This window comes from Cyprinodon tularosa, unplaced genomic scaffold, assembly GCF_016077235.1.
Source record: "Cyprinodon tularosa strain WSP-4 unplaced genomic scaffold, ASM1607723v1 ctg1421, whole genome shotgun sequence".
Lineage (NCBI taxonomy): Eukaryota > Metazoa > Chordata > Actinopteri > Cyprinodontiformes > Cyprinodontidae > Cyprinodon > Cyprinodon tularosa.
Window position 1 is genome coordinate 1 of NW_024038245.1, and position 62,419 is coordinate 62,419.

The window sequence follows — 62,419 nt, forward strand, 5'->3', positions numbered from 1 at the left end:
GGGAAAGGCCAGGACAAGCTTTCCGCCTTTTCTTGTTAAAACAAAGAAGCAAATGACCCCAGATGTTTGCAGTAAATAAGGGGAAGCCCTAGCAGTGTCAGAGATGGCGTTTGGTTGGAGGACCGAGGGCCAGCCCCTTTTTGAATGGATTAGATACAAGAGGATAAAGCTTTCTAAATAGAAGAAAAAGATCAGATTTGCCCTTGCAACTCTCCAAAGATGTCTCTGTACTCTTTGCTTTCTTTCCTCCTATGTCAGGTAATGGAATGTATGTCTCTGTTGTTCTGCAGTTTCTGGTGTAGGTTTGTGCATTGTCTTATTTCTAAAGTGTATGCATTGTCTTATATTGGATTAAACTCTGTAATTCTGTGACGTCAACACGCAATGTTGGTTTTATTACCAAACGCAGCTCGCCGAGTGGACCTGGGGAAGGGAAGAATCAGAAGCCAATCTTTTTCCAAAGTTAACTATGTTAGAATATTTTCTTCCTTTACATTAGCCAGTCACTTCATTTGGATGGGATTAAACTGATTTCAGATAATAAAGTAAAAAATCTTGGTGTTATTTTTGATCAGGACCTGTCATTTAAATCCCAGATCAAAGAGGTTTCTAGAATTTCCTTCTTTCATCTGAGGAACATTGCAAAAATGAGCAATCTCCTGTCCAGGGGTGATGCTGAGAAACTAGTCCATGCATTTGTTACTTCAAGGCTGGACTATTGTAATTCTTTACTATCAGGAAGTCCACAAACTGTAGTTAAAAGCCTTCAGCTGATCCAAAATGCTGCAGCCAGAGTTCTGATGAAAATGAAAAAGAGAGATCATATCTCTCCTATCCTGGCTTCTCTTCATTGGCTTCCTGTTAAATCAAGAATAGAATTTAAAATCCTCCTTCTCACATATAAAGCCTTAAATGGCCAAGCTCCATCTGATATCAGAGATCTGATTGTTCCTTATGTTCCTAACAGAGCACTTCGCTCTCAATCTGCAGGTTTACTAGTGGTTCCTAGAATTTCTAAAAGTAGAATGGGAGGCAGATCTTTTAGTTATCAGGCTCCTCTCCTGTGGAACCAACTACCAGTTTTAGTCCGTGAGGCAGACACCCTGTCTACTTTTAAGGCTAGGCTTAAAACTTTCCTTTTTGATAAAGCTTCTAGTTAGAGTGGCTCAGGTTATCCTGAGCTATCTCTATAGTTCTGCTGCTATAGGCTTAGACTGCTGGAGGACATAGGGACCCCCATTTCATCATTCTGCTTCATTCTATCTCTGTTCTCCTATTCTGCAGAATCTGTTAGTTCAATCTCTAACCTTCTGCTCTCTCTGCTTTTCCTCAGAGTAGCTTTGCCTCGTCTGTTCCTGTTTGGCTGTGACGTCATCCTGGAAAGAAACATCAGCTGTGCTGCTTCCATCAACACCCTTGTTTGTAGATGTTGGAGATCGGCCTGTTTTCCAGTGTAGTCCTGTTTCTCTGACCGTGACTGAGTGGATGTGCTCTCTTCATCCTCTGACATGGGAGCTGGCTCGGAGCTCGTCTGCCTGGCTGTGTGTTTCCTGGACGGGGCCGCCTGTTGAGCTGGTTGACAGTTGCCTTTTGTATCTATGCTTCTTTTTCTATGTCTGCTTCTGTCTCCTTGAACCCCAGTGGGCCTCAGCAGATGGCCGCTCACACTGAGCCTGGTTCTGCTGGAGGTTTCTTCCTGTTAAAAGGGAGTTTTTCCTCTCCACTGTCGCTACAAGCATGCTTAGTGTGGGGGATTGCTGAAGAGTCAATGAGTCAATGCAATCAACTGGTTTTCCTTAGATAGAAAACTTTGTATCAATCTGACTGTATGATCTGGTTGAACTGTAAAGTGCCTTGAGATGACATGTGTTGTGAATTTGGCGCTATATAAATAAACTGAATTGAATCCTACATTATTTTTAATGGTGCAAAACCTCTCTAAATTGTCTTTGCAACATTTTGGTTTATCTCTACACTGGAAAGACGATCTAGATATAAGTAAAAATTTCTGAAATAAAGTGTATTTACCCTTAATTTGAGTTGGTAAATGAGATGATTTGCCAATAGAATGACTATTTATACGCTTAAAATAAGATATTTGGATAAAATGCACTTCAAATAAGACAATATAAATGCGTTTTCTTATTTTAACTGTAAATTGCATCCGTTGGCAAAATGTCTCTTTTACCTTCTCAATTCAAGAAGAAAAGCACTTATTTTAAGAAGCAATTACTTATCTAGATTTAGATTTTTTCCAGTGTATGTGGGCTGGGTTACCTTCATGAGGACAAACGAGACAAGATGGCTCCCATTTTTCAAGCTTGTTGCTGGTTGGCTGGCATACAGTAAGAAACGGTTAGAAGTGATGATGAGCAGCGGAGGGGTATATTGTAAATCAGCGGCTCTCTGGAAGCAACAATGGTCCAAGTTAATCTTTTTTTTGTTTTTATTTATTTACCTCTGCAATCAAGGGTTTGGATATTTCTGCAAAGAGAACCAGTGCTAGACCTGGTCTGCTGTGGTTTGGGGTTTAGCATCATCAAATGTTCTTTAGTCAGAGGAACCATTCTAAAACCGCCATTGTGCAGCGCTCTGGAAGCAGTGTAGGGTTAAGGGTTTTGCTCAGGAACCCAGAGTGGAGGCAATGTGGATCAAACCGGGTTAGAGCACACTGCTCCAACCGCTAGGCCAATACTCCCCATGAACAATTTAGTTCACATATTCACTTAGTGGCGCAGTGGGTAGCACTGTTGCCTTGCAGCAAGAAGGTTCTGCGTTCGATTCCCCGCCCGGGGTCTTTCTGCATGGACTTGGCATGTTCTCCCTGAGCATGCATGGGTTCTCTCCGGGTACTTTGGCTTCCTCCCACAGTCCAAAAACATGACTGTTAGGTTAACTGGCTTCTCTAAATTGTCCTTAGGTGTGAGTGGTTGTTTGTCTCTGTGTTGCCCTGCGATGGACTGGATGAAGCCCGCTTCTTGCCCATTGACTGCTGGAGATAGGAACCAGCACCCCTCACGACCCCACTCAGGAAAAGCGTGTAAGAAAATAGATGGATTCCAATCATGTAAAAAATTGCAGTTAGTAATTATTACTTCCAAAATTATATATTCTGTTTTATATATATATATATATTTATATATACACACACATGTGTGTGTATAATTTTTGCGTAAATGTAAAATCACTCATCTGTTACGTAATTTGATTGCTGAAAATTCATTGTTGCTCTTTGTCATTGAGTAGTTAACTCTGCAGAGGTGTGCAGAAAAAACTTCTTTATCCAATTATTTTTCTGCAATTTGCATTTAAACAGGATGAGAAGAGTCAGGGGAGCCGCGTCTCCAAAACAATAGAGTTTCCATTAAAAGTTTTTTCACTGGACCAATTACACACATGGAGGATTCGGTTGGGCTTAAAAAAACCACTGACCCTGATAAAACCAAATGTTGGGTATCCCCCTGACTCTTCAGTCTGGGGGGGTGGGATATAAATAATTGTCTGCGTAATCCAGATAGTAAAATTAAACACACAGTAGGCTGACTCATTAGAAAAGGGCGGATTTATTTAAAGCACTTACATAGAAAAATATGATTGATTTGAGTCAACAATAATAAATAGAGCGCCTGACGTCCTCCAGGCCGCATCGTCCGTACATCTGTACAATCAATATCCAGGTTCACAATACAGCAAAAGGCACTAGCATTTACCACAATCAACGACACAAGGATGGAGGCGGCGCGGACGGAGCGGAGCTCTCCATGGTGACCATCCGGTATATCCCCACATGTAGGCAGAACAGTGAAATAAAAACGGGTCTGATCCAGATGAATCCTGTCGACGTGTAAAGGTGGATCATTGGGGCTGAAGCCCTCGTCAGGAGGCCAAAATAGGATTTAACATGAAATCCACCTTAGAGCTTTAATAGGAAGAATAAAACAAAGGTGGTTACCAGAAAAACAGAAACAGGAAGTCCGTCTAAAATTAAAATGCTTTTCTTGCTGCCATAAATCGGATCAGATTAAGAACTTTGATCTTATTTTGATTAAAAACTAATCTTTTCCTTTTTTTTTATCTTTTTACTGATTTCTTCCTGATCACAGCCTGGGATGATTAAGGAGATTCAACCTTTCCAGGAAATTTACAGAAGATCCAAACTATCCTCCAAAGCGATGTTCTGAGAGCGGATGGTTGGGTCAGCGTTGGACTCTGGATCACGTTTAGAGATTAAACGCCTCAAAAGATTGAGTCGGTATTTCCACCACATCAAATGTTTAATTTTATTATTTGGACTTGGAGATTATAATAACTACTAATACCTCTGACTGTAAAAACACAGCATATAGAAATAATACTAATAAAAGCTACAAACTTTGACTAGGCCATTAAAAAAATGTATTTCATTTTATAATTTTTCTGAGCCAATCAGAGCTCAGCTTTTCTACTCTCACTTAAAGTCATGAACTAATTGAGATTTTTTTTTTCAGGTTCAGAGTTCCTGCTTCTTGCCACATCAAAAGGCAGCCCCCATAGCATCACACTGCCACTGCCGTACTCCACTGAAGCTTTCTGAAAGGCTGGCTTCATTTTAACCAGATGTGCAGAAGGCAGATCTAAGAACATTTCCCCAAAAAGTCCATGAAGATGATTTCTGAAGACGGGTCGTGATGTTCTTCTGGGTCAGCCGTGGTTCTGTTTTTGGAAGAATTACGAACTCTGACCTTAAAGAGGCCCAGTTCCTAAAGGACGGTTCTGTAACCATTTCCAGGCCAACAGAAGTCAGATTGAGCTAAGTTAGCCTACTTCATGCTGTCAGACAGGTTCTGTTGAAGGGATTTAGATTTTCTGATCTGTAAACTGAGCTACGGATGGATTTCATTTTAATATGAAGGACTTGGAGCGAGCAGCAAGGAAGCATTCATTTGAGCTGGACTTGTAGAAAGGAGCAGAATCAGTAGATGGCACATGTATCCAGTGACTCAGACAAAATGGCATCAAAACGAACAAAAAATGATTCCTATTAAACCGACATGCTGTGGTTCCTCTGTCCGTCTTTCTGCTGCTAAGGAACCCGAACGCTTGGATGAGGACGTGTTTGTCTGCCTTAAAAACAACCTGTAATGCTACCGTTAACATGCAAGACGAAGCGGCGTGACTCTGAGCACGCGTGTTGGTGATGCAGCCCGTTCTCACTCACACACACACACTTAAAGCACGTCCCTGATGACATCACACAAAACATGGACTGATCTGAAACCATGAAACTGTTTCTTTTTTCTTTAGAGGTCCAACAATATAAAAGGAAAACTTAGCGTGTAAAGCAGTAATCAAAACTTAGTAAATTTAAATGTTTCGCTATCATTGGTTCAGATTTATGATTTAAAAAAAAAGGTATTAAATATCTTTGTAAATGTGATGAAGTGGATAAGGCTTGAATCATTCTCCAGGTCTAGCTGACTCGTAGACGTCTCTCCCCCGAAGCATCAGGTCCCGGCGGGACCCCCGCCGGGTCCCGCTGGGTCCTGCCGGGTCCTGGCATCCATGCAGAGACAGACTGCCTCTGGAAAAAGCCCTGATTGTCAGAACAAATTAAAACTGAATGCTTCTCGCTTTGCTCCTTAAAGGAACACCTGTCTGCATCCTGGTCCTTCATCCTCCCATCAGATTCTCCTTGGTCTCTGCATCCACTGCAGGATTAATGCACAGCAGCCCGAGATGCTCAGATGGGCCATAAAGCTCTACGGTTCCACCTGCTGCCCAGTGATCTCCAGCACGAGTCCGAGCCCTCAGGGTCCTGATCCCGGCTCCCTGGAGTTTACATGTTCCTCTGGGCAGTGAGGTACTTGAGAGCAGTGGCTCCATATTTCCTGGACAGATCCTGGTGAAACTCGTCCTTCAGTGTGTTCAGACAGTTACGGTAGCTGGCGCTAGAGCGGAACTTGGAGATGTCGAAGCTGGGAGCGTGTGGCATGTGGATCATGAAGGCATTGGGAAGGACCATCAGATCGTACTCCTGGAGGAAGAAAGAAAGTTGCTGTCAGGGTTAATTTGAACTGCTGCGTGCCTTAGAGCAGTGCTTCCCAACACTGCACCTCAGGAACCGTGTCCTGCATGTTTTAGGTGTTTCCTTGTTGCATCACACCAGAAAAGAGCAGATTATTAACAAACTTCTGCAGCACTTGATTGCAGTAGAAATAGAATCAGCTGTGCAGGAACAGAGACATATCTAGAAAAAAGAAGGGCTGGGGGTTGGGAACCACTGCCTTAGAGGATTGAAGGCCACTGGGATGTGGAAAAAAAAAAAAAAATTCGAAATGGGATTTTAATCCAGAGATTCTGGATTGCGAAAAAAAAAGAAGAAAAAAGGTTTGAATCACGACTCTGACTTTTATTTTCATGTTTCTCTCTTTTTTATGGCCCTGATTCAGGGATTATATATACTGTATATATATATATATATATATATATATATATATATATATATATATATATATATATATATATATATATATGTATATACATATGTACATATATATGTGTGTGTGTGTGTGTGTGCGTACACTTGTGGATTTTTGTGCCATGCCATGTGGGTTTGGGGACAAAATCAGAGATTGCATGAATGATTGAAGACTAAATTTGACTTTCGATAATCCAACACCAAAAATGGCTGAAAGGTGGCAAACGTGCATCTTTATCTACCGCTTGCTTCTACCACATTTCTTTTGATGTCCAGTTTTGCTGCTAGGCGAGGAAAGCACACATGGTTATTTTTAACTGGCATACACGGTCAGTTATTGACGCTGGTACATCAGCTGTTGTCGTAGCTCGTGGTAAACGTGTAGCGTGCGGGCCCGCACCAACACCAGCTTGATGACTTGTACAAGAAACGACAGGAGGAGACTGACGCTTTCCTAAGACCCGCCCCCTTCTTCTTCTGACTGGCTAATACTGTTAGTTCCAGAGCACTCGTTTGCTACCATTGGCTGACAAATGCAAGAGGGATTTCGATTGTTTTTTTTTTATTTATTTACCGTAAATTTATATTCAAGTGATTTTTTTTTTACCCATGGGCAATCGCTACGAGCCTGGGGCCAGAATACCTGCTAACATTATTAGGGAGACAGGTGGACACTTTTTTTTCCGATTTCAGCGCACTTTTGCCATTCACATGCCTCAGATTATAGAGTGAATAAAAAACAAAACAAAACTGTAAAGCTGCAGCACGACCACAGGAAACGGAGCTTTAAATTCAGATTCCTTAGTGGTTGAAAGGTATTGAGTTTGTGTGGGTTTTTCTCTGGGGGATCCAGCTTCTTCCCAAAGTCAGAAACCTGGACTCTGATTGGTCGTCAGAGCTAACAAACAGAGACATACCTGAGCGTCCAGCTCCATGATGTGGGACACCTTGTTCCAGCCGAAGCCCACGAAGCGCTGGTCGTACTCCGGACAATCCCGTCGCACCACGACGTACGGCTCGAAGTCTGACTCCCACTCCACCTTATAGGGCGTGGTCGCCGTTCGCCATTTGGCATAGTTGGTTGGAGCGTGGCCCTTCGGCCACACGTGGTACCTGCAGCAGCAGAGAGGGGCGGGACGTTGGATCATGTGTGCTGGCCACCAGAACGGGGCTGGGGTATGTGCTGTGGTACCTGAAGGTGTAGAGAGTTCCCATGTCCAGCATGGAGAGGAGCTCGGCTTTGGATTTGGGGAAGGACAGGCGGTAACGGAGAGTCTCGAAGGCCGGAACCACCAGAGCCTTCTTGGTGTGAGCCATGTCCAGCTGGACCACAGACTTCCTGCAGGAGCCAGAAGATGAAGGAGCTTAAAGACTGCAGGTGTTTACAGAGAGCGTTACTAAGAATAATAATTTCTTTAAAGGTTTTCCTCTTGGTGCTGCATCGACCAACACCACTCTCAAACTTTTCATTATTCAGTTGTGTCGCAGCAGAAAAAAAAAGCTCATCAGAACCTTTTATTTGACAGCAGAGAGCAGCGAACAGACGGCCGTGTTTCTGTGTTCATCGCATCAAATTAAGCGGTCATAAAATCTGTGATTTCCCCAGAGAAATGTTTGGACTGCATGATGGTTCCTGACAAACCGCAGCCGGCTGCTTCTTTATGGGCTGGGAGGCTCCAGCGCCGGAATATGGATGCTTCATTTTCATTGGTTGGTGCTGACAGTCGAAGGCTCTGTCTCTCTGAAGTCTCTCTGAAGGCAGAGGACTCCACTGGCACTGCGGTTAATGGCCTGTGATGCAACCTGATTGCTTCAGATGATGTTGAGCAGAATAGAAATGAATCTGATTGTGTTATTATGAGGAGGAGGCATGGATGAGCCCTGAACCCCCATCTGTCCATCCCGGCTGCCTCCGGGCCCGGAGACGTGGACACATCTCTGAACACCATGAACCAAAGCCTCATTTCTCTATTTTTTAGACAAAATTGTGAGTTTCTCATTTGTTTTCCAAGAAGATGTAGAAATAAAAATAGACAGACGCTGCCTGACCCTGCAGGAGCGCCGGCTTACCTGAGGTAATCATAGAGACCGTACATCGGCAGGAAGTCTACGTCCGTCAGGAACACGTAGGGGGTGTTGGCGTTCCTCAAGGCCACGTTCCTCACCAGGTTGACCGGGTAAAACTGGCCCTCCTTGTAGACGATGTGGTAGCCGACGTTCTTGCGGTTCTTGAGAACCTCTGAGGCCTGGGCGTAGCGCAGGAACTGCTGCGCCTCTGCGTCGGACATGTAGAGGGCCAGGCTGATGGGGCCCTCCCAGTGCTTACAGATGGCCTCCAGCATCTGCAGCCTGAGGAGAAACAGAAAGAAGATTAATAATTAAAGAAGGTATAGAGGCTGATCTTTTATTATCGGGATGATCTAAATAAGTGGTCCCTCTAATTGTCAATCATTCTGATGTTATGTTTACGTAAGGTTGTCCTATGTGCTCGTCCCATTAGCTATGCACACTTTCAGGCCTGTATGTGTGGTGAGCTACTATCTCAGACAGTCGTTGAAGCTCACCTTTTTGACTGCGGTTCTTTGAAAATGGCAGAGGGTCGTAAGAGAAAAAGTATCTACTGAGCGTATGAGAAGAAAAGAGGCAAATATATTCCTTAATGGGATATATTCGCAAAGCATTATGGGATTTGCTGTCACAGCGGCCCACTGCCATAGGCTGTCGCTACCCAACAACGGCAACTAAAAACAAAGATGGCGCAGACACCGCACGGGGGAGGAGGAGTCACTTGACCAATGGGGAGCAAAAAGCAGTGATCATCTGTGCGAATGGTAAGTTAAGAGTTCACAATAAAGTTTACTATATATTCCACACTCTATAAAGTGATTGAGGGATTGAGGGGTTTGGGTGGACGTTCGGACACAGTAAGCTTGCATGAGCTATGAGAATGGCAACTTTTAAACAGCGTGCACGAGGAGAAAAAGGCTCGTGCACGCTTTCGCACGCTTTTAATAGGTGTTCCCTCTCGGGAGTTGCTACATGATTGTGCATGTGCATCTTTATTTTAAAAGTAGAGAGGGTTGGTCCTTAAAAAAAAAAAAAAAAAATCGTGAAATCCTCCACAAAACCTTTAACCAGGAAAAACAGGAAGAACACCCAAATGAACCGGCGCAACAACCTTTGGACAAACCGTTCTATCAGTCAGAGGGGGTCACTTCTGGAACAGCCTCCCAACAAACTTCAGGGAAATTCCCACTTATTGCACATTTAAAAAGCACCTTAAACAGTTTCTTAAAAGTTCCCAGACATGCACTCACTAATTTTACTGTTGTAATGTCATTGTCTGAACGTGTGTCTGTGTGTTTTGACTGATATTTTGTATTATGTGATCTTGTGTTGTTTTGTCTTCCTGCCTCAGAGACAGATGTAAATTAGCAACTATGCTATGATCTGGCTCATTTACAATCTGTACAGAAGTATAAGATTCTTCATTAATGTGCGCTGTCCTGATTAACTAAATAAATAAAATAAAATAAAAAAACAGGAAGATGAACGTGGGAAGAGGAAGTGGGAGCCCAGATATACAATATATCTGTATACGTCTGACCAAAATAAATGGTTGAAAGGTTTCGTCATGACTGCATCAGGTAACAACCACTCTGAGGGGAGAAAAGAGTTTTTTTGTTTTTGTATTTTTTTGTATTTTATTTGAAAAATCAGGAAAATGTTTGCTCTCTGAATTTGGATTTGCTAGGATTTCAAAATCAAATCGCCAGGATGTAAACAGACCGGATCCAAACTTTGTTCAATAAAACCTCCCTAAATGTTGCAGCTTTAATCAGTAAAAAAAAAAAAAATGAAGGTGTGTTTAGGTCCTCATATTTTGTCCAGTCCAGAACATTAAAAAATAATAATAATTTAGCAGTTTTGGATCAAATTAATGTCACTTGAAGCTGGATTGTACCGGATGGGTATCTGTACTCGTTTGTTTGTGGCGTTTGGTTGAAACCCAGCAGGAGGTGAAGGATTTAGAGCGTGATGTTTCTGAAGGCAGCAGCAGCGTTCTGGTTCTCTGACCTGTCCATGGAGAGCTGTGCCACCAGGGTCACGTCTGTGTCGTCCTCTGTGGGCGTGTACTCGTACTGCAGGAAGTACAGGTGCACCCTGTGCACCGTCAAGCGCTCCCGTCGGAAGTCGTAGCACTGATCGTCTTCGTCCAGGTCCTCCAGCGCCGCCTGCAGCTGAGGAGAGGAACTACATGTTATTACATGGAAGTCGTTCAACCAGAAAAAATGAACTAGTGAGAGAAACCAAAGAGAAACGATTCCGATATTACTGAAAGCTAAGAACACATTTCATTAAAGGAATTTAAAGAACTCTAAAAATACTTCTGGATCAAAAACAAAGCTTTTGAGAGAACCTATATTGTGTATGAAAAACATTTTATTTTTTCAACTGTACTTGGTAGATTTTTTTACAAATTGTGTTATTTTCAATCCTAATTTTTTTTTATTTCCTTCTTTACACTTCTGGCTGGTCTGACTGACCAATAGAAAAGCTGTTGCTAAGGTCCAGGCAGAGCAGACTCATTCCTATTGGTCAGAGGACAGAGTAACCCTGCGGAGTTAAAAAGAAAACCCAGTTTCCTAACAAGGCTTAATCCAAAGGATGATCACTCACTATGACCTGGAGCTGTTTTAACGTGTTCTAGGTTTTCTTTATCAGTGTCTCACCCGGACGCCTTCTGGACTGGCCTGGCTCGGGCAGCCGAACAGCTCCCTGCGCAGCAGGTTACCGTCATACTCCAGGAAGGTCAGGTAGAGGTTTCTGAAGAACTCCACATGCTTGTTCTTCACTCGCAGCTTCTTTGGAGAGTTCCAGTGGATCACCTGGAGGAACAACTCCAACATCCATAACCTGCTTCTAAACGTCTGGCTAAAATTAGAACTACTCTGTCAAAACAAAACAACACTGAATGCTGCATAGAGTCACATTAGAAGAAATAAGCCTGGAGTAAAACTTGCTAAAGATGTTCTGATCTCACCTCTAATCAACTTTCTTTTGCATATTTAAATCTACATTTGCAGAAATGTCAATTTATATTATAAGGAAGGAAGGAAGGAAGGAAGGAAGGAAGGAAGGAAGGAAAGAAGGAAGGAAGGAAGGAAGGAAGGAAGGAAGGAAGGAAGGAAGGAAGGAAGGAAGGAAGGAAGGAAGGAAGGAAGGAAGGAAGGAAGGAAGGAAGGAAGGAGCTACCTTGAGGTCGGACACCTCGGTGTAGCACTGCTCTGAGCGCGTGTGGTCGGACAGTTGGACGTTCCAGAAGCAGGGCAGCTGGTGGACCAGAACCGGGTTCTGCTTGATGAAGGCGTTGAAGATGTCCTGCAGGCAGACGACACAGACAGCAGCTCACTGTGAAGCTCCTTAGAGATGATTAACATGCTCCTGTTCTGGTAGCTTCTACACTTCAGAGACCAACAACAATAGATGGACCTAATCGGGTCATCCCGAGCCAGAAAAGGCTCAGCTTGGACCTTTAGTCAGATTCCCTTCTTTGCATTCCTTCAGGTGGAGGCGGGGCCTAACCTGGTCAGCCAGCGACGTGCTGAGCATGCTCATTAGCTCCCTCTCTGCCGTCAGACGCCACATCTGTTCCCAGCTGATCCTCCTCAGTCGTTCCAGGTAGAGAAGGATGACGCCTGCAGCAGAGGAGGAGAAAACCGGCTGAATCTAAACACTCAAAGGGAAGAGAAACTTCTAGATGGCAGCGGAACGACATCAACAGGCATCAGCTGACATTTATTTACCCGTGTTGAAGCCTCTTCCCAGCGCCGGCCAGGGTCTGTGGTTCTTCCACAGGTTCCCCAGGTACCAGTCGCTCTGGTTCTCCACCAGTCCAATCACCTGCTTATCTGTTAAGAACAGAAATATTCACAACATTCAGCTAAAAAGACAACTTGGGTTTTTCATATCAGAAATAAAGTTTCAGTATTAGCAATGAAATGAAATCAGATGTTTTAACAAAGAACTGAGGTTGGACCTGCCTGCTTCTAAAGTCAGCCTGAGGGGATTTATTTGCCCCCTGAGGCAGAGTTACAGACAGAGGCGGATTTCATCACGTCTCAAACACTAAACTTCTCTGGTGTACGAACCAAAAAGTCAAACTACATGCTGCATATTACTCATCATCACAACCAAAATAGGTAAAATAATCATTATTTTCACAAGGAGACATTTAAATGTAAATGCATACATGTTAATTCTATCTTGTTCAAATCTTGTTCTTAATAACAAAATTCTTTATTGAGACATAAACCACTTCTGAAAATATTTGTTAACCGAAGCTAAAAATAATAAATAAAAATAAATAAAAACCTCAACCTTATTCTATACTCTAGTTATCTTTTATTAAACAGAGATGGAAGAACTAAGTACATCTTTGATGTAATTAAAGAAGAAAGCATATTTCTCTTCAGTAAAAGAGAAGAATAAAAATAATCCTAGATATGTTTTTAATCCACTTGTCAAACTCACCAAGAACCATAGCTCTGTTGAACCGTCCATCCCACCTGCTCTTAGCAGCAATGATTTAATGGGATTCATTATAAATTAGATTTATTCTAATAAAAATAAGATCATTAGCACCCCTCTAACTATGATTGGTTTGTCTCTGGAAGGTGAGAAATAGAATCTGAATCGGGTTTAAACTGCTTAGATCAAAATTTAAAAAACTATTGTCTTTATCTAAGCCTTCAACTTGGATGTTAGATCCAGTTCCAACCAGGTTATTTAAGGAGCTATTCCCTTTGATCTCCTCCTCCATTTTAGATGTGATTAATCTATCTCTGTTACAGGGATATGTACCTAAAGCTTTTAAGGTTGCTGTGATTAAACCTCTGCTTAAGAAACCGTCTCTTGACCCAGATGACTTGGTCAATTATAGACCTATATCCAATCTTCCTTTCTTATCCAAAATTCTTGAGAAAGTAGTTGCCAAGCAAGTTTGCGATCACTTCCACCATAATGAACTTTTTGAAGAGTTTCAGTCTGGCTTTAGAGCTCATCATAGCACTGAAACAGCTCTGGTGAAAGTCACTAATGATATTCTCATGGCCTCAGATAATGGACTTGTATCTGTGCTCGTCCTGTTGGATCTCAGTGCTGCATTTGATCCAGTTGTCCATAATATTTCTCTTTACTATATATCAGAGATGAGAAATGTGGAGTCAACAAGTCATCTCCATGTCATGTATTTGTTCTACCCAGCCACTGAAGCAGGTGAGTCCAATCTTCACCGTGAATCAACCTGTGCAAGATTGGACTCACCTGGTTAATTGGTTGGGTAGATTAAATACATGACATGGAGATGACTTGTTGATTCCACATTTCCCATCTCTGCTATATATATATATATATATATATATATATATATATATATATATATATATATATATATATATATATATATATATATATATATATATATATATGCTTTATTAATTTCCACTGTTATGCTGATGATACCCAGCTATATCTGTCTATAATCCAGATGAAGCTAACCCATTACATAGATTACTGGCATGTCTCGAACAAAAACCTGGATGACTCTTAACTTTCTGCTCCTGAAAGCAGACAAAACAGAAGTTATAGTCTTTATATATTTTCCAATGTTATCTTTTTACATTTTTTACTGTCTATATGTTTTTTATGTCAGGTTTTCAGATTGAGACTTACAAATGGACTCTTTTCCAATTTTGTTTAACAGATTAAATCTCTTCACTTCAAACTCAATAGAAACTCTTGCTCTGGACCACAGAAATGTTGTTACTAACGTCCAGCAGACCAATAGAAATGCATCTTTGCAACTCAATCCAGAGGAAAGCCCGCCCCTAGAGGTGAAACGAATCTTATCTGTAAAATACGATTAGAAAAGAATAACATTTTTAAAACTCACTATATGTAATAGAAAAAAGCTTATGAAACATTAAACTTTGCATACATTTTTTAAATTAAAAAATAAATAATGAATTTGAATGAAAAAGTTATAAAAATAATCAAAGAAAACTTCAAAAGCATATTTTTGATTGAAATGTTTTTCAGTTTCATTTCAGGAATACCTTTTTAATTTTGTTATTTTGTGTTCTTTTTTTGCAAAAATAATAGAACAAAATTCAGTCCATATATAGAAGTTTAAGCTTTAGCCAAATGCTAAGGAAAAAAGGCCACATTAACGACCGTAGAGAGGAAATTGTTGCTACTGTTCAATATGTGGATAAATACCGTGCTCTGCTTTGCCAAGAGCCGCTTCATGCCGTTGGGTTAAATCGAATCTGATCTAAGGTTTTATTTACTTTATGTTGCAAACACATCTGAGAACAATTATTGGGGAATTTCCAAAGGCATTAATCATGGGCTCTGAACACAGGGAGCCACAAACGTGGTTGAGAATCGGGCTCTCATGTTACCTTTCTCCAAGAAATCGGATCAGTTATAAAATAGGATCGATTTAGATGTTCCAAGACAGAAAAGGCAGCAGAAATGAGAACATTTTGCAGCTAAAATTAGGTTTTCCGTCACGTTGAAAGCAGCTGCAGAAACCCTTTCATGTTTGGTTTGAGGCTGTGCAACGAAAGGGGAACATTTTTCAATTTGTTCATGTTTACGTGTAAAAGCTCAAAACTTTTTAATCGTGGAGGAGAGGAAATTAATACAGTTGAAGAGTAAAGATCAGGTGTTAAAGGAGATAGTCTGCTCTATAAGAACAATATGGCCGCCTTGTTGTGTGAAACGAGAACAAAATGTGGAGCATCAAAGCTGGAGCAAACCAAACACTGCAGCACGGAGGTGGAGGGCTGGTGATGTGGGCTTGTTTGGTGGCTAACAGGAAGTAGGCCCCTCTACCTTCTACAAATCTGCTGGATTATAACAGGTGTGGATTCCTAAACCGGCTCTTCCTACGACATATTTGATACATGAAACCTAAAAACTGAACAAAGACGTCTTTTGTCTGCACATTTTTTTAAAGTTTTTATGTTAAAGCTATTTTTACTCTAAACTTCAACAACTGTTAAAGGAAACTCTTTCTCACCGGTGAACTTCTTGAAGATGCCCCACAGCTCGGCGATGTCGGTGGCGAAGGTGATGTCTGTATCCAGGACGATGACCTTCGCCAGGTCAGACGGTAAAGCTTTGGTTAGCGTCAGCTTCATCAAGCCGTAAATACCTGAGTAATGCTTGTTGGGTATCCAGGACACCTCGGACTGAAACGACAATCATAAGGAGATCACAGACATTTTGAACAGCTCAACAATCCCTGCTCTTACTTCTTCCTCATTCTGACCGCAGGCATCACACAAAGACGCCTTCAGCATTTTTCTGGTGACGACTAAACATGTTTTCAGCCAGTCTGAACCTGGAAACGGTGTCCTTTAATTAATTATTTAAATTCAGAAGAATTGGATCTGCGTAAAAGCATCATCTGCAAACAGGGGAGGCTGTTTTCCTCCGCTTTAATGTGAGTTAATGGAAAGTGAGGAGAGGCTGCAGGTCGGAGAGTCTGATGGCACAAAGGGCCGATTGTTCAGCACAAAGACGGAGCGGGAGGAGAGCCTGACCATGTGAAGCAGGTTGGAAACAAACACCGATTCATGCCTCGGCCTCTTCATTCCACTCAGAGCTCATTCAGCGACTATACGCCACCTAAACCTTTTTCGCCTGTCTGGGTCGGTTTTTCTTTGTTTTTAGGTGCTTAAAGTGTCACTCCACTCTTCCAAATAAATTAGTTTAGAATTGTTGCAAATTAAAAACTTTACAGACTTGAATGTTTGGTCTCAGCTGCTCTGTTAACACACACACAACCAAAACATTTTACAGTTATGTTGGAATCTAATTTATATCATGTAACAAGAAGAGACTTCAATCTGATGTAAAAATGCTGCAAAAAAGGCCTTTAAAATAAAGAAAAACTAGGAAACTAAGACCAGAGCCGCCTCTTAGGACCAGAGCCGCCTCTTAGGACCAGAGCCGCCTCTTAGGACCAGAGCCGCCTCTTAGGACCAGAGCCGACTCTTAGGACCAGAGCCGACTCTTAGGACCAGAGCCCGCCTCTTAGGACCAGAGCCGCCTCTTAGGACCAGAGCCGCCTCTTAGGACCAGAGCCGCCTCTTAGGACCAGAGCCGACTCTTAGGACCAGAGCCGCCTCTTAGGACCAGAGCCGACTCTTAGGACCAGAGCCGCCTCTTAGGACCAGAGCCGACTCTTAGGACCAGAGCCGACTCTTAGGACCAGAGCCGACTCTTAGGACCAGAGCCGCCTCTTAAGACCAGAGCCGACTCTTAGGACCAGAGCCGCCTCTTAGGACCAGAGCCGCCTCTTAGGACCAGAGCCGCCTCTTAGGACCAGAGCCGCCTCTTAGGACCAGAGCCGACTCTTAGGACCAGAGCCGCCTCTTAGGACCAGAGCCGCCTCTTAGGACCAGAGCCGCCTCTTAGGACCAGAGCCGCCTCTTAGGACCAGAGCCGCCTCTTAGGACCAGAGCCGCCTCTTAGGACCAGAGCCGCCTCTTAGGACCAGAGCCGCCTCTTAGGACCAGAGCCGACTCTTAGGACCAGAGCCGCCTCTTAGGACCAGAGCCGCCTCTTAGGACCAGAGCCGCCTCTTAGGACCAGAGCCGCCTCTTAGGACCAGAGCCGACTCTTAGGACCAGAGCCGCCTCTTAGGACCAGAGCCGACTCTTAGGACCAGAGCCGACTCTTAGGACCAGAGCCGACTCTTAGGAGCAGAGCCGCCTCTTAGGACCAGAGCCGACTCTTAGGACCAGAGCCGACTCTTAGGACCAGAGCCGACTCTTAGGAGCAGAGCCGCCTCTTAGGACCAGAGCCGACTCTTAGGACCAGAGCCGCCTCTTAGGAGCAGAGCCGACTCTTAAGACCAGAGCCGACTCTTAGGACCAGAGCCGACTCTTAGGACCAGAGCCGCCTCTTAGGACCAGAGCCGCCTCTTAGGACCAGAGCCGCCTCTTAGGACCAGAGCCGACTCTTAGGACCAGAGCCGCCTCTTAGGACCAGAGCCGCCTCTTAGGACCAGAGCCGCCTCTTAGGACCAGAGCCGCCTCTTAGGACCAGAGCCGACTCTTAGGACCAGAGCCGCCTCTTAGACCAGAGCCGACTCTTAGACCAGAGCCGACTCTTAGGACCAGAGCCGACTCTTAGGAGCAGAGCCGCCTCTTAGGACCAGAGCCGACTCTTAGGACCAGAGCCGACTCTTAGGACCAGAGCCGACTCTTAGGAGCAGAGCCGCCTCTTAGGACCAGAGCCGACTCTTAGGACCAGAGCCGCCTCTTAGGACCAGAGCCGACTCTTAAGACCAGAGCCGACTCTTAGGACCAGAGCCGACTCTTAGGACCAGAGCCGCCTCTTAAGACCAGAGCCGCCTCTTAGGACCAGAGCCGACTCTTAGGACCAGAGCCGCCTCTTAGGACCAGAGCCGACTCTTAGGACCAGAGCCGACTCTTAGGACCAGAGCCGCCTCTTAGGACCAGAGCCGACTCTTAGGACCAGAGCCGACTCTTAGGACCAGAGCCGACTCTTAGGACCAGAGCCGACTCTTAGGACCAGAGCCGCCTCTTAGGACCAGAGCCGACTCTTAGGACCAGAGCCGCCTCTTAAGACCAGAGCCGCCTCTTAAGACCAGAGCCGACTCTTAGGACCAGAGCCGCCTCTTAAGACCAGAGCCGCCTCTTAAGACCAGAGCCGCCTCTTAAGACCAGAGCCGACTCTTAGGACCAGAGCCGCCTCTTAAGACCAGAGCCGACTCTTAGGACCAGAGCCGACTCTTAGGACCAGAGCCGCCTCTTAGGACCAGAGCCGCCTCTTAGGACCAGAGCCGACTCTTAGGACCAGAGCCGCCTCTTAGGACCAGAGCCGCCTCTTAAGACCAGAGCCGCCTCTTAGGACCAGAGCCGACTCTTAGGACCAGAGCCGCCTCTTAAGACCAGAGCCGCCTCTTAAGACCAGAGCCGACTCTTAGGACCAGAGCCGCCTCTTAGGACCAGAGCCGACTCTTAGGACCAGAGCCGACTCTTAGGACCAGAGCCGCCTCTTAGGACCAGAGCCGACTCTTAGGACCAGAGCCGACTCTTAGGACCAGAGCCGACTCTTAGGACCAGAGCCGACTCTTAGGACCAGAGCCGCCTCTTAGGACCAGAGCCGACTCTTAGGACCAGAGCCGCCTCTTAAGACCAGAGCCGCCTCTTAAGACCAGAGCCGACTCTTAGGACCAGAGCCGCCTCTTAAGACCAGAGCCGCCTCTTAAGACCAGAGCCGCCTCTTAAGACCAGAGCCGCCTCTTAAGACCAGAGCCGCCTCTTAAGACCAGAGCCGACTCTTAGGACCAGAGCCGCCTCTTAAGACCAGAGCCGACTCTTAGGACCAGAGCCGCCTCTTAAGACCAGAGCCGCCTCTTAAGACCAGAGCCGCCTCTTAGGACCAGAGCCGACTCTTAGGACCAGAGCCGCCTCTTAAGACCAGAGCCGCCTCTTAGGACCAGAGCCGCCTCTTAGGACCAGAGCCGACTCTTAGGACCAGAGCCGCCTCTTAAGACCAAAGCCGCCTCTTAAGACCAGAGCCGACTCTTAGGACCAGAGCCGCCTCTTAAGACCAGAGCCGACTCTTAGGACCAGAGCCGCCTCTTAAGACCAGAGCCGCCTCTTAAGACCAGAGCCGCCTCTTAGGACCAGAGCCGACTCTTAGGACCAGAGCCGCCTCTTAAGACCAGAGCCGACTCTTAGGACCAGAGCCGACTCTTAGGACCAGAGCCGACTCTTAGGACCAGAGCCGCCTCTTAGGACCAGAGCCGACTCTTAGGACCAGAGCCGCCTCTTAGGACCAGAGCCGCCTCTTAGGACCAGAGCCGCCTTTTAGGACCAGAGCCGCCTCTTAGGACCAGAGCCGACTCTTAAGACCAGAGCCGCCTCTTAGGACCAGAGCCGCCTCTTAGGACCAGAGCCGCCTCTTAGGACCAGAGCCGCCTCTTAGGACCAGAGCCGACTCTTAGGACCAGAGCCGCCTCTTAGGACCAGAGCCGCCTCTTAAGACCAGAGCCGCCTCTTAGGACCAGAGCCGACTCTTAGGACCAGAGCCGACTCTTAGGACCAGAGCCGCCTCTTAAGACCAGAGCCGCCTCTTAGGACCAGAGCCGACTCTTAGGACCAGAGCCGACTCTTAGGACCAGAGCCGACTCTTAGGACCAGAGCCGACTCTTAAGACCAGAGCCGCCTCTTAAGACCAGAGCCGCCTCTTAGGACCAGAGCCGACTCTTAGGACCAGAGCCGCCTCTTAAGACCAGAGCCGCCTCTTAGGACCAGAGCCGACTCTTAGGACCAGAGCCGACTCTAAGACCAGAGCCGACTCTTAGGACCAGAGCCGCCTCTTAAGACCAGAGCCGCCTCTTAAGACCAGAGCCGCCTCTTAGGACCAGAGCCGACTCTTAGGACCAGAGCCGCCTCTTAAGACCAGAGCCGCCTCTTAGGACCAGAGCCGACTCTTAGGACCAGAGCCGACTCTAAGACCAGAGCCGACTCTTAGATCTGATCCCAGGAAGGAGTCGGTTCAGGTTCAAGGTCAGTTTCTGGTTGGTACAATCTCAGTCCATATAGATCTTCATTCCTACAGTCAATCCTAAATATACTAACTAATCCCTTTTAAACTGAGGAAGGTATTTTGTTTTTTCTTCCAAACATGAGTTTGACCAGAAGTTAAAGAACCTTTAGCACCAAGTTTTGAAAATGAATTTAATGTTAACTCTGTTAAAAGTAGAGAAAATTCACCATTAATCCAAACTTGTGCATCAGAATCAGACACTTTAATAATCCCAGAGGAAAATTACTTGGAATTCATATTTACCTACATTAGACCTGGCAGACGTATTTGCACCAGAGCCTCTTAAAAAGCACCTTAAACAGTTTCTTAAAAGTTCCCAGTCATGAACTCACTAATTTTACTGTTGTAATGTCATTGAACGTGTGTCTATGTGTTTTGACTGATATTTTGCATTATGTGATTTTGTGTTGTTTTGTCTTCCTGCCTTAGAGACAGATGTAAATTAGCAACTATTCTATAATCTGGTTCATTTAAAATCTGTACAGAAGTGTAACATTGTTCATTAATGTTCTCTGTCCTGATTAACTAAATAAATAAATAATTTGTGACTGATCTGAGCTCCTGGTCGTGTTGGAACGCTGCAGATGCTGCAATCAGTCTGATTTTTTTCTCTTTACTTCAACACTATAGGAAATATCCAATGCAGAATGAAAGTTTCCTTCCTTTGACAACAACACATATCGTCATTTCTCCAATTAGATTTGTGTCACGAGGTGAGAAGTAGAGACTGACATTTTTTTGGGAATCCCACGGGAATCCCACGGGATTCCCGTGGGATGGGAGTCAGTATTAGTAACGATCACGTGATCGGGACGGTACAGGATTAAACATTAACGGGAGCAGACGGGAGTGGGAGCAAACCAATAGTAACTAAAAAAAACAACTATGATCGATGCCAAAAAATAAAATAAAATAGAAAGAAAAAAAATCCAGTACTGGCGCGGCGCCACCATTTTGTAGTTTTTTTCCTTGAAGCCTACACTATAATGCAAGTCAAAAAAACTACACAACCCAAAAACCAACAGTGATTCCGCTCTGAGTTTTTCACCCGCGCTCAAAAACAACAATGGAGGGACCAACAGTTACTACAGTTAGAAACTTAACTGACCCTTCATAGAAATTCAGATTCAATGTATTGGCAGAAATCTTATTGAAGACAACAAGAATGGGAGGGGTGCAGGAGCGGGAGTCATTCTGAATGGGAGCGGGAGTAATTTCACCTGGAGTGGAACGAGACAGGATTTAGATTTCTACTCTGGCCCGGGATCGGGACACCATTTTTTTCTGTGGGAGTGGGACGGAACAGGAGTGAAAATCCACTCCCGTGTCAGACTCTTGGGAGAAGCAGTTATTTTTTTTCTAAGAGCAGTTTGAGAATGAAAAGTTAAATTAAACTAGAAAAAAAAGATCTAAACATTTCTATTGGGTTTACATTTTTTCATTCAGTTTCAAAAACATGTTTTAGAACCAATTTATGGTCCCAGTTAAGCTCCATATTTATGGTGTGGCTCTGAGACAATGTAGCGTCTCTACAGTCTCCTAGCTGCTGTTATTCATGGAAACTCTGAGTTCTACTCAGATGTTTGGAGGCGTCCGTCTCACCTTGAGCTCCTCTGCATCGTAGAAGCTGACTTGCACAGACGGGACCATCCAGGACTGGAACAAGGAGCTGAGGATCCGACTGGCCACGGAGTCCGTGATGAAATGAAAGTGGAGAGGATTCCTCCTGCAAGCGGACAGAAACAGCTTGTTGATATTCTCCATCCATAGTTATAGCGTGGCTTAAATTCTACAGCTATCATAGCCCTGTAAGGTGTTTAGTGAAAAGAGTGAATAATTTCAAACTTTTTTAATCACTAGTTTGAGAAATATTCTGTAAAAATTAACTGAACGACAATCAAGTAAATCAAATTAAGCGGAGATAAAGTTCGGTTTAAAATTTGACAACGATCTGCCAGAGTACAGATAAAATATCCTGGTTTAGACGGAAAACATATTTATGATTATATAAAACCAAAGGCCTCAAGCTCAGCAGCATTTCACCCAAAACCAACCCAAGCTGGAAAGCAGCAGCATGAGACATGTTCTCATCCAGGTTCTCAGGGCCAACAGGGTCAGAACCGAGGCCCACGGACTCACCTGTGGAAAAGGACAGACTTGACCAAGGTCACCACGTCTCTGCTGGCATTGTGACCGGCACAAACACAGGCGACGTGGATCAGCTGCAGAAACACAAGCATGGAGGATTAAACCAACCTTCCTCTGAAGCTCTAAGGAGACAAACATCAGATCTCAGACATGGAGCCTCGTGTTTCTGAGCTGCAGAGTTTCAAATAGATGACAGGAAATATAGCAGCTCAGGAGCTGCAAACAGCTGAGAAACGCCTCCGATACTTGACTCTTTTAACCTATTTCTACTTAATGACTCCAGCATTACGGAATGTGAACAAAAAAACAAAACAAAGAAACATTCAATTAATAAGCAGATTAAGAAATTTTAAGTAATCTCATCAGAGATTATCAGTAAAAACAATCACTTTATCTAATAAATATTCAAACCTCAGCTGGATATAGATATAAACAAATCTGTTAAAGTAACACTGACTCCCTGATAGGGACCTGAGGAACAAAATAAATTACTGTAACAGACATAAAGAGTCCCATTAATTAAAAACAGGCTGGTATGAAGTCCTTTACATGAAAACTTGATTAAAATTAAGATTAGAACAAAATGCAGTAAAACATTTGCTTTATTCTCGTTTTATAAGCTGAGATTTTCGTTTTATCGGAACCAAACCTCTTTGTTGAAGGAAAAATGAATCGGATGATCTAACATCCACTGCAGCATCAGCAGAGCATCAGCAGGATTTAAATCACCAGAGGGCTTCTTCTGTTTCTTTATTTTGCTTATTTATGGACAGAGTTCCCTCAGCAGGCTTCATAGTTTTCAATTTAGTTCTTAAATCTGAAAAAACTAAATAAAAACAAACTTCTGTCCAGCTCTACTATCAGCTAAAACTGAACACAATAGTAAACGGTGTTCCACAGGGATTAGTTTTTAGTCCCTTTTTTAATAATCTGGAGCAGGATCTTAATACTGTTACCATGGAGACACCTATGGATCTAGGATCAATTAAGTCAGATATATTTATATGCTGATGATGCCACATTTTTACTTTTTCATTTCTTGCAGAACTTTGATTAGAATCTAAGCAGCTTCCAGTTTTTGTTCTGGATATAATTCCTCAGTAGCTCTACACACGTTAGATCTACCAAACTTGGTCCATTTATAGCTTTACTTGTCGATATGTTTAGAGTTTCATTGACTAAACAAAAACCTTGGATTGAACAGATTTGATCCTCTATAATTTAATTAGTCTGTAAATCTGTCAGAGTCTTGGTCTGTTTGTTCCTGTTTTCATTGGTTATCCATTTGTTGTCCTCTGCTGCCCTCTTGTGTCCTCCCTTGCTCTGTTTCTCTGTCCTGCCAGCACCTGTTGCCAATTTCCTCGTCAGCCCTCTCTTTGTCTCTGTCCCCTTTAAAAGCCCTCCCTCTTCAGTTCCTTGTTGCTGGATCCACGTCAAACATCTCGTCTTACTTCCCGTCTATCATCTGCTTGCCTTGTCTCGTCTCTCCCTGGCTTCTGGTTTTGGTTAATCCCTGATGTCTCCTTGGTTCTGGTACGTTTGGTATTTTCTGTTGGACTCTGATTCCTTCCCCTGGATCTGTTAACCGGAATAAACAGACTTTATTTCACCTCTGCCTACCGGTCTCTGCATTTGGGTCCTCCATACAAACACCGCTTCATGACAAAATCATTGAACTGGTAAAACTGTATAATTAAAAAGAGAAAATTAAAGGTCATCAACATTTAGACTATCGGAAGGTTTTCCACAGGATCTGTTTGAAACCATTTTGTTCCAGGTTGGGCCTGAATCTGGTGAAAATAAGTTTATATGATGCTTGATGTTCTTTTATAAAACCTCTCATTTCCTGCAGAACAGCTTCTGATCTCTGAGGGAAATCAAAAATAGAACAATTTGGGTCGCTCCTTCACGTTTGATCTAATTAGGGTTGAACAAATAAAAGCTCATTTTTATGTAAAGTTTAATATTAACATAAATCAGGATTTGGTGAGAAACATTCTAACCTCACACTTCTGGACGGTGGGCGATCTGGAGCAGTCCGTGTGGTTGTTTTTCTCCTCCGCCGTGTTGTCGCCGTCCTCTGGCACGGTGTCGGCCGACGCGCCCCACTGCTGGTTGCCGTAGTTACCCTCAGCGGTGCCCTGCGCCTGGCTGAGCTGCAGCTTGATCTGCCGGTTCTCCTCCTCCACTTCTCGGACCCGCAACTCCAGGACGGCTCGCTCCAGGACCTGAGCGGCGGGGGTGTCTGGCAAACAGGGTGCCAAGAGGAGGGAGCGGCCGTCTGAGGAGGGAAGCGCAGATTAAACTCAGGCTGTGCCTAGTAAAACTTTGGGATCTTAAACGTTAAGAGAGAAAACTGAAGAAATCTATGAGGGTTTGAATACTTTTAGCTGCAATGTAAAAGGTGTAGTTCTGTGGTTTTAGCAGGAAACAACGATCCTCTGAAGTGAAGCAGATAGAAAAATAACTGGTAAAAACATTTTATCACCAACTGGGGGTTAAATCTGCTAAAACTTGAACAATGTTGGAAAAAAAAACTATAAAAGGGCGTTAATGACATCTTCTTAACAGATTGTTAAAGAAAAAAATCATTAAACCAGCCTCTTGTTTTACATTTAAACACAGTCGCTCGTTTCCTCAGACCTCCAGACACACGAGGAGAATCTGTGGAGCTGAACTCTTGGCTCCCAATCATCACGTTCCCATCAGCGCCGCCACCGCACGCCGCTGTCCTCGTTTTCTCTTCCACAACACAAACATGTTGGGAATGTGAGAGGAAAGCGCTCTCCTCAGTCTCACACGTTAAAATTGGCTCATCACACTTCCTCCTCCTCCTCCTGCTCTTTTTTTTGGTTCTGTTTGAAACGTATTTGGATCTTTGTTTATAAAGAGACGTTCTTCAATGTGAAGGAAAATTAAGGTCAGTTTGTTCAATGTTACCCTAAAAGCTCATGGGATTAAAAACAAAAGGTGAATTTTTCACCAGAGACCAGCCTTTCATCAGGATCTGAATGTGGGAATAAGATGTTTGGATGAAAAGAACAAATATTTAGTAGAAAAAATGAAAAACAAAGATTTAAAACACAGAAGCACTGAAACTGTTGCACTCTCATAAGTAAATAAAATCATAAAGTTATTCTAAAAGGTTCTAAAAGACGTGGAGAAAATGTTTAGATATCTACTATCAGCTAAAACTGAACACAATAGTAAAAGGTGTTCCACAGAGATCAGTTTTTAGTCCCTTTTTTATGATTTGGAGCAGGATCTAAATACTGTTCCCATGGAACCGACAGAAACCATGATATTTTACTTTGATCAGACGCCATTGTAGACCATAAGCAAACCAGCAAAGGGACTAAACCGGACTCCATCATCTGGTTATACCATCTAACTGCTTCAACGGCTCATAGAACCGCTTCTGTTAATGCAATAAACATTTTTGCTTCAAAATATCATGTAACAAAGCAAACAGGTGGTAGGCCCTTTAGATCACATGCGGTTCACTGAGGCGGCTGCAGGGGGCAGTATAGCTTTAATTGGCTGTTTAATGACAACTTTATCCGATGACAGATAGAAAAGCTCAGAAAGGCTGAGTTTGATAAAAAATGGATTATACTAAATGTTTTGTCTATTATTAAAAAAATGTATAATAGTGACCTTTATGTTTTTAACATTCTAAAGTAAAAAAAATGATGACCCAAACAGAGCAAACAGGTTTGTGAGCGTATCTCTGATTCTGAAGCTTTAGAACTGAGAGCAGAAACAACAATTTAATAACGAAGAGAAGAGATATGAGCAATAGGACAAGTTTGGAGGGCAAGTAGAGGAAATCTGAGCTAAAATTGAAAATGTCTGCTCTTGGTTTTTGTCAGGAAAAACCCTCACTACAGGAAACTGATTGATTGATTGACTTTATTGATCTCACAGTGGAGAAATTTACTTGTTACATAACAGCAAATAGTCAAAGAAGAAGAATGTGCCAAAGAAATAAAATGGTGCATGGGATATATACAGTATATGACAGCTTATTATATTTATTGCAGAGTTATTGCAGCGCGTGTTTACAGGGGTATTTATATAGATGGATACGTATATTTATATCTATAGTTATTGCATTGGGCGTTACATATAGAGAAACAGGTTATTGCACAGGGTATCAAATAGTAAATTGCACATTATACAGTGCACAAGTTATTGTCGTAGTGTCATAGAGTCTGATGGCAGCAGGGATGAGTGACCTGCTAGTGCTCCTTTTTGCAAATAGGGTGTAAAAGTCTTTCACTAGAAGAGCTCCTCTACAGTCTGGTGCATCTAAAGGCTCTAGGTAAAGGCTCTACATGTATGTTTCCATATTTAGTGGAGAGAAATCGCTTGCGGCTGGGCTCTAAGGTTCAGGGAGGTTTTCCTCTGGGTATCAACCACCTCCTGATGTCATTGAGCTTTTAGTTCCGTCAGGTCTGTAACAACCTCCAGTGAGATTTTTCCATCTGTACAAGCTGAAGCTAGTGATAGAGACTAATCGGGTCATTTCTGACCTTTGAGCTCTAAAAACGAAGATAATGAGAATCAGGAGAACGGCTGGTTGCAGACGTCTTCTTTGTGTGATCAGATTTTATTTAGTGGGCCTGTTTTTTTCTGTCAAAAGGGCAGAAATGCAAATTGTGCCTTCTAGCCAGAATACTAGTTTCCGACTGAAGCATTTGCTGCTCTTCATAAATGCAAATGTTTGCAGCATCTGCCAAAGCGTGTGTCATCTCCTGTTTGTCCGGTTTGCCTATTGCTGCTCTGTGAATCGGATATGTTGCTCTGCATGATGCTGACTCATCTTTAAGTTTTCTACCGCATACTAAATGTAATAGTTATATCTGACGGCAGCGCTGAGGGCGTTTTAATCATGGGTTTCCAGGTAATAGTCACGCCCACTTCAAACAGAGCGGCAGTCTGTTGGAGCTCCGCTCATTTTAACCAAAGCGTCTCTATTCAGTCGCTGCATCATTGATGGAAATGTGGCAGCAGGGTTAGAAAAAGCTGTTTTCTGGGGAATTTTCTAAATTTGCCAGCAGCTCGTAATGCGTCGCCGGCTCCCACAGACCTCCAAAGCTTGCTTGTGTTGTTCTGTGCTGCACAGAGCTGAAGGCATGCAGAATAATCTGCTGATTATTTCCTGACTCTCTTTTATTTTTAGTGTATTTTGATTTAGAGATGCAAATATTATGATTTCCTAGCAGATTTTTTCCATCGAGGTGGAAACGAAGGAAATGGATGGATGCATATTTTTCGACATTAGATCAACTCTTTAAAATCCCCAGTTTCTATCAGGGACGGGGGTCTGGACTGGAACCGGGTTTAAATCCTGGAAGTTTGACTCAAACTGTTGAAAGCAGCTGAACATGTCAGTGGCTCCTAAAGCGGGTCCTCAGGGGCCCCAGCCTTTCATGTTTTCAGATTCATCTCTGCTCTAGCACACCTGATTGAAGCCTGTAAATAATCTGCGCATCAGTCAGGTGTGTGACTGATGAACAGATCCGTAGCTGCGTTTGACCAATGGACCATCTATCCTCTTAGAGCTTAGGCATAGCTTAAAGGTGATAGCTACAGTTAAATCCCTCCTGTCCAGTAAGTGGCGCACTCGTGCTCATCTGCTCTCATTTGCCAGGTCTAGTAATGCTAAAGATAACCAAGTCATGGGCTGCATCCTCCAAGGACGCACTCTACCTGGACTGGATCCTTCAAAGTCCTTGAAAATAAGGAGACCTGAAGAGTTTTAGCTGTGAATTCAAGGTAAGGCGACAGAGCAAAGAGCGGTGAAAGCTGCCTTATGCTCTGTCGCCAACCTTGAATCCTAGCAACCATGACAGTTGCTGCAAAAAGCAGGAAAAGAATGATTATCAACTTTTCAAAACTGTTTCTTTTTCATTCATTTTCCTTTTTTTATTGTAAAGTGGACAAAGACTTCACTCATGAGAATCCAGAGTGGAATAAAGATGCCAACATCAAATGTAATGATAGAAACCTTAGTTAAATAACCTGCTGCTGTCATTCTGCACATCTCTGATGTTGCTGCTATTTTCAAATATCCATTACTGTAAAAATGTCCATAGCTGCATATTGGTTATTAATTCTCCAGGTGAACAGTTTTTATATTGTTAAAACACTTTACAGTATTTTATTGTTTATCTTTTAACTTTTCACTATTATGTTATTCTTATACATTTTTCTGTCAAATAACTCAGCTCCGTTTGTGCAGCAAAAATTGTCGTTTGTGCTTCTTTGGCTTTGAAGATATTAATGAAAATGTAAAGGTCAAAAGGCCACCTTCTTCAAATTAGAAAAAATTTGTGTCAAACGTTTGTGCAGCAAAAAATTTTGTTTGTGCTGCTATCATTTTCAAGAAATAAAGAAATGTTTCTAGAGGTCATAAATGGTCAACCAGTCCCCCCCCCCTGGTGAACTCCCAATTTTCACCACTGTTTAGCGCCAAGTACCATTTCCTCTGATCACGGAGCAGCCGGCTTGCTTGGTCTCGCAATGAATCCTGGGATAACCAAGGATAGCGAGGATACATCGGACCCGTCCTTCAAATTGGGCTAAAACAAGGACGCATTTGTAGGCCGCAGAACGAGGACTCTTGGAATCCGACCAGACCTTGGCGCTGCGTTATGACGTAATCGGCCTTCGAATCTGGCCTTCGGAGGACGCGTCCCAGACATATCGAACAGAGCCAATGTTTAGAATTAGAAAACATTGAACATGTTCGGAAGCAAACCAACAACCTCTGAACGGCTTCAGAGCAACTTTACTTTCTAAATTTGGCACCAGAGGCTTCATCCTCGCTTTACTTCCTTTTTTCTTCTTCTTGGCTTAAATTGGAGGAATGTAGCATCAAGAAGAAGCCGGATTTCAGCTCTATGATGAAGCCTCTAGGATCCTGCAATGTGACTTCAACCTGCTGTTCCTGTTGCTGCAGAATCCTTTCACCTCCATGTTGGAGGTTAATATGAAAACGTGTTAAACAATGATTTCTAAACGCTTTTCAGTAAAACTAATATTTTTATTCTGCACCACTGTAGACATTCTGTTAATGGATTATTGTCTTTAAATTGTTTTGATGAAAAAGTTGTAGCTCTGACCTTTAAATCTCACGTCTCAGACAGGACCGGTTATCTAGTCCGGGGATTATTCAGACATTCCTGTTAATTACTGATTCTGTTATTGTATTTTAATTTTTGCCTTCTGGGATTCCTTAGAATAAAGAGTCGATTATGAATAAAATCTATTATTATTTCATATGTTGTGATTTAAACATTAGATCTTTTTCCCTCCATCATCATCATTTTTTTCCATATATCAAATTCCTAAAATGTCCTCTTTTCTCCATGACTCCTTCTTCTCTTAGATCTCTCCCCCCCCCGTTTCTTCCTCCCAGCCTCATATCGCCACATTCCTGTCGGCTGCAGCTGCTGGCATGATGGGAATGTTCACACCCTCGTCTGAAGGAAGCAGACGAACACATTCTTATCTCAGTCCAGTTAATTTTTAACTGATTGATTCTCCTGATGCTCTTGAGCTAACTGAGCGGTTCATCACGTCATTAACAACCTTTCACCTGACATTCAGACATCAGTCTGACGGCAAAACAAAAGCAGAATTCGTTTAAACGTATGGAAAAAATAATACGGTTAATTTTATGCTTGTTAGGGTTTTCATGACCAAACATTTTAAAGTTAATACCAGTATGGAACATAACAAAGGATTAAAACAGATTTTTTTTTTAAAGTAAATCACTAAAAGGATGCTTGAAGATATTTAAGAAAGCTTAAATTAAATTTTTTATAAATAAGCAGCAAAGAATCTTTTATCTTTTACTGCCTGCCTCAACCTAAGACCAAACTTGCCACTATGGGGGATAGGGCTTTTCAGGCAGTAGCTCCACGGCTCTGGAATGCCCTTCCAGAGTCCCTGAGAGCCCCACAAGGTGTGGAGGCCTTTAAAAAAGGTCTTAAGACTCACCTTTTTAAACAGGCCTTTTTAGAACTGTAAGTTTTGTTTTAAATTGTAGTTTTAATTGTTAGTTTCAATTGTTAGTTTTGGTACCACTTGGTGCAAGATGTATTACTGTAAGCCCTACAATTTAATCTTTATTTTTTATTATTACTATTATTTTTTTTTTTTATATATATATTTTTTTTTTTTCTTCTTCTTTTAATCTCTGTAGCACTTTGAGATTTCTTTGAAATATAAGGTGCGTTACAAATAAAATCTATTATTATTATTATTATTATAATCTGGTTGTTATTTGAAAGGTTAACCGCTTCATGAAGTGCAACATAAAACAGTTTATAACCTTTTTGAGTTTTAGTCGACTAAAACCGACTCATTTAGTGATGACTGAAATGTGACTAAGACTGATAATAGTTTTCATCCGGAAGACGGATGAAAACTATTATCTGTTGCTCAGTTGGAGGGGAATTAATAAATGATGGGATGTACTCAGTGTTTTCTCACAGGCAGCGTCATCGTTACATACATTTGAGGTTTGATTATTATAACATTATGACCTGATAAAGACCAGAACGTTTGTGTTTACGGTCATTATAACTGTAAATGTGTTCATATTCTTCACATCCTGTTAAAATCAGATGGAGTTTATTGATCGTTATTAAACTAGGCCTCATAAATCAGGGAAAACAGACTGGAGCCGCGGTGCATTAAATGTCTGTGGGTTTCCCCAGCTTCCAGTCAACACGCTGGCTGCTATGTTTGGACAGAAGTGCTGAGTGGTTCTCCTGTGGAGCCACGGCGGCTCTACTAGACGCCAGGATAAAGAATGGAGCCTTATGGAAAACCGTCTCTGTGATTCAAATGATGACTTTGTGTTGAGATGAATGAGAAAAGGTGGTGACCCGAATAAAAAAAAACGAGCCTGTTACGTAGCCCGGGATCTATAGACCCCATGGCTTTTTTTTGCTGGTACTCACTCTCCAGGTTTCCTGCCAGCAAGTAGAGCCAGGTGAGCAGGACCACGGCGGTCAGAGACGCCACCAGCAGCTTGAGGCGCCCGCGGCACAGCAGGTGCATGATGGGGCGGCGGCTCAGACAGTCAGGTAAGGGATGGGGTTCAGGTGGGGCTCAGACGGTCCTCAGCTCCCTGCAGCATCCTTTCATCTGAGGAAACAGGGTGAGAAACGGGTCAGAACAGGAAGCCGTCCCAGTTTAGGCTGGATTACTAATCCCACCAGGTCTATGCTCTAAATAAATACTGAGATATTTTCAGAACCAGTCGAAAGACAGTGTATATGAAACATTTCTACTATTTCAGATTTATCTCTGAGACTAAAACATTTTAGAGTTTACGATGATTCTTTCAAACCAAATAACATAGAAAGAGAAAACAAGGATGAGAAGAAATAAATCGATTATTTAAATGATCTAAAGTCTCACAGACAAGAGTCCTGCTCTGGGTACCTTGCGTGTAACCGCAGAAAACTTACATTTAGGGGTAGAAAAAAATATACGTATAAGTAAATATAAGTATATATAAACAGAATGCAGGTATCAAAGTTACTGCATGAATGAAACGCAGCTTCTGTCAACTCTGGACCAGACCAAAGGTCTTCCAACTTATTCGCTAACCGTTAGCTTTGATATTAGCTATAGCTCTGTTAGTGAGCAGCTCTGTCAGACCGATAAACATAAAAGCCAGTTGGGGTTTAAACTAGATCAGTTAAAAAATGAAATAACATTGACTTTCTGACTTTAATAAGGAGTCTGAGAATCCCCCGCCGCCGGGACCCAAAGTTTATGGCGACTATTGATATTTAGTTCCTGTGTGATTTATCGAGCCCCAGCCTGAATCAGCAGGTGGATCACAGAGCCTCACAGGGCCTGATTATATGAGGATCTGGTTGAGCTTCACAGTGAAGGTGCAGATTGGATCAAATGACTAATTCCAGTCGGATAAAGCAGAAGGAAGCAGAACGATGGAGTCAACAACAGTGGCTATTGTTACATGTAAACACAGGAAATCCAAAAAAGCAGAAAATCCAGATAAGCTGCAGTTAAATCCTCCCACTGTCACTCCGTCTCCGTCGCCACAGTGCTGAGCCTCATTAGAGCACCGGGCAGGGTGGGGGGGGTTATTTTTTAAACACCGAGACTCATTAATCCCACTTTAATTAGACAGAAGGCCGAGGGAAGCAGAGCAGAGACGGATGCCAGCAGGAAACATCCAAGTGGGATTTTCCAGAAGAGGCAGAGGAAACTTTGAGCCGAGTTTGGTTTGTCTTTCTGATCATTTCCTGGATCAATACAGAGCTGCTTCTGATCGAACAAAGGGTCCGAAATGTATCTACTTCAGGCACTTGGAAGGTGAGTATTGAAAAAGTTTCATCAGCAAAAGTGAAGGAAAACCAGAAAATATGCAGGATGAACAGAACCTCAAACAGAAAAAAAAAGATTTATAAATTAGATCAAATAAATTCTGATTTCACTGCAGCAGGAGAAAAGAACCCAAAAAGGTGAGAAAAATCCAAAGTTAAGCTTAAAAAAAGATTGATTGGTCCACAGGTGCAGCAGTTATCGTTTCCCCCAACTGTTATAAAAGCAGCACACATTTATCAGAGGTTATTCTGAGCCGCTCGGTGAATCTGCTTCTTTACTTCTGCAGAAGGTCAGGAGAATCTTCACCAGCATGGTGCAGGACGGCCAAACCTGGATTGGCCTTAGAACAAATGGATGTAATGACTAGATCAGGGGTCGGCAACCCAAACTGCTCAAAGAGCGATATTGGACAAAAAAAAAAAAATCTGTCTGGAGCCGCAAAAATGTAAAAGTCTTATATAAGCCTCATATAGCAACACGGGCTCTAAGTGCGTCATCCCACTATAGAAAAGGACGATATGGGCTTTAATATATAATAAGCATTCATGATGAAATGTTTATCTTGGAGCAAACGTAACATAGTAGCCTGAGGTGACGGAGGAACAGTGAACGCTCCCATCGGGCATCGCTTCACCGAGCGATCTCTATGGCTTTGACGCAAATTATTGTTTACATTTATTTATAATACAAATGTTTAAAGCATTGGAAAACATGAATTTTTGTTTGCAACCTGCACACCATATTAAAACCAAAAAAAAAACAGATTTTCATAAATTTTTGAAAAAGCTCCAGGGAGCCACAAGGGGCAGGCTAAAGAGCCGCAGGTTGCCGACCCCTGGACTAGCCAGTCACCAAGTCTCCATCAGACCCATTAAACACTTTTCTGTCCCACATGTGGAGTTTTTTAACTCCTCTGGATTAAACTGGGACTGTGGGATTGGGTCGGATTCACAGCGCTGGTCCAATGATCCAAGGATCAGTAAAGGGACAGAAAGCTGACCTTCAGTTGCCATCTTTCCCCAAGAGACATTATCAAACTTCTTTTTCATTGATTTCTTACATTACGTTTCCTCTTTTTTTTTTTTTTTCTACCGATATTCCCTGCTCTAACATCCTCTCCTCTGTTCAGCTGAGTCCAGATTAGAGCTGCAACTCAGGATTATTCTACAAATCGATTAATCTGTTGATTATTTTTTAGATTAATCCATAGATTCCATTGATAATAAGATAGTCAAAGGTTCCTTAAGGAAGACTTTTACTAAACTAAACCAGGTCAAACTAAAAAATTTTCCACTTGAGGAGCTCCAGATGGAGCATACTGACAGATAAGAAAAAGTTTTTTTATCTTATTACAATTTTGATACAATTGCTGTTCAAGGTGGGTCTCTCTGTCAGTTTAAGTTATATTTTAAGCTCTATACTCAAGTTAATGATTAATCAATTACTAAATTAGTTTTAATACTCGATTAATCAAATTAATTGTTTCAGCCCTAATCCAGATTAATAAACAAAGTGACCCACTGTTAGGTATGGTAGATAATCTGTAATGCTGTGGGCATTGAAATAAGATGCTGCTCTCTCATCTGTAAACGGGTTCAAAAGACACAGATTGTTTGTTTGGTGTTCATGTTACGCTGATGACGCAGTTTATTTTCTTCAAGGTTAAAATGTGTTTAAAGAAATCCGTGTCAAAGGAGCAATCTTTTAATTTTCCAAACTAAGTGAATAATTAACAATAACCGCGGAGGACAAACAGGAACACAACATCCTTCACAGAGGCTTTGAAGGCACCACAAATATCTGCTGTTATTGTGGCTCAAAGCGAGAGCAGAAAGCCCTCCAACACTCATTTAAACTCCCCAAGTATGATTTATTAGTTAATTAGGGAGGCTGATGTATGCGCTGGATGCCGTTAGGAGCCATGAAAGGTGCTGAGATGGGGAAGAAAAGAAGATGAATGGAGAGCAAAGATTAGGAGAAAGAGGTGAAGAGGTGACGGGAATTACTGGAAAGGAAAAATAGAGAGCGAAAGGACAAAGAGTGGGAAAAAAAGGAAATAAAAGGAGTGGTGAGATAAATACAGGGAACAGGAAAGGTGAAAGGAGGAGAGGCGATAAAAGGAACGCAAAGATTAAGGAGGGTGAAGGCAGAAAGATTAGATGACAAAAAGAAAACAAAGGAGTCTGACGAATAAAGGAGATAAAGCCTGAGAATCACGGGAGATAATAAAGAGGAGGGAGATTTTGTACAGGAGTTTAAATAAGAAGAGAAGGTGGAGGATAGCCTCCATAAACCCTGAGCATAAAAGTAAGGGACAGAACCTCTAAAGAGGCTTTTAACTTCCTGCTTCTGTTGATTCTGCAGCCGGACGACCTGCCTCTAATTACGGCTGTAAAACCCAAACCCTCGTCCGGCTTCCTGAGGAGGCAGAACCGCCGTCTGTCGTGTAAGCAGAGCTGAGAACGGCACCGCGGGGACGGCCGAAGCGGCTCGTGTGGGCGGCACAACAAATAACTCGCTCCAACGGCAGTAAATTAAAACACAACACACCCACAAACAGCAGAGTGTGTTATCCCGCTCAGCCCCGAGACATCATTTACTATTCATGGAAATGTTTGCTGCACAGACGCCGAGATCGATTCCAGAAAGAGAACATGCAGGTCAGTAAAGCCCAGAGAAACCCTGAGCCGGAGAACCGATGAAGGCCGGCAGAGAAAATAACAGTTTGGCTGAGATGACTTTGTTTCCTCTCCTGTTTAGAGCAGATGGGAGAAGTTCACAGATGTCCATGGAGGGGGGTAATCTCTGGGTACTCCCGCTTCCTCCCACACTCAGAAAAACCTGACTTAGGTTCACTGGCTTCCCTGCATTAAGAATCCCCCTAGAAACGAGTCTGTGGATGCAGCAGATAGATGGTAACCTGACTCCGCCAGATGGATTTGCTCCTCATATCCATCTGGAAACCTTCCGTTGAAGTAATTTGGGGAAGGGGCGAAAATACTGGTTAGCTGATTGGCCTATGTTGGTGATAGACGGGCCAAATAAACCAATCAGATCAACGAAGCATATGACGTACTAACAGAGCGACAACGAAGAGGAGCCAATTAATAGATCAAACTCTTGGTGAAACCAGTCGGGAGAAGAGCAAAAACATCTTTTCCTCTGAGAAAAGCCTCCAGAGCAGTGTTTTGCTCTTCTTTCAGTGAAGAAATACTCTGTAATTCCCATAAAACTTGCTCGATAGCCACGCTAACGCTAGTTTCATCGGCTGAAGCCGCCATGTTCTTTAGACTGAACTGTCGCGCTTCTCGTTGCGTCACACCTCAACCCGCCTCAAAGCCAACGCTGATTGGACGTTCGTTTGGTGAACGGCTCCAAATTTTCTTTAACGGAGAGTCTCCAGACTGATCTGCGAGTGAAACCTTGAAAGCTCGCGGGATCAGGATGGTCTCATGAGGCTAGATAGATGGTAGGATGCAGGTGATCTACCTCCTTGATTTCTCCGAGCACTGAGCATGCTGTCTTACTCCAGCTCAGGCAGAGTAAGAAAAAAACCCATTTACCAATTTATTGTTCATTCAAAGAAACTTTGCAGGGTTTCAGGAGATTCCCCTCCTTGAAAAGATAATCTGAACATGTTAGCAGAGAGTCAAATAGCCTGAACTAGAATTAAAACAGAGTTATTGGATAGATGGAGCTACAGCTTGTTAGAGCCGCAAGAAAGCAGAGCGGAAACAAGCTCTGTAAATTATAGAGAAGATGCTGCAGTAATGAGATTATTCTCTTCAGGGATCCTGAAGGTCAGGTTCGATGGGATAGATCAAAGTTGACTTTCCAGCAGGACAATAACCCAAAACATGCAGCTAAGCAGAGTGGTTCATTTTGTGAAACGGCCTAGTTAAAGTCCAGATCATTTCAGAGATGAGAGATGTTAAGGACAATGCTATACTACTCGGGAGTGCTCAGGAATCCCGGATGATTGATTCCCACTGATGAATGGAAGTGAAAAGATGAATTTCCTTAGAAATGTCCTCTCCTTCCTTCGTGGAGCTTCTCCTTAGAATATGCCATCTGGCCGAGCTGCAGCAAGAGACGAACGGAATGATAATCAAATTAAGAGCCGAACCCTGTGTGCCGGTTCTATCAGAGGGGCCGTTTTCTCTGCACTGGGCTAATCACAGAAAGGATGGCTCTGATTAGGAGAATAATCAGTCCACGCTTCTTCCATTAGAGGAGATAAGAGAGGGGAGTAGTAATCAACTCCTTCCACACTCTGCATTGACCCCCATGACCTCCATGAAGAGGAGCTACGGCTCCTGACATGCGTCTGCGTGACGTTCTGATTCTTATCTGTTAACCACTTCTTCACTGATCTGATATAGAATTAAGTTTTCTGAAATATAGGGAAGAAAAACTGGCTGTAAGAGATTAAAGTCTAAGCGGTTTTTAGAGGATCCCTCCTGTGCTCTAACCATTGATTTCATGGCCAGAACGAGGCGCTGTAATGGTTTTTTCCTCCTCTCTCTCTCTCTGTCTCTGACCCTTAATTATCTGTCCCGATCATCTGCTGAGGCAAAGACGTCCAACTAAATTTCACAGGGGAGCAGAAGTAAAAACTGACCATGACGGCTCATTGAGCGGCGTCTGTGAGGACGACTAATGAAACAGGACAAGCAAAGGGAGGAAGACGTGTCCAACCACTTTAAAAGATTACGTGGAAGAACGGTACTCCTTAAAAAGCAATCCTCTCCTGAATAACAACAGATTCTCAACGTATTTAGTAAGAAAAATCGTCCCAAACTTCTCTCCTACATCTTTATATTTCCTGATTCTCCAGACTCTGGTTCACGCTTAACACTAATTTACAGCCAACTATGGATATTTATCACAGACTTGAAGAAAGTGTCTTTCAAAACAGGAGATCTACAGAGGTTTATTACTCCAGTTAAAGTAGAAATCCTACTGTTTTAAAAACATTTTTATAGAACTTAGAGCATCAACTTAAGCTGTTTACTCCAGTAAAAGTGTTAAAGTACCATTTTTAAAACTACTTAAAGTATAAAAGTAGAAGTAATGCAGGAAAATGTTAAAGACAGAAGCTTTACTGCACTGTCCTATTAAAGGAAGATTTTTCTACAATTCTGAAAGAAAACTTCCTTAGATTTCATTTTCTTAGTTTTATAGCTAATGGTAACAGTGTCAAAATGAACTTTGCATAATCATGAAAGACTATTTATTTTGGTATGTGAACAACAAGTTGGGGCAGCACCGAGACCAACCACAAAGAAATAAATTGTCTGAATGTAACAAATTATTTTGATGTTTTGTTTTTTTTAACCAACAGGCCATGAAGAAAATGAGCTTAAATGAAACAAAACTAATAAAAATATCAGGGGAAGTAAAAAATAATTACTCTAGTAAAGTATAGACAACCAACATTTCTACTAAAGGAAACAAGTATTTGTACTTTGTTACTTGACGCCTCTGGAGATGTGTAATAAACCCTGAACCAGGATCCTACAACCTTCTTTACTGGAAAAAAACAAATCCCGTTATATTCCTCAGTTTTCTAGAAGGAAAGAAAAACTGTGAATGTTAAGAAATTAGCATGTTGACCAGACATGGTCACCAAACAGAAACTATTTGCTTTTTGTCAGTTTGAGGGTTTTAGTTTTTCCAGTAACATCTGCTGACATAAACAGATGTTACATGGGACAAGTCTTCGTTCATATCTTGTCCCATTTTAGCTGCCAAAACAAACAAAAGGAGTCTGGAACTGATTGGCTTTTTTAGCTGTTCCACCTTGGTGACCCTTAGCTTATAGTCGCCTGAAACCGATCTGTGCCGAGTTCAGACCAAGCTTGGATCAGTTCACCGTGCTGAGTTGGTTCTTACGTCCATTTACACATCACCATAGCACGGTTCCCCGCCTCCTGACGACAGTCCACGATACTACAGCTCTCAAGGCGGGAATTAGGCAAAAAAAAACTGCGGCGACCATAACATTCAGGAACTGATGTTTGTGTACATTAGTTATACTTGGTGGATTGCAGAATGTCAGGCGAAGAGGGCACCCTTCTCAGTCTCATTATCACTGCGCTGTTTTGATCCCATTTACTGTATTTTCAATAACCTGAGAAGTTTGTGTTGTGAATAAGTAGAGATCTGTGAATTACAAAGCCAGAAAACCCACAAAATGACTCAGCAGACTGTAAATAGGAGTTGAGGCGGTCTGCTCAGGCACTCTTTGTTGAACTGTTGAACTAATACTAGACTCAGCGCGTTTCGGTGGTGTCTGGCACGGTCCATGTCAGCTGTGTTCCATTTAAACAACAGTTATCTCGGTTACGGCGGTCGGATCGTTCTCAGCATGCTTTCTAAAGGATAGTGTAGAGGTGGTATAAGATAAAACAGATAGAGGCAACAGGGCGTACCCTAGAGATGAACGAAGGACTCCAGCTTTCCAAAAGAAATTAGATTTACATCAATTAACGATGAATCTAGCTGAGTGAAATAATTGCTTTCATGTGTTGGTAGAGTTAGGATTTGGATGGTTTTAGTAATGCCACAGTTTCACAATCTACATTACCAATCTGTTCAGAATGTCCCTGACATGTTAGCTACAACCCAGCACCTTGCTTTCCTTTGAAAAGGTCAATGAAACGCTGTGTCTAAGTAAATAAAAAGGTCATCATCGTCATCACTTACCGGAACTAAAGACAACATCTGTGCCGCTGTTCAGGCTGAGCTGTGATGGGAGAGAAAAGCTAGAAGACTAAACGACACCTGGAGACAGCAGAACCCTGCTAGGCTCAGAGGAATCATGCCTTGCTAACGAGTTACAGGGAGATATCGATATCAATCTATATCAGAGTGAACAAACCACCACACACCTGATGTTGGATTCCCTTCCTTCAGTTCGCTGCATCACCGCCTCTGACACATGACCGCAAAAACACAAAGCGAGGCTAAATCCGTCCACTTATTCAAACAAAAAGTATATCATCACCACAATATTAACGAGCCATCTTTTAACTTGTGGCTGATCTGATTGTAGTGTTCTGAACGGATCAGATGATCACACACGATGCTAAAGATGTCCACCATGTGACCGACGACCAAGAAGAGAGGGAAGGCTAAAATATCGTAAGCTTAATCTGATTATGTGCAGCACTAGTTCAGTGTTTAAGAAGCTTCACTGCAGAACAGAAGAACATCTGAGGTTTTATTTCAGGCTCCATTCCTGAACAGATGGAGGTCCACCATGTTGCTTTGGCGGGACCGTAAACTGAGCTAACGCTAAGCTGGGTGGTCTTCACAAAGCCATATGGTCCGTTCTGCCATCAGGGTCTGAAGCCGCTGTGCTACTTTACCAGAACGCTTTAGGAGACTTTTGATCTCAGTCACTTTATTGCTTGTTAATTAAATCCTAAATAAATAAGCAAAAGAAAGAGCTCTGAGCGTAATAATTGACCTCTGTGCTATAAGTTGCATATTTTAAAGTTAAAGAATTTATTTGCCCTCTGATGGAAAGAAAAACAAAGCAACCTAATGACATTGGATCTTGTGGTGTAGATTAATTAAACCATGAAACATTGATCTATGTTCTGCAGCAGGATTTCATCTAAAAAATCTGGATATATCATTTTATGGACATATAGGCTCTACTAACAAGACAAGGTCTAATTGCCTGACGGAGTTTATGAAAAAGTTTGCTGTCCTTACAATTCAATTCAGTTGATTTATTTATATAGCGCCAATTCACAACACGTGTCATCTCAAGGCACTTTACAATTCAACCAGAACACACATTAAAATTGAATCAAAGTTTTCTATCTAAGGTAAACCAGTTAGTTGCATTGACTCATTGACTCAATCCCTCACTAAGCATGCTTGTGACAGTGGAGAGGAAAACTCCCTCACAACAGGAAGAAACCTCCAGCAGAATCACGATCAGTGTGAGCGGCCATCTGCTCAAAACCAGCTTGCATGTCAGAGGATTAAAGAGAGCAGATCCAACCGGTCACAGTCAGAGAAATGGACTACAATGACAAAAAGAACGATTTCAAACATCTAGAAACAAAGGTGTTGATGGCAGCAGCACAGCTGATGTTTCTCTCCAGGATGGAGTCACAGCCAAACAGGAACAGACCAGATGAAGCTACTATGAGAAAAAGCAGAGAGAGCAGAACGTTAGAGATTGAACTAACAGATTCTGCAGAGTGGGAGAATAGAGATAGAATGAAGCAGAATGATGAAAAAGGGGTCCCTATGTCCTCCAGCAGTCTAAGCCTATAGCAGCAGAACTATAGAGATAGATCAGGATAACCTGAGCCACTCTAAAGGGCTGGTTATACTCCTGCAGCAGTGTTTCGCAGTGAGCTTGATGCAGACATTTTTGATTTATGCCCAATATTGAAGCGTGGTCTAGATACGGCCGAGGCGGTGAGGAAGTGGGGGCGAGTTTGTCTGAGAACGGAGGGACATGAGGGCCAAAAAGAGTGGGGATGCAGGTGGAAAAGGGTCCCAGCGTTTCTGCACACCTCGCTCTTCTAGCGGGTCAAACTTCATGAGTTGTTTTCCACAATTTCGGTCATAAAAACAAAACAAGCCGGCCTCCTGTCTGCAGTCAGCTACAATTTGGGAGAGGAGCAGCAGAGTGTTTGCGGAGGGGGCGGGGACGTCTTTTTGTTCACTGTGACACCTACACAGAAGATCTAGTCTGCAAGTATAAATCAGCATTAACTATAAGCTTTATCAAAAAGGAAAGTTTTAAGCCTAGCCTTAAAAGTAGACAGGGTGTCTGCCTCACGGACTAAAACTGGTAGTTGGTTCCACAGGAGAGGAGCCTGAGAACTAAAAGATCTGCCTCCCATTCTACTTTTAGAAGTTCTAGGAACCACTAATAAACCTGCAGATTGAGAGCGAAGTGCTCTGTTAGGAACATAAGGAACAATCAGATCTCTGATATAAGATGGAGCTTGGCCATTTAAGGCTTTATATGTGAGAAGGAGGATTTTAAATTCTATTCTGGATTTAACAGGAAGCCAATGAAGAGAAGCCAGGATAGGAGAGATATGATCTCTCTTTTTCATTTTCATCAGAACTCTGGCTGCAGCATTTTGGATCAGCTGAAGGCTTTTAACTACAGTTAAACTCACAGCAGAGGAGATAGAAAATTTTTTAATGGTTCCTGAAGAACAGAGATATGCACAAAGCTTTGAATCAGAACTGAAAGCATGTCTGTTTTCTGGAGTTTTTCAATCATTGGTCAGAGATCATTTCATCACATCCATCCATCCAGAGGCGGGTCACCAGTCTATCACGGGGCAACACAGAGACAAACAGGACAAACAACCATTGACGCATATACTAAGGAGAATTTAGAGAAGCCAATTAACCTAACATTCATGTTTTTGGACTGTGGGAGGAAGCCGGATCCCCCGGAGAAAACCCACACATGCTCAGGGAGAACATGCAGAAGGACCCAGAGACAGGAATCAAACCCAGAACCTTTTTGCTGCAAGGCAGCGGTCCTGCACCACTGAGCAGCCCATTTCATCACCTCCTTCCTGTCATATTATTTGCTTTTTTTCCCCTTTTTTTAAACATGTTTTTTTTGCTCAGCTTTAAACTGTCTGATCAGCGGTTTATTCCTTTGTTTTATTAGTATTTCTGGGGTTTAAAAAGCCAATAAATGTTTAATGTTTGCTTCCTTTATTTGTTCCAAACAGCAGGAGTTTCCTCTTGTGTTTAGTTGCTGCTGATCAATAGAGCCGTTCTAATCCTCTGTCTCTCCGTCAGGCTGATTCGGTTCTGTCAGAACATGAAGGATCATTTGGCTCCGAGCTTCAGGTTTGGATTTGAATGCCTCCAGGTGTCAGAGGCGTGCCGGGTCTAATCTTCAGCATAGTCTCCCGCGGGTCGGCTCTGATTCATCAGAGGAGTCCTGGGGGGGGATCGCCGTCACTCTGACTGACGGTGACCTTTTCCTTTCAGCTCCCTGCGGGCCGACAGACACCGATCGGCGACCTCACACCGTCTCACCCTCGCACGGCTAATCTCTTCCCTCCTTTTATGAACCTCTCAGGCTGTTAGCGCCCTGTGGACCAGGTGCTGGGGTTCTGTAATCCAGGAAAACTGTGTCGCCGTGCGTGTGTTGGTTTTGCATCATACAGGTTCAAATCCCAGCCCTTAGAAGCGTCCATGTTCTGCTGGTATCAGGCCCTCCGACGCCTCAATGATACCTTCAGACAGTCAGTATGGGTCATGGACCCATACAGAAAAAATACTTAATAGGTTAAAAATATATTTATGGTTAATTACCGTTTTTAATTTGTGCACATCCTGAGAGGCCAGTTTATTAGGTACATGTTGGACCTACTTCTGCTTTCAGAACCGTGTCCCTTATTTCTGGGACTGATTGAACAGGAAGACCCTCAGGGGTTTAGCTGCTGATCTATGGGAATCTACCGAAGGCCTCAGAGAATCTTCACCTTCGAGAAGCCAGTTGGAGAAGATCTGAATGTGAAACGCTGTGGTGATAAAGGCAGAGCAGCAGGTTTTTGCCCAGTCCATGTCTCCCTGACCATCGTTTGTCCATCTGAACCACCGACTCTAACCTCAGCAGATCCTCCACCATCTGCCTGCTGCAGGAAAACAGGCCTGAACATGAGCAGGAATCCCATTCAGCCGTGGTTCTCTGCTGTGACCAAAGCGTTCGGATAAAAGAAAGAAAGCTAAGTTAAAGTAATAAATAGGTCAAAGTGAAGGTGAGCCGTAAACTCATCGCCTTTTCAGCACCTCCAAAAAACAGTACATGTTTTAAAAAGAGGGACATATAGAGAGGAGGAGGCATTCAGAGTGTCTTATTGTTAAAACAATAATCACTGTATTTAAATATTTCAGCTTCACTATATCTAATAAAGGAAATTGGAATCAGTGGTTCCGGATTTTATCTACATGCTGCTGCAGATTCCAACAGCTCCACAGAAGCCTTCCAATCAGACATCTGGGTGTTCGCATACGAGGATACGTGGGATCATCTTCATTTCCAGAGCTAAAAAACAGGAGCTAAAACCCCTCTGAGGTACAGAGCTGCTGCAGGAAACACCTTCCTTCAGGAAGAACATGTTTGTAACGTTTCATTTAGGAAAAACAAAGAGTAACGGATGGAAAATAAAGAAAGAAACGCCTGAAATCGTTCAGAGGACCTAACAGCACAGAAATAGCAGCAGTGACCTTTGCTCCGTCTTCCCACCTGGATACTTCCTGTCCTACGATCCAAACAAGCAGAAACAAGTCCAAGTTCAGTCACTGTGGGGGAGATCCGCTCTTCCTCCTCATAATCCTCCTCCGCTTCTTTTCCCAGGGTCTCTGCAGACTTCTGTCCCACTTCTTCGACCTCTGCGGCTCCTGTAGGTCCTCCTTCCCTCTGTCTGCTCTCCTCCCACTGCTCCTCCTCTTCCTCACACACAAACGGGCCATAAATCGCCTCCACCTCCCAGGAAACCGCTCCGATTTCAGCCTCCGCTCCCCTTTTCTTTTTTCATGGAGAAAAGAAAGGCTCATCCAGGAGAAAAGAGCGGTGTCACCTTTCATTGTCAGGAACACAACAGAGGAGCTTGTTTCTGAGCCGAGGAATGCACCGGGTCCCTCTGAGGCCTTGTTCACTGCTTTTCAGCATCACTTAGAGTTTCACTCAACTCTTAAATAGTTTATATCTCATCCAAGAAAGGCGTTTTATCACTGCAGCGCTGGAACAAAGCGTTGGCCAGGTTTAAATCTGAAAACATCCCAGAGGATGCTGCTTCATCATCATCATCATCCAATTAGAAGCTAACCTAATCATCATATTATAAAATATGATGTTTATAAGCGCCCCCTACAGGTTAATCATTTATAAACAACAGCTGCTGATGATTCAAACTAGCTGTTTTATAAGCAACGCTGCAGAGTTTAGAAATCCACCTGCACTAAAATGTGGCATAAGATTTTTTTTAGAAACAGACAAACATGATGCTTCAAACTCAGTCTAATATATTTTAATGACAGGTGACGTGTTTTCTGTTTTTTTCTTTTACCAATTCTGAATCGATTCTTATTTTAATACCTAAAACTTTCCTTACGGCTTAACTACTTTTGATAATCTTGCTGCTGAATGTGTTAGGAATCCAGTCTGTGTGGGTTGGCCTTCTCCCCCTGGAAGGATTGTTAGTGTTTCACACTGAGCAGGGGATTAATCTCCATACGTCCCGTTCAAGTTCTCCAAGGAAATCTAAGTGGCAGTCCGCTCCATTGCTCCTCAGGAACTAACCAAACCAAAACCTTTCCGCCCTCCAACGAGCCCCCCTATCTCTGGAAAAACCCACACCGACTGGATTCTGGGTAGAAATCTTTCACCGCAAACGTGAGTCCAGTTTACCTCTGTTTTTGCAAGACGTCGTTCAAAGTTACCACGGACCCTGAACTAACCACTGTGAACTTCCCTTCTCACTTCCAGTTCCGGTTCACCAGCTCACTGAGTTCCCCTGAATCACACCCAACTATACTCCTCAATAAACCTGTTAAAATTTGACTCTGGTTTTCTCTGAGTGGTTTCCTGCATGTGGGTCAGATCTCTTTAAAACAACATCACAGAATGTTCATATAGTACTAGTTAATGCTGGGCGAAAAAAATCCTAAATCACGATATGGACAATTTATAACGATATATATTGCAATATACCCTGATTTTCAGCTAATCTCTAAAGAATATAATTTGTTACTTTTTCAACTTTATTTGGAAGTGACATTTACAGAACTGTTACAAATGAGAAAAAATAAATCGGAGTTGAGCAATATATGCATCAACTGGCAACAGATCATTCGGAGGTAGCGTTACAGTAGCCTTCACAATTTTTTTCCAAATCCTAAAGGTATTTAAACTAAATTACTCCGTTATCTTCGGACAGATATGGTTTTTATTTTGGCAACATTCTCTCCATGTTTCACACCGTGCTTTACCTCAGTGTTTGGAACCTGATGCATTTTTTGGTGGTTCTTTAGGTGATAGAACAGGTTTATTCTGCTGCTGTCCGGAGAGGGAGCAGTTTTGTAGCATAGCTGTTTGCTCCGGGTCAGACTTCTTAAATCCAGAGTCTAATCAAATCCCTCTTTTTAGCTGCCTGCGTAGCTGTCTCTGTTTGACTCTCTGAGTTTAGTAAAGCATGTTGAAGACTAGTGTGAGTCAAAAGCCCTAAAGCAGCATTATGTGCAAAACCACAAGACGCCGCTTCTTTGTAGAGTAAAATAAATTAATCTTGTTTATCACTTATATAAGCTGTCCAAGCTACTACACCAATAGGTTCATCATAGTCTACCTTGCAAAATATTTGCTTAAATACAAGATAAAATGGTTATAAATGATTGAATATAATTAGAACTATAGACCCTTTTCTATTCCCCAGCACTAGTACTAGTATCATTGTGCTGAATGAAGACACAGTGGTTTAAAATTAGGTAACGGCTAAAAACTGCTTTCAGTAACAATAACTTGAGTTTGGAAGAGTTGAAGAGAATCTGTTCTAAAACGTAAAAATCGGAGGGATGAGCTTTAAGCTTCTGATTAAAGTGGTTCTTTTCTTTAGGTTTTACTAAAAGTACTGAAACGATGACTGGATTCACAGAGCAGAACCTGAAAGAATCTCAATCTGTTAGAAACAAAAACTTTAATGATCCAGTTAGAGGCAAAAAAAATCTTTAAGGCAGAGCTGGAGGAGTGGTTAGAGAGAGGAGGGGTCAGAGGTCATCAAAGAATGAAATGAAACCTGTTTTTTTAACTACAGATAACATTTGGTGCCTTTTAATCAGCTTTTTTTTTTTTATTCTAACCTCATTAGTACATGTCTGAACAGAAAATAATAATCAAATTTAACTGTTTCAATTAAAGTTCTGACTAAATTAATTCAATGAGCTCAAGTTCAATACACAATTACATGTATCAAAATTAAACAAAACATTTGATTTGTAATAGTGTTTATAAAACATTTCATCTGTTGCACTTCATAATTTGAATATTACATATTTTTATTATGCAGCTAAAGTAGAAATAGGACCTTTTTTTCACGGGGATCTATTTTCCTATCATCTTCAGAGGAGTGATTTTAACCTGTTTGTTCCCAGAAGTTGGAGGTTTGGTAATGCAAGCGTTCTTTATGCGTATTTGATGCCAGATCAGTGCGTTGTCTCCTCGCTCGGCCGTCTTCCTCTGATTTAACTCTGTAAACCATCTGTGATGCAGACAGACATGCTGCAGGTTTTATGTGGAACCTGCGCAGAAATCTGAAGGCTCCAAACACACCCGGAGAACCTGGCATCAGTCTGCAGCTTTATGTCGCTTTAATCTTTTGTCTGTTCATCCAGCTTCTTCCTCTGTAGGTTTTTTTTTTTTTTTTTCCTAAGCCTGAAGGCATGAAACTCTGCACCATCAAACATGGTGAGGGAGCGCCGGCTCCACAATTACAGAGCACACAGTGGGTCTTTGGCAGCAGCGCGCGCAGAACGAGCCAGGGCACGCTGCATGCCTGAGTTAACAAAGCTCCGCTAATAGATGCTTCATTAAGGTTGGAGATCAGTGGAGTGGATCGGCGGAGGGAGGGGTTGTGGGAGCTGGGAATGAGGATGCAGCTCTTATCTGGTCCCCAGACGCCACTCACCCTCCTCCTGACGCGGCGGCTGCAGGGGAACTCAGCAGGACAAAGAGAGAAACCTGGGAATGTCTGTCATCACCTTCTGTGATGAAAACTGGGAGAGGAGCTCAGGGAAAGCTCAGCCTGAATCTCTACACATTCCTGGGAACACTAAGAGACAGAAAAACCACCTTCCGGGAGGTTTTACTTTCCTCCTTAGATCTTTCATTTCCTCTGACATCATTCTGCCAAACGAAGCTGGCAGATGAAGCAAGAAAAATGTTGTAATGATCTGCCCTGATGGCTGGCCTTAATTGTTCATTTCACTCGTCTGTCTAACTCTGCCCAGACTCTAATTATCACTCATGTCCTCCACTTGCATCTGTTCCTTTATATTTGGTCAAGCCCAGCTATCATGGCCAGATCATTGCTTGTTTGCTGTGTGTTTGTTTATGCCTGTTAGCCTGTCTGTTTAGTTTAATTTATTTCATGGTTCAGGTCCTGGTTCCTGGCAGCCAGCGGATTGAGAGGGTTTGCGTTTCTGTCTTGTCCTCTGATTGTGTCCTGGTTGTCCTTCATGCAGCCCTCAGGGTTTTGGCTCGGGACGCGGCGACGATCAGTTTTATTCCCGTAAGCCCGGCTCCAAGGGGAGACCAGTTTAAAGTTTCCTGCAGAAATCCCGGTACCATGTCCCGTCTCTGTTTCTCTCAACCACAGAGCCTTTCCGTCTGCATCTGTGCCTGCCTGGAATTCCCTTTTCCCTCTGTTCCTGTTTGGATCGTAACTTCTGATCAGCTGAGGTCTCCTGGATTCCTGGACTGTTCCTGCCTGCTCTGTTTTCCTCTAACCTGGACCGGCCCCCAGCCTGTTCTCCGGCCTGCAGCATCTGGGAAATTCTGGGCGGTAAAAAAGTATTTAGCTCCAAAAGAAGCATTTATTTAACAAACTAAATATTTAATTATAATAAAACAAATTCGTTTGCTGATTTTTTTTTTTTAAATTGACAATCTAAATGAATGAATGGCCATTTCTGAATTCACTAGAATGTGAGTACGGAGTTGTGTGGCGAGGAGAGTATGGACCCTGGGAGAACGGCAGCACGCAGCTGAAATCTGGGTCAATTGGAACAGAAACATACTGATGACATCACCACACGCTCAGCTCGTATGGAGCTGCATTGAACCTCCTGTTAATAATAGTCCCTAGATAACAATTAATTCTTACTTTATCATTTAGTGGGGAAATTAACAATTGACACAGACAGATACACACAAATCAAACGAACATTTTGCCAAATAAAATCAGAGGCAGCGGTCCTTCACACACGGCTATGCAGAGAGACGGGCTAGGATTAGCCCTGGCTGCCATTACCCTCGGAGGTCCGCTGGTTGCCACGGTCCTCTCAACTTCGGACATTTTTTTGTCAATTATGCACTAAATCAGTAAATGGGCCATATAGTGAGCTTTAAAGTATAATATTGTTGCCTCAAATGATCTTTAAACGTACTTTTATTGAACAACTGCAACAGAAAAGAGACGTTTGAACTTAATCCTCTGAGCTCTGTGCGCGCTTACCTGGAAGCTGCTGCTGCCGCAGTGCATGCTGGGATAGCTGTCAATCTCAATGGATAAGTCTGCTTTGAACATACTCTGTATGGAGGATCAAGAACGCCATCCGGGGACTTTGTCCGTTCTCTGTCTTATGTTCTTGTGAACTGGAACGGTACTATTGCTGAGGCTGATGGCGTTACACAGGCACATGAGAACGCACAAGAAACGGTCAATTGACATAGTGAAAAAATAACCCCCTTATTTTTATCTTAAAAAAGCTGAATAACCATAAATATTGCTCCAAATTATTTGACTGCTTGACTTTAAACGGCTCACCATACATGATGTTCTAGTTTTACTGGAAGATTTTCATAAAATTTTCATAATAAAATGTTTTTACTAGAAGCAAACACTGGTTCTTATATTGGTGACTTCTTTAAAGACCAGAAACAAATAGGAATAAATCCTTTTTATTGTAAAGGAACCTTAGAAAATTCTCAATATGTGTGACATTAAGCTCCTTATTTTTTGTTCCTAAGAAGATAAAAGTTTTATATTTATGCCATTAATTTGTAACTGATGCATTTCTTCCAGCAGAGAGGCGCCAGACAGCATCCTGTCTATCTTTAAATGTTTTACAGCGACATCAGAGCGGAGTGGAAGCCAACAGCTTTCCAACCAGCAGAGGTCCGCAGGTCAACAACGCTTTCCTCTGTTTCCTCCAACAGAAACATCGACCCCGCCGCCTTCAGGCCTCTGGCTGGGAGTCGTATCAGGAAGCGGATCCCCAGACGGCCGGACAGCCCAAGCGTCAACACTTCCCTGCTCGTTATGGAGTCAGAGGTCAGATCTACTGTCCCTCAGGGGGGGAATGTAACTAAACACTGGAAGCACTTTAACACAGAGAGGCTAGGCTTTTCCTGGCACACATGGAGACTGGGGAGCTGAGGATGGGGGGGCTTTGGTTTCCTTACTTTGCATCTGCTGCAGTTTGCTTCTTCCAGTCTTAAATCTGAACTCTAAACTCTTTGCACTAAATTAGCGGGCTGAGCTAATGTGAGAAACAGCCCGGTGGGTCCCTCATCGCTGCTGTTCATTCACAGATTGGGGGGAGAGGGGGGCTTTTACCATCATTGAAGGGTCCAAAATAAAAACAGAAAAGGATTCTCTGGACATGACAGGCACTGAGAGCTAAATATAGCAGGTAACGTTCTGGTTCATTCCTAAAACAAAAAAACAAACTTTAAAAACCTCCCAGAATTCAATCAGTCTCCTTCAGACCCGTCCAGACATGGACATCCAACGAATCTGACAGGAAGCACAGCGGTAATGTGACAGGCAGCCAAGAGGTTTGACTCTGGAGGAATTACGGATACGCACAGCTCAGGTGGGAGAACTCAGTCCAACACTCTGCAGATCTCAGGACAGACCGTTTGTTCAAAGCCATGTGTGGAGGATGAAACTACAGGAAGAAAAACGGTGCTGGCAGGATCATGCTGTGGGGAAATTTACCTCAGCTATTCCCACTGCATGCACCGTTATTAGGCAAGTTGTCATTTTATTTTTGTGCTGATTTGCTTCCATCCAATAAGCATTCAGGTTTATGTTAGAAAATATGCATAAAACAAAAAATATTCAATAATATAACTCTGCTTATAGTTGTCCAAAAGATGTAGAGTTGATATGAGGATGGATGTGCAGCATAAGGTAAGTTAAATACAAGACTTTTTAATGCTACTTGAAATAATGTGAAGTAATGTTTATTTTAACATAAACCATAATTTTCTGGCCCAGTAGAAATGTTTCAAATAGTGAAAACTTTCCAGGGAGGAAGAGAGGTAAAAAAAAAAGAAGTAAAAACACAAACAGATATATTTTAAACAACCACCGAACTTCATTTTGTTTCCGACTCAAAGTCCACAATAGCTCGGCTTTTATTGTCGACGAACGGCAAACGTCATCCGGAGATCAGGCGCTACTGGCGCTGTTGTTGTTGGAAATGCTGTGGAGGAAGGGAACAGAGAAATACCTGCCGCTTCTCTGTAACTTGGTTTAACGCTTTACAAGTCTGACTTCACCGCCTCGATTCCCATCATGCCTCGTCCACATTCCCTGTTTCTGGGTTTAGCCATGCAGAGAACTCTTGGCTGGATACACAGTTTTCCTTGAATTTCCGCTTCTGAACGTTGCCCAGATAAAAAGTTAGCGGCGCATCACCCCAACGTCCGGCCGTTGCATCGTTTTTACTATCGGGATGGAACCACTAATGGTTAGGGTTGTCAAAAGTATCGATACTAAAAAAAAAGTATTGATACTGAAACGTTGTATCCGGATAAAATACTCATTTTCCAAAGTATCGATACAGTGCTTCCACCAGTGGCACCTAAACAGTCATTCATCTAAAGTGCAGAATAGAGGGAAATGCACTTTCTGAACACTGTGTGATTGAATAATTCTACGCACTTTTCAGTTTCCGACATTTTTTGTAACAGGTGGGGCTGCTGAGAATTATTTTTGTTTTTTAACTGGTTTGGCTAGTGTCGTTGTTATATCTGCAAAGCATAGCCAAGGAAGGAACACTTAATTTTAATTTATACGTTTTTTTATCAAGCTTGCTTAATATTATGCAAAGAAAAAAAGCTCAAAATATAGTTCTTATTGTTTATTGTATTTATTTATTGTATTTTGTTTATTAATGAAAATATTTCTGTAGAATTTTAGAGTCTTTGTTTTTATTCTTGTGGTATGGAAAATGGTATCGAGTATCGAATAGTTTACTTAGTATCGGTATTGAGTTGAAAAGTTAACTAACGTGAAAACCCTACTAATGGTTACAGTGAACCATTTGGTAAATGTAAAAATTCATTATTTTCATTTACCGTAATTTTCTGACTATTAGCCGCACCTGAATATAAGCCGCAGAAGCTAAATTGCATGATTTGTACATATACAAGCTGCACCGTACTATAAGCCACAGGTTTTTTTATGTTTAACACAAAATTTCTTGCGTTTGCAATGTCATTCTTTCTCGCTGTCGTTCTGTCTCGTACCACTCACAGTAGAAGTCTGCTTCCGGATGACCTCCGCATTCCCGCGCGCGCGGCTACCGTACTTGTGTGTTGAAGCAAATGTGATGTCGACATAGTGGGTGGTAAAATCCATAGATTTAGGTATTACCCTAGTGGCCGTTAGCTGTGAAAGTCCATAGATAATCCGCGTTGTTATATAAGCCGCAAGGTCGAAAAATGGGAGAAAAGTCGAGGCTTATAGTCAGAAAATTACGGTATTTTATTTATGACGTGGTACCAATTTAAAGACCTATGAAAAACTGATTGAAGACATTTTAATACCAATTAAGGCCTTAGTCTGATATTGAAGAATTCAATGCCTTGTAAGACTTTGTAAGGATCCATGGGAACCTTGGATGAAGGACCCTTCAGCCTAGTCTGAAGAGGAGGCTGAGCGAATCTGATCAGACAGAACTATGATAGGGGGGTTAAGATTCAAGTGTTTTGATGGCACAGAGACTTAAATCAAATCTAGAAGTGGCTCTTGATCCATTCAGGACACATTTTCCTTCCTCTTCCCAACGAGGTCCTAACGAGTGTTTACCAAATAAAAGCCATTCAAGTTTGTGAACGATTCCAATGGGTTTAAACGCTTTAGCCAAACTGCTGGTGTTTCCATCCTCCCTAAGCAGCATCACGCTGGAGTTCATCAGGAATCTAGAAAAACGAGGCGCAAAGAGGCCAAGAGTGAAGCAGAAGCTAAAGGACACAGATCAGCGCTGTTATTTTAAATTCAGAGAGCAGATCATCGTTCTCCATCTCTCTCAGTGTAAACATGCGCTGCCCTCTGGAACTGCTGCCCGCCCACGCAGACAGTATAAATAATACCACAATGGGCCCACAGTGTACAGATCCACACACACAAGAGCTCTTCCTGGTGTTTCTGTGTGCTCAGGCTGCCCACACACTCCCCGTTCTGATACGCCGAATCCGTTTAGGACAGCAGAGAGGGTCAGAGGTCCGATTGGGAATCTATTCCCAGCCGCGGCACGTTTAAGCTGCTGGTTCTGAGCAGATCCATAACGTCCTGGAGATGAAGCCTCCCTTTGTTCCAGTGGAAGGTTACAGAGCTGTCGATCAATACCATGACTAACAGATTCCTGACTTTTAAAACTTTCTGCCTTGAATCTTCGCCGCAGAAGATGCTGCAGCAGGTTCCTCTGAGCTGCAACAAAGCAGCTCAGAGGAACCTCAGCTTTGCACATTTTCTGAATGTTTTGCAAACCAAACTCCTACATCATTGAATGAACATTGACAGAGGACTTAAATGAGATCTTTAATCATGAGGTGAAGAGGATGCAGCATGAAAGAACAAACCCCAGAGCAGAAAGCGTCCAGCTCCGCCCACACCGTCACTGGAGAAAACAGACTTCATTCTTCTTTTTTGGAAAGTTTTCACAGCCCTCACAAAGCTTCCTTCAGGTCATCAAACTGCTTCTTTTCAACCTTTTATTACTGTCTGGCTCATTAACTGAATGAGCCGAGTTAGCGTAGCATTTGTGGTTGAAATGCCACTAAAAGCCTTTTAATTATCCAGAAATGTGCCAGAATGTCATTGGTTGGTTACCTCTCATATCTCCAGGGTATTCATATCCTCGTACTTTACTTTTTATAGGAGCAACACTGTTCTAAATTACAACCACACCCTGCCGGTGTATTATTTATGTTTTAGTTTTATTGCTGTGTCTCTGCTCCATATGATAGTTATTAAAACCCTTCATTTATATATACACACATTACCAAAGGAGGTAAGATACCGCTCATGTGCGCTGGGGCTCCTTCTCCTCCCGCTGCACGGTTAGCCTCAGCTAGCCGTAGCCTCTCGCTGCTCATTCTCCCTGGAGAGCTTCTCCAAGGTCCCGCTGTCCTACTCCCGGTCACCAGTATCCTCTCCCCCCTGCAGCATCACTTTCCCTGGTAGAATAATCCAATCTTTCACCGTGCTCCTTCAATCCTCCGCAGTTAGCCTAGCTAGCCTTGGGCAGCTGTAGCCTCTCCGAAAAATCCACGAATTGACTGGTGTGAGTCTCTTTAGTAGTTCCTACCTGGCTTTCTCATAGTTATGTGGTACTTTTAGGAGATGGAACCATGTCTCTTCATGTCTGCTCATTGCACCCAGTGCTGAAATTCTATTTATGCTCAAAAAGGAAAAGATCAAAACACCATCAAGCCAGACTCTTGGTGTGAATAACATTATCTGATCAGGATCAAATGGCTTTTGATCTGTATTGTATAGTCGTATAATGAGACTTTAAATCATCTTCAAACATGTTTTACAAAAGGTACAAACTAGGAGGAATGATAAAAGAAAAGGTGCTAAACCTATACTTATACAGCTGTCTAAAAAGGTTGAGGACCCAAAAACACGTCTCTGAAAATGTTAAGAAAAATAACACACGGACAGAGTGGGGGTTTGTACAGGCATCCCACTGCTACAGGACAAGCCCGGACCTCCTGAATCATCGCTGCCTTACGGGTTTCTGGTCATGATTAATCCAAGCAGAGTAATACAGACGGAAGTAGAGATTCACAGCTACATAACAGATCCATGCATCTTTCCACACGACAATGAAGTCCTACAACAATGACTTTGCATAAGAGAGCAGTCAAAACAATTAAACCCGCAAACTTAACTGTTCATGATTGTGGTTTAAGCTCGGACCCAGAACCACGGAGGTGACTGGACCACGGAGAACCTGCCTTTCAAAAAGACAAGTCCAGAAATGTCCTTTCATTGTTTTAAGTCAACATGATAAATTAGTTTACAAAGAATAAAATGTGTTCAAAAAAGCGTGGAAGAATTCAGTCCAACTGGAGTTACTGCCATCTGGTGTTCATCTGAGGAAGTGTGGCTGGTTTAGGTGCAGTTTTCCTACGTCAAGCTGACACTAATCTCTAAAAGTTTTAGAACTTAAGATTAGGGTTTAGCAGATTGGACTTGTGGTGTCTAAAAGCTCAGATTGAAATGTTTAAGTACATGAATATACTCAAAGGAGCTGTGAGGTGAGGTAGGAAGCACCAAATCTAGAAAAATATTCACTTTACTGAAAAAAACAAGTTTTACTTGTAACAAAATGTCCAAAAGTTAAGGAAACTTGAAACCCATGTAAGAAGAAAAGTCTCCTGCTCCTCCATCAGTGACCCAACAGAACTTGTGCAGCCAAGTGTCTGTGGAGGTAGAACCAGAACCGGAGGAAACAACAGTTCCCATAAACTCTGCTTCTCTGACCTCTGTCTCCTTCTGCCCACTCAATCCCAGCTTCTACAGTAACCGCTCGTTTCTCAGCAGATCCAAACTTTCCACATTCCTGACTGATCCGGAACAACTCTACGACCCAATTGAACGATCTGCGCTTCCATCCCGGTGATGATTGGGGACATCAGCGAGTTCATTTGGGTCTCTGCTGCATTCCTCTCATTCTCAACACAGACAGAACCTGTTTGTGCTTCTTCCAAACCCAAGCCTCTGATTCCATTTTTTTTTTATTGTGATTAGGCTGCCAGATGGACTTAAATTACTTATGAAGAGAAAGAAGCTTTTGGGTTTTTTGCCTTTTGCAGGCTAAACATTTGATTGCTCTGAAGTGGAAGAACACAGAAAGACCAAAGATAAATGAATGGATTAAACTATTGACCAACAACCTGGCAATGGAAAAGCTGACATATATAACAAAAGGAAAGCTTGAAGACTTTAAGGATATTTGGTTTCCCTTCCTACATCTTATAAAATACTGTGACATGTAAAGCTATTTTTTCCTCGTTTTTTGAGTGTGTAGATAGAGTGAGCCCTGGGGTTTAGTGTTCTTTTTGGGTGGGGGGTGGGAATGCATCTTGCTTTGTTTTGGGTTTTTTTGTCTATTTTGCTTTTTTTTTTCATGTTTCTGTGTGTGTGTGTGTGTTTGTTTTTGTATGTCTAACAGAAAATTCTAATAAAAATATCTTTGAAAAAAAAAAAATTGTGATTAGGCTGTCACAAGTACCGAGCAACAAAATGAACTCTGCATCTTAGAATTTAAGTGGGCTGCCATTGTGTGGCAACCAGGGAGCAGTGTGAGGTTAAGGGTCTTTGCTCAGGGACCCAGAGTGCAGTCTGTGGGAGTGGGGCTTGAACTCAGAACCTCTGGATTTGAAGGACAATGCCCTAACCACTAGGACACAACTCCCCAAAATTTCACCTCTGTATTTAACCCCTCCTGCTGGGAACAGGGGGCTGCCATTGTACGGCGCCTGGGAAGCAGCGTAGGGTTAAGGGGCCTTACTCAGGAACCCAGTGTGCAGGCTGTGGAGATCGAACCCGTGTTGGGTTCAAAAATGTAGGTTTGTAAAAGAAGAAGTGAAATACACAGTAAGGGATTTTCAAACAGCTCCTGCAGGAGGAGAGACAGTTGCACCCCAGACTCAAACACTCTGTCTCCCGCCGGACCTTCTCCGCAGAGCATTTTATTAACAGAACATAACACATGGTTACAAACAGAGTATTGTTCTGACAGAACAATTGATCAGTTCATAAAGACAGGATGCTCTACTGGCTGTAATCACAAGGCAGAGCTCTCCTCTTGACTGAATCACAGGATAGAGGGGTCCCCTGATTGAATCATAAGACAGAGTGAAGCATCTCATTTCTACAATGTTTCAGACAAATACACATTAATTTTATAATCATCACCGAATAAACCTAACAACCAGGTACTTGCAACCTTCTCACAAGGCCAACACTCCCCCAAACAGCTTCAGTTCTAAGCTCCCACTTAGAACAGATGGGTCTTAGAAACCAACATGCTTGGAGAATCAGGTCAATCTGGGACAAAAACAATAAGATGGATGAAGCAGCAGGAACCCAAAGCATTCTTCTTTGCAAACGTATCCCTTCATCCAGTCAAGGCTAAGCACCATAACCGAAAGTACCAAGTGCAGCACGGGGTTTTAGCTCTGATGTCAGGATCCAACTTCATGGTGTGAATCAGCAGGTCTTTGTGGGACAGAAGGAACTGAGCTTAAATCTGTTCAAACTAAAAACAGCTCCGTGTAGAACCGACCCCAGCAGCTCTGATGCATCTTCTGCAAGCAGTGCAGGAGCTTTAAGCGCCCACACAGCATTCCCCCCAGCCTGAGCTCTAGGCTTTCAATATGCCATCTTTATCTCTTTGTTGATTTGCTCCTGTGTTTAGCATCGTCGTATGATGACCAGTTAGCTGGAGGGAACACATTCATGTATTTATAGCTGAACATGTTGATGTTGGTCTAAAGGTCTCTGGGTTCAAACTCAGTGGCTTGTCTGTCTAATATTATATGACCTTTTCATTAAACACTACCTGGATTTTTATTTAAGATATGCTACAGGTAATCTGTTTGGATTTTAAAACAACAGCTGATAAAACATAAAACTGTTCATAAAGAGGAAGCCTGGATTTTCCTCTATAGAATATCATTTGTGGGAAATCAAATGTTACAAAAAGACTTACTAACAAAATTAATGAGACAAATAGATCTAAAAACATAATTTAATGCCATTGTGAAGTTAAAATTCTTTCAACCTAAAGCTTCTAAGGCTGATATTTGTTCTGCTTTATTTAAAAGCCTTATTATTAGTTCTTCATTCTAATTAAGAGCCACTGTAGGGGTCCGAGGAGCCGCAGACCTCTGCTCTAACATCACAGTAAAACAGACTGAATGGGTTTGATGCTATTCATTGTTTGCAAAATTCTGGCAAAGTGTGAGGGGGAAAAAATCAATGGTAATTCATTTTTTAAGGCATTATTGCCTGTTATTTTTTTTCTCTGATGTCGATGATTTACTCAGAAAACTCATCTAGTCAATTAGTGGGAATATAAAGATTAAAAGCTGATATAAATTGTCTAAACCTGTCTCTAACATTGTGTGAGACACTATTAGTAATTATGGTAGTTACAAACTTCATAAACAATAGTCTAATAACCAAGAGAAGGTATAGAATAATGTTTATTTGCTTCTGAGATCCTCAGATATCAACAAATAACAAAAAAGCTTTATTTCAATTACTCATATGTGAAACTGTTACAGGATCGTTCTAATCTTCTAGGATATTTTCTCAGATCAGAGATTTCTGCTTCGTTCTATCAGTATTGAAGCTTCAACTTTTCTTAAGTCAAACTTGTTTCTTTTTCCCAGTAAAGTGAGTAATTTTATTTGGAGCTTCTTACCCGACCTCACAGCTTTGCTGAGCGTATTCCTGTAGCACCCTCCATTAACTTAAAGCCTCGTAAAGTAAATTGATCAGTGACACTTAGCTTTTCCACAGACGTGACTCAGCATCCAGAGATACTCTGAAGTAAAGAAGTCATTGGCATCGAGGGAGAAACCGACTCCAAACTGACGCTTCAGAGTTTAACTTTCCAAAACATACTGAACCAGAGTCCAACCAACTCACATCAAAGCTTCTCGGCGTCTCAAGCCAACGAGGGCGGTAGAGACGCCTGATTGGTCCGAGGAGTTCATCTACTGAGAATGTCTGAAACCAGCTTTAAACGAAGCAATAATTAGAGTCGTTCTAAGAACGCGTTCTGTAGCAGCTGTGTTGTAAATGAACAGCGTTTACTGAATCCGTTCCTATTTTTAGTGAACTGAACGGATCAGTTTTGAAGTAATGATCGTGAACCAGAGCGACGTTCACTCTGAGAAGAATGAGCGACACACACAGCTCACGTTGGCGTTCAGTTCATAACGAGACTTTTCATTGGATAACGTCAGGTTTTACGGCACTTATTACGGCAAACAGCCTGACAGAGCAGCATGTCTACTTCACTGGAAAAACTATTGGCTTATAGAAATAAGTAAAAAAAATTTAAATTAAGTGTATTTACCCTTAATCTGAGAAGGTAAATTAGATAATTTGCCAATGGAATGAGTAATTTTACTCTTAAAATACGATAATTAGATAATATGCACTTGAAATAAGACAAACCAATTGTGTTTTCTTATTTTAAGTGCAAATTGTCTTGTTCCATTGGCAAAATGTCTCTTTTACCTCCTCAACCCAAGAACAAATGCACTTATTTTAAGAAAAAATGACTCATCTAGATGTTGATTTTTTCAAGTGTACCAGTCTGCTCCATTCAGACTCATCTGCTGGTATTTCTGATGCCAGTTTAGCAGAGCGCTGGGCAGAGTTTGATCAACTAACAACTTATTTATTTTTTGAAAAGGTGAACTATAAACGTGAGCTAGTTCATTTTCATCTGTGTGAACTGAACTTTGACCTTGTTCTTTTTAACTATCAACCAGTAGAACATTGTATAACATTTCTTTCCTCTTTCAATCTGATTTCCTCGGTTGCTGTGGTTCATTAGTTTGTTCAGAACATTGATTCTAAACTAAATTTAGCTGGAAAAACACAAATTTCAAAGTTAAGCAAATCCCATCAGGACGACTCCAAAATGGAAATTTATTTAGATTTGTGGGAAGCCTCAGCCTGTCGGGATAAATGCCAAGATGTCAGTCAGGATATGGATCCTGTTTGTGGTGCAGAGGCCGGACTTAGTGTTTCACTAAAAGGATGTGTCCGTTCTTATTAAAAAGCCAATCAAGGCGATAGGAGAGACAGAAGGACCTGCAGACATGCTGCTTGAGATGAGATGAGAAAAGCACTAAAGTAAATGATGTTACTGTCTTGTTGAGCGAGCAGCCAGTGAGAGAGGAGTGTGGTTGATGTGTGGAGATTGGATTTTTCGAGTTTTTTAATTGGCGAGCCATGATGTGAAGCTCCAAACAGAGAGAGAGATCCCAGAAAGGTGGAGAGGCATGTCAAACAGCAGACAAAATGAATAACTCAGCCTGTTCTGCTGGATGACTAAGATTAGACCCAGCAACACGCCGCCGCGGCCTCGTTAACCCGCTTTCTATGCTGTCACACGTCGGCTGTAAACCCACACGACGGCAGCGTGACGGCCTCTGCCGAGGACGCACGAATCGCCGCCGTCTCAACGTTGGGGGCCGGAGCCATGAGCTACACGGCTCTCAGATCCATTTAACGCGCCAAGAGCGTTTCCACGCTCAGCATAAATAAAAGGAAAGAAAAAAACAGGGTTCCTACAGGGTAAGGCGAGTTAAATTCAAGACTTTTAAGACTTTTTAATGCCACAGAATTCACAAGAAACACAAGAAAAACCTGTTTGCGACAACTTAACCCAAAGGCTTATTTTAGCATAAACCACTGCACTAATGTTTCAAATGTTGAAAAGCTTCCCATACAGGAAGAAAGCTAAAAACACACAAATGACAGATATATTTGAACAATTATTGAAGTGAATTTACAAACTTTGTTTTAGCAGGGAACAAAACAAATCAGTTTTAAAGCCCCAACATAACCAGTGCTAAGTCTTTTTTGCAGCTATTTTTCTTTGTATGGTTTTCTTAGTATGTTTGATTTGGTGATAAGTGGAGGCGTTGCAGAGACAAGGGTGGAACTAAACTGAGAAATACCGGCTGTTTCTCTGTAACTCCATTTTGACGCTTTGTGTTTCGTGCTTCGCATGTGCGACTCCACTGCCTTAATTCCCATCGTTCTGAGCTTGAATGACTTCTTGCACTAAATCCACTGAGCCTCATGTATGTTCCCTGGTTTTAGCCGTGGAGAAAACTCTTGGCTGGAGACAATTTTGGTTCCATTTACACTTGATCATATTTACCAGACAAAAAGTTAATGGTGCATCTCCCAAATGTCCCGGCCGCAACAACGCTTTATTGGTTCCGCTATCGGGACGGAACCAATAATGGAGAGCGGTTTTTTTTTTTAAATAATAAAAAAAATGCTTTCAATTTTAATGTTTTATTTAGATTAAAAAAATAAATCATGATAAAAATAGTCCTATTTATGATGTTTTAAAAATTAAGACTTACGAAAGACTGATTTAAGACATTTTAATACCAATTAAGGCCTTAGTTTTATTTTGAAGAATTCAATGCCTTTTAAGACTTTTTAAGGACCTGCAGGAACCCTGGAAAAAGGCCTCTAAAAAGTCATGTGATCAGGTGAAGGAAATGAGGAGTCAGACACAACCAGACACTGCATGAAGAAAGTCTGATCTTCATGCAGTGTGTGTGGTGATGGTGGTGGGGGGGTAGATTTAATTTTCCTTTGGGATCAGTAAACTATTTTTCAATAGAACTGAATAGAAATCAGGAAAAGCGGGCATATAATGTACTAACATTCATTGTCAACAATGCTTGATATTAAAAATACAATATTTTGTTTATTACATGATGATGATGTGATATTTTCTGTAGAAAAAGCCCTAAAAAAAGCTGAAATATCTCCCAATGATCGAGCTAAACATGTCAATAATAAATAAGGCCATCGAACTATAACAGATGTTCCAGGATTAAACTAGTAAACTGCTTTCTTTTCTCTCTCTGATCCAGTAAACTGTTAAACAGAATGAATTTAATCCTGATAAAGGGTTAAAAAGGGCTGGGATTGCAAAAAAACAAACAAAGACACGACGATGACTCATGATCAGACTCTCCTCTAAGGCAGCTGTCTTTATTCATTTAATTTTCTATTTTTTATTCTATTGCTACCTTGGGTCAATTTTTAGCTACAATACCTTTTTCCTTTTTATTTTATTAATTTACATCTTTAGACGAACCTACAGTAGTTTATTTGACTCTAGTAGTTTTTGTTTCATTTTTATCTCATTTCAGTTAAATTCCCATCGAAGTGTATCCATATCTTTCATGTTTTAAATCAGTCAAAAGGTAATAAATAATCTAGGTTGTTCTAATCTTTAAGTTAAAATCCTGAATCTTTAGTTTATGTCTTTATCTAAAGGATGTAACAACATGAAAGCTGACCAAGCGCTACTCAGCAGGAAGAGCGCTGCTCCGGCTCTGTCAGAGGAGACGAAAAAACTTAGTAATACACCTTATGTCAAAAATGATTGATGACATATGACGTATATGACATGACCTTATGACTTAGGAACTATGAACTCTATGACCCGCACCCGATCAAAGGAATTTCTTATAACCCTTTTATGACCCGTAAATTTCTGCACAGTCACGCACCATCACATTTTTGCTTCATCAATCAAATTCTTGTCTATAAACATTGTTTTCTTCCCATTCAAAAAGATATGCCAGCTTCTCATCTGCTTTTCTCCTCTGCAGGGTAATAAAAAAGACATTCCCCCACACAAGGAATTTGCCTCCCACCACCCATCCCATACACACACACACACACACACACACTGAGCCCACAGACCCCCCAGCCTTTTCCCTCATAAGACAACAACTACACATTTTCCTAAAATTAGGCTTAAACATGTGTTTAAACTATTCAATTTCCACTAACAAATCTTATTTTATTTTAAATACAGATGTCCTTTCAGCAAACCTCTGTTTTACTTTCTTAAACGGATTTACTCTCACAGATCAAGCTTTCTTTTGTGTAAAGACCAATGTTTAATTCATCATTAAAGTCTGTGTTACTCACAAAAACACAACTTGAATTG

General features: G+C 42.3%; 1 protein-coding gene across 2 annotated transcripts; it reads right to left on the reverse strand.

The window, feature by feature from the left end:
* Positions 1 to 5,513: 5,513 nt before the first annotated feature.
* Positions 5,514 to 44,068, reverse strand: large2 (LARGE xylosyl- and glucuronyltransferase 2). Of its 2 annotated transcripts, none has more exons than XM_038278621.1 (15): positions 43,886 to 44,068; positions 31,243 to 31,429; positions 24,268 to 24,545; positions 22,256 to 22,338; positions 21,719 to 21,842; positions 15,546 to 15,717; positions 12,265 to 12,369; positions 12,044 to 12,156; positions 11,714 to 11,839; positions 11,191 to 11,346; positions 10,535 to 10,698; positions 8,528 to 8,806; positions 7,650 to 7,796; positions 7,375 to 7,570; positions 5,514 to 6,013 (listed from the first exon to the last, which is right to left on the reverse strand). In XM_038278621.1, the coding sequence occupies exons 2-15, from the start codon at positions 31,340 to 31,342 to the stop codon at positions 5,816 to 5,818; spliced, it is 2,241 nt and encodes a 746-aa protein (XP_038134549.1). In that variant the 5' UTR covers positions 31,343 to 31,429; positions 43,886 to 44,068; the 3' UTR covers positions 5,514 to 5,815. The 2 variants fall into 2 exon arrangements, with proteins under 2 accessions (XP_038134549.1, XP_038134548.1); XM_038278620.1 differs by having other exon boundaries at positions 43,905 to 44,067.
* Between the last annotated feature and the right edge of the window lie 18,351 nt (positions 44,069 to 62,419).

Bases quoted from the DNA above. Each gene is read 5' to 3' on its own strand.
- large2 (XM_038278621.1), bottom strand. From the start codon at position 31,342: ATGCACCTGCTGTGCCGCGGGCGCCTCAAGCTGCTGGTGGCGTCTCTG. The intron at 10,699-11,190 runs GTGAGACACTGA...TCCTCTCCTCAG, and splicing joins CCAGTCCAGAAGGCGTCCGG to CTGCAGGCGGCGCTGGAGGA. The intron at 7,571-7,649 runs GTACCACAGCAC...CTGCTGCTGCAG, and splicing joins GGAACTCTCTACACCTTCAG to GTACCACGTGTGGCCGAAGG.